Source organism: Oryza glaberrima, chromosome 9 (assembly GCF_000147395.1).
Source record: "Oryza glaberrima chromosome 9, OglaRS2, whole genome shotgun sequence".
Classification (NCBI taxonomy): Eukaryota; Viridiplantae; Streptophyta; class Magnoliopsida; order Poales; family Poaceae; genus Oryza; species Oryza glaberrima.
This window is the reverse complement of record NC_068334.1, coordinates 12,885,527-12,955,670: the sequence shown is the minus strand read 5'-3', so window position 1 is coordinate 12,955,670 and position 70,144 is coordinate 12,885,527. Positions and strand designations below refer to the sequence as shown.

General features: G+C 41.3%; 7 protein-coding genes and 2 pseudogenes across 10 annotated transcripts in view; 4 read left to right on the top strand and 5 right to left on the bottom strand.

Moving 5' to 3' along the window:
- Nucleotides 1-12,480: 12,480 nt before the first annotated feature.
- On the bottom strand, nt 12,481-13,741 carry LOC127783751 (UDP-glycosyltransferase 85A7-like; annotated as a pseudogene).
- An 822-nt stretch (nt 13,742-14,563) lies between these two features.
- Nucleotides 14,564-16,091, top strand: LOC127785360 (uncharacterized; annotated as a pseudogene).
- Nucleotides 16,092-21,863: 5,772 nt separating this feature from the next.
- LOC127783547 (uncharacterized) lies at nt 21,864-23,406 on the top strand. 2 transcript variants are annotated; one of them, XM_052310740.1, is made up of 3 exons: nt 21,864-22,116; nt 22,796-22,971; nt 23,065-23,406. In XM_052310740.1, exons 1-3 carry the CDS (start codon nt 21,865-21,867, stop codon nt 23,150-23,152), a joined length of 516 nt encoding a protein of 171 aa, XP_052166700.1. In that variant the 5' UTR covers nt 21,864; the 3' UTR covers nt 23,153-23,406. The 2 variants fall into 2 exon arrangements, with proteins under 2 accessions (XP_052166700.1, XP_052166699.1); XM_052310739.1 differs by having other exon boundaries at nt 22,787-22,971.
- A 107-nt stretch (nt 23,407-23,513) lies between these two features.
- On the bottom strand, nt 23,514-30,289 carry LOC127783546 (cleavage and polyadenylation specificity factor subunit 3-II). Of its 2 annotated transcripts, none has more exons than XM_052310738.1 (13): nt 30,251-30,289; nt 28,580-28,766; nt 28,403-28,475; nt 27,849-27,966; nt 27,658-27,731; nt 27,400-27,536; nt 26,805-26,868; nt 26,371-26,436; nt 25,999-26,068; nt 25,819-25,923; nt 25,149-25,290; nt 24,691-24,787; nt 23,514-24,183 (listed from the first exon to the last, which is right to left on the bottom strand). In XM_052310738.1, exons 1-13 carry the CDS (start codon nt 30,273-30,275, stop codon nt 23,662-23,664), a joined length of 1,680 nt encoding a protein of 559 aa, XP_052166698.1. In that variant the 5' UTR covers nt 30,276-30,289; the 3' UTR covers nt 23,514-23,661. The 2 variants fall into 2 exon arrangements, with proteins under 2 accessions (XP_052166698.1, XP_052166697.1); XM_052310737.1 differs by lacking the exon at nt 30,251-30,289 and adding an exon at nt 28,855-29,007.
- Nucleotides 30,290-30,652: 363 nt separating this feature from the next.
- LOC127783608 (uncharacterized) lies at nt 30,653-33,505 on the top strand. 2 transcript variants are annotated; one of them, XM_052310797.1, is made up of 2 exons: nt 30,653-31,194; nt 33,092-33,505. In XM_052310797.1, the coding sequence occupies exon 1, from the start codon at nt 30,720-30,722 to the stop codon at nt 31,167-31,169; it is 450 nt and encodes a 149-aa protein (XP_052166757.1). In that variant the 5' UTR covers nt 30,653-30,719; the 3' UTR covers nt 31,170-31,194; nt 33,092-33,505. The 2 variants fall into 2 exon arrangements, with proteins under 2 accessions (XP_052166757.1, XP_052166756.1); XM_052310796.1 differs by having other exon boundaries at nt 33,109-33,492.
- Nucleotides 33,506-36,905: 3,400 nt separating this feature from the next.
- On the top strand, nt 36,906-40,553 carry LOC127785263 (protein trichome birefringence-like 14). Its single transcript, XM_052312697.1, has 5 exons — nt 36,906-37,105; nt 37,818-38,082; nt 38,182-38,241; nt 38,454-38,649; nt 38,728-40,553. The coding sequence occupies exons 2-5, from the start codon at nt 37,926-37,928 to the stop codon at nt 39,560-39,562; spliced, it is 1,248 nt and encodes a 415-aa protein (XP_052168657.1). The 5' UTR covers nt 36,906-37,105; nt 37,818-37,925; the 3' UTR covers nt 39,563-40,553.
- Nucleotides 40,554-41,076: 523 nt separating this feature from the next.
- On the bottom strand, nt 41,077-45,500 carry LOC127785261 (alpha,alpha-trehalose-phosphate synthase [UDP-forming] 6-like). Its single transcript, XM_052312696.1, has 3 exons — nt 42,735-45,500; nt 42,320-42,593; nt 41,077-42,223 (listed from the first exon to the last, which is right to left on the bottom strand). The coding sequence occupies exons 1-3, from the start codon at nt 44,780-44,782 to the stop codon at nt 41,897-41,899; spliced, it is 2,649 nt and encodes an 882-aa protein (XP_052168656.1). The 5' UTR covers nt 44,783-45,500; the 3' UTR covers nt 41,077-41,896.
- A 21,417-nt stretch (nt 45,501-66,917) lies between these two features.
- Nucleotides 66,918-68,911, bottom strand: LOC127785073 (uncharacterized). Its single transcript, XM_052312494.1, has 3 exons — nt 68,527-68,911; nt 67,936-68,117; nt 66,918-67,848 (listed from the first exon to the last, which is right to left on the bottom strand). The coding sequence occupies exons 1-3, from the start codon at nt 68,749-68,751 to the stop codon at nt 67,761-67,763; spliced, it is 495 nt and encodes a 164-aa protein (XP_052168454.1). The 5' UTR covers nt 68,752-68,911; the 3' UTR covers nt 66,918-67,760.
- Nucleotides 68,912-69,752: 841 nt separating this feature from the next.
- LOC127785408 (uncharacterized) overlaps nt 69,753-70,144 on the bottom strand; it is a 3,012-nt gene continuing 2,620 nt past the window's right edge. Inside the window, exon 3 of the mRNA XM_052312848.1 lies at nt 69,753-70,112. Within this exon, the coding sequence (XP_052168808.1) occupies nt 70,025-70,112 (88 nt within the window). The 3' untranslated portion in view covers nt 69,753-70,024. The remainder of the gene's footprint in view (nt 70,113-70,144) is intronic.

Genomic DNA, 70,144 nt, shown 5'->3' with positions numbered 1-70,144 from the left:
GATTGCATGCAGGCAGATTGTACTTATATGTGTTAGTTTAACCACCGGTCATTTGATGACCGAATTTTTTTTCTTGTTGAAATTTAGACTCCCCGTGCTTGGCTTTGTCTTTCAGGTCAATCTGACTAACTTGAAGCGTGTGGAATGAATGTCGTACGATGAACTTGGATTTTTTTTATTTTTTAGACTTTTTATTTTTAAAATTTATTAATAGATTTTTAAAAAGGTATTTTTAAATCGGAACCTTTTGGCCACGCCAGCCTGGCTGGTGTAATAACTTTGTCACGCCACACGCAGCTGACGTGGCAGTGTTGTCCTGCCATGCCAGTCTCTTGCCACGACCGTGGCTGGCATGGCAAAACAACGTTACCATGCCAGCCACTCGGCCACATGGCCAGTTACCATGCCAGCCACTCGGCCATATGGCCAGAAGGTTCAGTTTTCGAAAATATTTTCTTGGAAAGATTTATTAATAAAATTAAAAAAAATAAAAAGCTAAAAAAATCAGGAACTTGCTGCCAAATCTGCAGGAAACTTAAGAACTGGATTAATTCCAACTGTGTGGAACTAAAAGATATACTCTGTCTGTGTTACTGGTGCTCGGGCATCGCACTCTGCACATCGATCACCATATACATAATGACAGATGTCATCAAAATACATAAGATTAATTCAATGTCTTCCAATCAATCTCTTCATTTACTCGTTCTTGGTGAAATTCCTAACCAAAAAATTCATATTGTGAAGAGCAAGGGCAAATACAAAAATGTGTAAGAAATTAATACGCCTAGTTGCTTGACACGGCGGTATCTGTCGGTTAAAAGAATAGTCATGGTTAGAAAAACATGACAGAATATAGTGCATGTATGCATCCAAACAACATTAGTGTGGACTAACTTTTGGAAAGAGCATCTGTTTTTCTCCTCCGATTGATCAATGAGTTCTTGAGTCATAGTTGATTTCTTCTCCATTAAAGCATTGAACTCTTCAAAATCCGTAAAAGATAGATCGATAGTCACTACTATAGACAAGATTTTTTCGTACGGGCATTTTGATTTTTCCGTGCGGTTGTCCGGCCCGTCTGTAGCCGGGTGTCTGGGAAAATCGGCATTTTCGCGTGCGGGCGGGCCGACTGCACGGGATAATCAATTATCCCGTGCAGTTGTGTTATACCACCCGCACGAAACAAAAAAACCAAAAATAAAAGAAAAACACAAAAATTACCGCCGGCCGCCACACCGCTGCCTTGACGACGCACACGACGACTAGGAGGAGGACGGTGGATTCACCGTGAGGAAACGGTGAACTGGGCCCATTGCCGTCTCTAGGTGAGAGTGGATTTGACAGTGCTGGGAGTTGATTTGTGGATATACTATAGAAGAGGGGGGCTCAATACAAAATTCTTAACCAAATGAGGGCTGCTACAAAATGGGATGCCATTGCAACGGGATAGGCATATTAACTATTCTCTTGCACGAGTATCACAGGTATCAGGTCCTAGGTATTACAAGTACTGCTGGCAGATAGTATCGGGTACCATGCAGCTAGTACCACAACAAGTATCAGGTATCAGGTACTGTCTCATAGAAGGGTATCCTGTTCCAACGGGATAACATTGTATAGGTTTTCTGTAAAATAAAACATGATTAGCGGTGTATTTGGATATCCTAAATTTATATCCTAAATATGATTTGTTAGATGACACACCCCATAACAAATTTAAGATTAGCTTTGTATTTCGCTATTGAACAAATATGACAAATTCGTATCTGATGCTCTTTCAGTGTGAAACCATCCTGGGGTATATATATATACACAAGTAAATGGACTGAACAAAATAAATTGCAGTATACTCTGTAATGTTTACAATCTACTTTCAGCGCTATATATGTTGCGTGCATCAATGATATATATGAAACTAATTAACTCTACTTTTATTTTCGACAACCAATGACGAACAATATTAACATGTATACTTGTTGTACATATATATGTATAAACATAGACATATACTCCTGTAGTATTTCAATCAACGCCACGAAAGAATTAATCAGCCAAAATCTTGCATGCAATTGCACGACGTGCAGCTGGTTTAATTATGCGGCGGGCAAGGAGTGCCACTAGGGGGCGTGTTGGGGTCGTGCGTGCAGGTGGAAGCCCCCGCCGACGCCTTGCTCTCGGACACCAGCGCCGGCGACCCGCCGCCGCCGCCGCCGTCAGCTCCCAGCAGGCGGCGCGGCGCCGCCGCCGCGGCGTCGGCGGCACGCAGCGACGCCGCTGCGACGACGAGCAGCAGCACGACCATCGTCATCGTCACCGCAGTCGCCGACGACGACGACGAGCCTCCTCTTTTCATCTTCTGCTCCCGGATGTACAACTGTGACTTAGCTCTAGTTATAGCTTGCAGCAGTTTGTTTAATTTCAGCTTAACTGAGCTGGCTAGGTTGCTGTATAGGAATGGTGTGAGTCCAAAGATTCAGAGGATACGAGCTACTTATAATAGTTTCTCCCAGCTCGATCGATCGATCTCTCGCTGTTCAAACGAGAAGAAGAAAATTAAGCTGAAGTTTCCTGAACGACAATGCCGGTACGCAGGGGGGACGTTCTTGACGGATTAATTAACAGGCAGAATTCGTATTTATGGTGTCTGAAGATTATTCAACTTTCAAGAGCTGACTGAAGATTGCATGCAGGCAGATTGTACTTATATGTGCCAGTTTAACCACCGGTCATTTGATGACCGAACGAATTCATTTGGTTGAAATTTAGACTCTTCGTGCTTGGCTTTGTCTTTCAGGTCAATCTGACTAACTTGAAGCGTGTGGACTGAATGACGTATGAGGAACTTGCTGCCAAAATCTTCAGGAGACTTAGAATTGGATCAATTCCAACTGTGTGGAACTAAAAAGATATACTTTTTTTTTCAGAACATAAAAAAAAATTACTCTGTCTGCGTTACATAATGACAGATGTAACTCGATCTATCTGTCGGCATCGCACTCTGCATAACACCATATACATAATGACAGATGTAGATCATCAAAATACATAAGATTAATTCCATGCCTTCCAATTAATCTCTTCATTTACTCGTTCTTGGTGAAATTACTCACCAAAGAAATGCATATTATGAAGGGCAAGGGGAAAGACAAATGTGTAAGAAATTAACAAACCTAGTTGCTTGACACGGCGGTAGTCGGTTAAAAGAATAGCCATGTTTAGAAAAACATGACAGAATATATTGTATGCATCCAAACAACATTAGTGTGGACTAACTTTTGGATAGAGCATCTGTTTTTATCCTCCAATTGATCAATGAGTTCTTGAATCATAGTTGATTTTTTCTCCATTAAATCATTGAAACTCTTCCAAATCCATGAAGATAGATCGATATAGTGTTTCTTCTTGTCCTCACAACGCTTCTTACATTCCATTAGGTATGAGTAAGAATGAACCTGCTAACTAGAAAAAAAATTACATCAACTTGTAATGTATCGAATGGCAGAAAAACTTTGGAATGTTTGGGTTGTAATGAAATATAATAATGGTAGCATATAGGCTCAGAATCAATATATAACACCATTTCACATAACAACATAGGCCGAGATAGAATCCATTATTCAGAGAACCAAAAAGCTAGCAAAGCATACGCCCTCGTGCCGCTGTCACGCGAGCGGCTCGAGGGAAACCCTACCCGCCCGTGCCGCCACCTTCCTTCCCCTCTAGCCGCCTCGCCGCCAAAAATTTTTGAATAAGACGAATGGTCAAACATGTAAGAAAAAGTCAACGGCGCCATCTATTAAAAAACGGAGGTAGTATATGCATATGGATCTTAAATTTTTGGTTTGGTTATAAAAGAGCAGCATTAAGATTAGACAGCATATACGTAGCTTCTATTAACTATTAGTTGTTCCTCTTTCACCTTGATAGCTTATAACAAATGAATAGCTAGCGTAGAGCTCGAGCCAAAAAGGAGGGGGTGGGTAGTGTTGCGTGCATGTGAGCAAGGGAGGTGGAGGGAGCTTTTTTTTCTAAGCTATTTAAGTAAAAGCTAATGATCAGATTTTTTTTCTCAGATATTTTGTTTCTATTTTTTAAAGACATGATATGTTTCTAATGTTTGAAAATAATATGTCAACGACGTAAGTGGAAATTTATGGTCAGATGTTTTATTTTTTTCTTTAAATTTGTAAGATTTTTTCTCTGATTTGTAAAATATGACATGTGTTGACTTAATAACACCATAAAGAATATTTAATGGATCTTTATTACTTAGAATGATTTAAGATGACACAATACATATTGCTAAATTTCAAATGTTCCATTGTTATTTCATTGTTGGACTATGTTCAAATTATATATTTTAATTTTATATTGCAAAATATGAGTAATATAAATCTTAAATTACTTTTTTAATTACAAATAAAACTATAGTTCAAATAAATTAAAAAATGGATGTTATTTGATTGCCCTCCAAAACATAGATCTGTTCAAATAACGTATTTTCATTTTTACATTATTTTTATATGGCTCTTAAATTACTAAGCTATCTAAGTATTAATTGTTTTTTATTATTATAGTGAATTAAAAAATATATAAGAGTATGGAGGGTCAGAGGGGAGGGATAAGCATGTACTCCCTCCATATTTTTTTTTTTTTTGACGTTGTTGAGCTAACCAACGTTATATATTTGTGCATGGAGGTAGTACATACGTTGCGTATTTATATGCGTACGTACGGCCAGAGGGTGGGAGGAGAGATTGTTTCTTGAGATATATTTAATCGGTGTTATCTATAATAGATCTAGTGACCTAAAATAATGTGTTCACTTTTTAAGTGAAAATCAAAGGTCGAATATTTTGTTTTTTCTCAAAATTTTTAGGATTTCTTTAATTTATTATAATGTCGTGTGATGGTTTAAGAGCGCTTATAGGGTATTTATGTAGCGTGTTTGTAGAATGTTTAATGGGCTTTTAAGGTCGAGATTGCACACATATAGAATTCAAAGGATATGTATCCTATATCTTTCACATCCCCTTACAACATTTATGTTCAAATAGGTCGAGACTGGTAAAGAAGAACACAATTGAAACAAAAGAGGAACTGAAAGAGGGTATGGCTGAGAGAAAAGAGGAACTGAAAGAGACTAAGGCTGAACTTGCCGATACAAAAAGGGTAGCATATGTGGCTATTCTTAAAGATGCGAAGAGGAGGGCTATGGAAGCCGAGAGAACCAAAGCTAAAGAAGCAAAGGATAAGGAATATGCGAAAAACAGAATCAAGTTGTCCTGGATGTCAGCAAGGTTAGTACTATTTGAGAGAATAGTATTTAAAATAATAATAATAATAATAAATGAATTATATTGCCTAATTATATATTTGTTTTGCAGTGCTCTGAAGCTAGCCGGCGAAGCTATACTGTCAATCTTCTTTGGTGGGCCATGAAGCTATACAAAGGAATGGGCACAAATTTGTGTGGAAACTGATGAACTCGGCCGAGATCCGACAGGGCCATGCCGCCGTCGCTGTTCATATCAACTCGTTCGTCAAAGTCGAGTTTACACGTACGTTGCGCCCACTTGAGTCTTGTGCCTGTGCTGCTGTTTGTTATCGCTATGGCCTCTGGGGAAGGAATTAATCAAATGGGGATGCATCGATCCAGATCGAGGGGAAAGCTATCACGCTGCCACCAGATTACACACCCATTACAGCACGATCGATGCACACACGATCGACGCGATGACACACGTTGGCATGAACACGTCGTCAAAACTACTCCTAGTAGCTAGGACGATGCCGGCGATGTGTCGACGATGGGTCGAAGCGAATTAATCCTCTCGATCGCCTGTCACTCGGCCACACGCTTCCCGCCCTCGATGATGGCGCACGCATGCAGAAGAAAAACATGGAAGCCCCAGGTAACTCTAACCCTTTTGCTATTTTCCAATTAGTTGATCATGATGAGTTGAATATAGGATTGCTGTTGCCGCAAATATTTCCCTTGGTAATAACTCTGTAGAGATAAATGAAACATGGATACAATTAAAGTCAAAGAGTTGGCCCAGGCTAAGCTTGCAGAATTAAGATGGAAAAAAGAGGAGGAGAACAAAGCCATAGAGATGTCTCAAACTCAAGCCGTTGGTAATGATGATGGGGGACAGAAAGAAGTGTATGATGAGGAAGAGGTGAATAACACAAATGATGACTCTCCTAATTAAGGGTCCTGTGCAGAAGAAGAGAGGTGGCTCCAAAAAACAAAGGAAAAAAATAAATGCTTTTTCTGGAATGTTAGAGGTTTGCGAAATATAGCCAGAAAAAAGGTAATTGAAAGAGGTGATCAAAGATAGAGATGTAGACCTGGTCTGTATACAGGAAACAAAAAGGAGAGTTTTTCATATAGAGAATTAAAATCCTTCCAAGGAAATAAGAGCTATGCTTGGTCTTGGAAGTCAGCTAGAGGAACCTCGGGGGTATTCTACTAGGAATTAATTAATGCAGAAGTGATGGAGGTGATGGAAAATCATGTAGGTATGCTTTTTCCTTGAGCTGTGCAACAAAAAACAAAGGAGACAATTTTGGCTCAAAGCCATATAACTTATATCAGAGGATCTTATTCCCTTTTGGACTCCCCACACAACGAGTAAAGTGAGCATAGTTTAATTGTCTAGAATTTTAGTGGTGAAACTTATCCGCTAGGATTTTAAGTTTTAGATTTAATATAGGTGCTTGCATTTGAGGCTGATGATTATTCTTTCAGTCACAGGCAACGTATTCGTTAATTTTTTCTAGAATTTTTCATAACTGTTTAGATGATTTTTAAGTACACGACGGGACATCCTCTTGAGAGATCAAAATATTTTCCCCTTGTATTTTACACATGTATGTATGTGTGAGTTTTGATTTTATATATGCTCAATATTATTTTACTTACCAGTTCATGTTTTTGGAGTTATTGTTTTACTTATTTTCTTGTTTTCTCCATATATAATCCAATTTCATAGAAGCATCAGAAGAAAACCACTGAAATACCTGCATTGTTATACGTCACAAGTTGGGGTGGTTGAATAGGAAAAACAACAGGGCAGGCGATTGGCAAAAGCAAAGGGGGAACTGGTTAAAACTAAACAAGGAAAGGAACCAAACCGTTGGGATATGCGAATTCGATTACCAGATCGGATTGGAGGAAAAAGCAATAGTCCCTCCACATGATATTTCTCATATATAGATCCAAATCCATTGCTGCGAACGGCTGCTCGTAATCGGCATGATAGCGAGCTCCTTTTACGAGTACTACAAAGCGAGGCCTACATTCCTTTTACGTGCTTATCTTCTTCAACCCGGTATGAGAGAAGAGGTCAGGAGCTGCCGGCAGAGACTATCCATAGGTTAAGTTGGTTCTGGTTGGAGGATTAACCCTCTGATTGTGATGCATGGTTTTGGGTCTCGGAAAGGAAACAAACTAGGAAAGCAAGGAGGGGATAAAGGACCACAGAACGAGGTAAAGGGCAACCCTTGACCGAGTGAAAGCGAACCCGGATTCAAAGTAAGATGGATTGAAAAGACTCCTAAAATTGCCCCCGCTGGGGTAGATAAAAAAAAACCTTTGTCCATGGCCTTACCTTGTAGGAAAGGATCGCTTGCTATTGGTAACCGTTAATTCGTAAAATATATATTTCGTAGGAAGCGGAATCCCGAGGAAGCTTTGACTCGGCTTATTTCAATGGAAGGGAGGTGGAATACACATTTTGAATCAAGAATTTTTAATAGAAGAGATGGTGAAATTTTGAAATACTAGATTTAACCTTTAGAGAGAGAGAGAGAGAGGCTATAGGATTTTCAAGTACTTTTGAGAAATTGATGGAACTAAAAAAAGGGTTGACAGTCAAAGAATTTAAATTAATGAATAACAAAAGTAAATCTTTATTTTTCTAAATTCAATAAATAATCAAAATCTTCAGTACTACAAGTGAAGAATCGGAATGATGCAATTTTTGAAATTATCTATGCAGAACCATGATGAACATGTGAGACTACGATCCATTCAACAACATGGGATATTATCTTTCTAGTCACATGAAAATACCCTAAATTTCATGCAGTTTTTTTAACATTTAAGATTGCATCAAGATTCGTGTATGAACAATAATGCTCCCATGCCCCTTCCTTCTCACCTTGAGCACTTAGCAGATCAAGCTAGCTTACCCCCATTTGACATCCTATCCAATTAGGATGTGACCTACGTGGCCCATGAAAACTGTGATGATATGTTTCGTGAAATATTGCTAGTTTAGTAAGAGGGGAATCAACTTATAAAGGTCGCCTCCCGGCTTGCATGCCCCTATAAGAGCAGGTTTAATAGTACCGCCCGCTTCTGGCTCCAACTTCTTCCACATCATCTTCATACGAATTAAGAGACATGTGGTACAATAGCTAGGCTCTAATACTATACACATCTATCTATCTATCTATCTATTATATTATTAAAACAGCTTTGAAAGAAAGCACCACGTTCGCTATGGGGGCTAGAAATTTCCACATTAATCGGAGAAAAAGAAAAGGAGAATCCAAGTAGGAATACAATTTGAAAATAGCTGAAATTCGGAGTTAAAAATAAGAAATATTGAAAGAAGAGTCCATATAAGAACCCAATACGAGATTAATTAACATTCAGAATAAAAATAAAAATAAAATCCAAAATTAGCACAACGAAAAGAAGAGTTCAAGTAGGAATTAAAAATAAGCAATATTGAAAGAAGAATCCATATAAGAACCCAATACGAGATTAATTAAAATTCAGAATAAAAATAAAATAATATCCAAAACTAGAAAAATTAAAAGAGAGTTCAAGTAGGAATACAATTTTGAAACAACTGAAAATCAGAAATAAAAAATAAAAATATTAAAAGAACACTATACGGTATTAATTAAAATTTGAAAAAAAAATCTAAAATTAGAAAAAGAAAAAAGATTTCAACTAGGAATACAATTTATAAATAACTAAAATTGGTGATAACAAATAAGGACTATTGGAAGAAAAGACAATCTAAAACACATGACGAGATTAATTAAGTAATAGGTCTATAAATGATTAGAGTGGTGGCAGTTGATAGGACATCTAAAAACTATTAATAAAGCACCAAATAGAATGATGACGGGCAGGTCGTGAAGCAACCGGTCAAGGTGGTTGGCGGGACTTATAGAAAGTAAAACCAAATGATAATCATATTTGATTTTTAAAATCTCAATGACAACAAAAATGAGAGACAGCAGGCGGGTCGTACAGGAGTACAATGGAAGAGCCGCCTATGGTTGGTGGGACATCTAGAAAGTAAAAAATGAATTCCAACGATAATTATATTCGTTTTTACAATCCCAATGACAATAAAGAATAAGCGGCGGACGGGTCGTCGAGGAGTACTGTGGCAACGTTTGACGAGATTTCTAAAAATTATAAAAAAGAAAATCCAACGAGACAATAAATTATAAAAACTATAAGATCCAATTTTAAAAGGTTCGGACTTTTGAAAAGTAAAAAAAATAAACACGAATGATAATCATGTTTGATTTTAAAATCTCAATGACAATAAAGAAGGGAGGCAGCGGGTGAGCTGTATTGGAGTATAGTGACAAAGTCGCTGACGTTTTAGCGGAACTTCTAGAAAGTAAAAAAAAACAAAAATGACAATTATGTTTGATTTTTATAATGGCAGCATTCGACGAGATTTCTAAAAATTATAAAAATGAAACCTAACTGGACAATAAACTCTAAATACTATAAGATCCAATTTTAAAAGGTTCTAAAGAGAATGAATAGAAACCGTTATAGATCGAGCAAGCAACTAAAGAAGGATATGACAGAAGTAACAATTAGCAACTGATGTAACTTATCAAAATTATAAAATTAGAAACACGGAAATGATAAGGTTTGGTCTTTCAAACTCTTAAGACAACAAGATAACTATTTAATAAATTTTAAGTAAAATCATATAAAAATATATAATTTTGTATTGGTGCTAGCCGCGCAATTGCGCGGCCCACCCATCTTGTTATATTATTAAGACAGCCTTAAAAGGAGGCACCACGTTAAATAGTGGTAGATCGAGCAAGCAAATAAAGAAGAGATGACATAAGGGGTAACACCTGATGTGACTTTTAAAAAACTATATAATTAGAAACACGGGGATGATAAGGTTTGGTCTTTCAAAGTCTTAATACAATGAGATAGCTATTTAATAAATTTTAAGTAAAATCATACCTAAAAAATATATGATTTTGTTTGGATGCTAGCCGCGCAATTGCGCAGGCCACCTAGCTAGTTACATATTATTTTAATATAAATGGGCCCATCTATCATCAATTTATGGTAGTAGGGATGCAGCAAACAGGTCTCCTTGCGCTGCACCTGTGGGTCCAGCGTCTCGGAGTTCGCGTGCAGCCTAGCGCTTATTTAGTCGCCCGCTAGCATTCTCTCACTGTCCTTCTCTCCTCTAGCACAGCATGCATGCGAGCCAACGTGGATACACTATCGCCGACGGATGAATCTTTATTGTACCTGCTCTAAGCCACCAATGGCACTAGTGGGCAACACTCGGTTGGTCTCCTCCTCCCTAAGCTAAGGGGCAGCTCCATTCCATTGTATCATCGTCTTCTTTGACTCCTCGTTTGTCGAAAACTTCACTGACACCTTCCGCCTCCTGATTGCACGGCCTCCCTCGTCGTCGATTTGGGCCACTTGGCCTACTGTTGGCCTCCATCTTGATGTATCTTGACGTTGCTTAGGAAGGTTCTCAATCGGCAGCGATGGCTAGTGGTGACGGATGCACAAGAAGAAAGAGAGAATAGATGAGAGGGAGAAGTGGGTAGGAGAATTAAATGGGAGATGCATTTAGGTCTTTTCATCTAGTCCTTAATGTCAGATGGGGGAATAAGTAAAAATAGCACCAGTGAATAAGGGTGTGATCAGTGATAGCCATACGAACCGAATGGTCTCATGAAAAAGATGCACTGCTGTAGAAACCCATAATGGTCTCGGTTTGCATCCCTTGTTGCAAACCGGGATCACGAGTCCGGGACTAAATATCGCCATCTTTAGCTGGCCGCCGCCCGCTACGCCGGAGAGAGAGAGGATAAAGAGAAGAGGGGAGTAGTGAGGATGCCATGTGGGGCCACATGGGCCCCACCATTTTTTATTATTTGTGTGTAACTTACATGTGGGCCCCACGGGTTTTATTATTTTTTCAATCGAATTATCATGTAATCGTCACATCAATGTCACGTTGGGACGAAGACTTAGTCAAAGGAGCACCATGTAGGCGCCACATCAGCCAAAACCGGGGACAATACTACCAAGGTACCTCGTTTGCACGATTTTGTAAGTTGGGGGATGCGTTATATCCGGTTTTGTGGTACAGGGACATATTTCGAACTCGGAGACAAATTGAGGAACCTAAAGTGAACTTATACCTTTGCTATTGAGTAAAGTCCATCACCGGTCCCTGAACTAGTACCGCTGTGTCATTTCGGTCCCTAAACTCACAAATTGATCGTTCAGGTCCTCAAACTTATTCGTCTGTGTCATCCCAGTCCCTAAACTTGCAGATCACTCGTTTAGGTCCTCCAACTTGTTCAGTTGTGTCACCCCGGTCCCTAAACAGGACGGTCTAAAAACTTTATATCAAAAAATAATTCATAACATGTTCATGTGAACTCTAATGAAGATAAACTTTATATCAAAATTGTAGCCCTCGACGCGACCTACAACTTTGTAGTTGAAAAGTTTTTGAATTAAAACTGTTTAGGTCCCAAAATATTGTTGCATGTTTATAGATTTTGAAATTTTAATTTTAAAATTACATTTTGGGACAAAAAATGACTTAAAATAAAAAAAAATCAACTACAAAGTTGTAGATCGCGTCGAGGGCTACAAGTTTGATATAAAGTTTGTCTCCATTAGAGTTCACATGAAAAAGTTATGAATTATTTTTTAAATATAAAGTCTTTAGACCGTCCTATTTGAAACAGATGATATTCAAATCCAAGTTTAGAGACCGGGGTGACACAAATGAACAAGTTGGAGGAACTAAACGAGTGATCTGCAAGTTTAGGGACCGGGATGACACAGTCGAACAAGTTTGAGGACCTGAACGGTCGATTTGCGAGTTTAGGGACCGGGATGACACAGCGGTACAAGTTTAGGGACTGGTGATGAACTTTACTCTTTGGTATTATCACTGGGAAAAAGTACACCGAAGGTCCCTCATCTTGTCATCGAGTTACAAAATCATCCCCCAACCGTAAAACCAGATACAACGCATCCTCCAACTTACAAAACCAGTGCAAACTAGGTTCCTCGGCGGTTTTGACTCCGATTTTGTCCAACGTGGCAGCTGACTCAGCGTGGGACCCATGTGGGCCCCACATGTCAGCCTCCTTTTCCCTCCCCTCTCCACCTCTCTTCCTCGCTCCTCTCCTCTCCTCTCCTCATCCCCTCTCTTCTCTGTATCTATCCACTCTCTCCCAAAGGATCAGCCGAGCAGAGGGGAGCGGAGCAGTGCCGCCGGCGGCGGCGACGAGGCCTGGGTGGATGACCGAGAGGAAGGGGCGCGGGTGTCGGCGAGGCCCCACGCGAGCTCGGCGAGCTCGACGGGCGACATCACGTCAGGCTCCCAAAGCTGACGTACAGCACCGACCCGGTCGGCTGCTCGTCAAGCCAAGCCATGCACGCGGCGTCCTCTTCCCACAGGCTCAGCCCAGCGGCGCCGCCGCCGACTAGGTTGTTCGCGCGGTCGGCGCCGAGCGGGCCGATGGTGTACACGCGCGGGAACTCGTCCCTGAGCACGTCGAAGACGTCGGACTCGAGGTCGTCGAACGTACGTGTTAAGGATGAGCCCCGGCGCCTGGCGCAGCTGTTCGCCTCGTCCTCGTCCACGCGTAGTGCGAAGCTGGTCGGGTCGAACGTGCGAATGAAGCTGCAGACGTCGCCGAGACGCACCGTCGGCACGCCGGCGATCCAGTCTATCGGCGTGTCCAGGTAACTGTTCGTCAGGTAGCTCTCGTCTGCCATGGCAGGGGAAGCAAAAGCAAAGGATTTAGTCCATCGCATACAATATAGCACGCGCCAAGTGTGCAAGCACGTGTGACAACAAACACATCCATGGCGATATCGATCATACACGTGCGACGGAGTGATCGCTCGCCGGACGAAACGGACCTTTGAGCGAATGAGCGGCGTGTACCCTCTCTGCCGTAGCTGGCGAAGCCGGAGCGTGCACGCGAAGCCGCAGGCGCTGGTGCCCCAGAGCACGAACGCCGGCACGCCGAGCTCCTCCGCGACGTCGAGCGCGAAGCTGACGAGGCCAATGAGCACGACGCATGTCACGGGCAGCACACCGCTGCTGCCGTCGCTCGCCACCCTCCTCGCAACCTCCACCAGCATCGCGCGCAGCTCCTCCGCAACGACAGGTACAGCCTCACCGTGCTGTCCGGCACCGCCTCGAACCGGAACCCGTCCCGCCCACGCAGCGCCCCGCCGCCGCCGCAGCCGCTCGTGGTTGTGCTCCGTGTTGACGAACGTGACGGGCACCCTGCGCGAGTGCAGCAGCTCGGCCAGCTTCAGCGTCGGGTTGATGTGCCCTGAGCACGGGAACGGGAACAGTATCGCGTGCGCTCTCCTCCCCTCACCCATGGCCAACGCCAACAACAACGACGAGGACTAGGACGAGGACGAGGAGGAGTCGCACATGGGAACAGGAGTACGCGGCTGCTGTGGAGCGGCGGCGCACGAAGTCGGTGGGATGGAGCGGAGCGGCGACGGGCGGAGTGGAGCGACGGCGAGGCGGAGCAGCGGCGGGTGGAGTGAAGTGACGGCAAGAAGGAGCGGCGGTGCATGAAGTCGCCGAACTCGACTCCCTCTCGGGGACGCTGCTCGCCGCACCGTCCCCGCCCTTCCCGGCGCCCTCCAACCTGCTCGCCGTCCTCCGCACCCCGTCTCCGCCATCCCCCGCGCCGCCCTCCAACCTCGACGGCGTGCTCGCCATGGGCGGCGGCTCGCCGTGCTATCCCCTTGCCATGGGCAGATGCACGCGCCAGCTGCTCCCCAACCGCCCGCGCGCCGCTTCTCCGCAGCCGGCCGCCGTCGTGGCGCTGCCCTCCTCGCGGCGTCAGATGAGGAGAGAGAGAGAGGAGGAAGGGAGAGAGATTGACGTGGCATGCTGAATGTGGGTCCCACATTGACTCAGCCGCCGACAAAACCGGGGCCAAAAACATCAAAGGAACTATCGTGACCAGTTTTGATTAGTTGAGGGACGCAACATATCTGGTTTTGTGGTTGGGGGATGATTTTGTAACTCGATGACAAGTTGAGGGACCTTTGGTATACTTTTTCCTTATTACTGGTCGGATAGATAAGGAACACATAAACAGGCCAGGGTTGCAGACAAGGCCCAGCACGATTTTCGGCCGTAAAGGAGAACAAGGCCGGGACGAAATATGAGGCGTATCCGACACGGTCGCTATTTACTCTCCTACTCCTCCCTTTTATTACTGCGGGACCGCGTCCCACGAGAAGAAAAAAAACAAAAAACAAAAACCAAGGTTTTTCTTCTTTTTTTTTTTTATCCTTTCTTGAGAATGGCTTCCTCACCGCTGCTCCGATCCGCCGGCGGCGTGCTCCGGCGGTCGATCCATGGAGCGCGGGAGCAATCCAGCCTCTTCTTCTTCCCCACCGCCACCGATTTGGCCGGGAGGAGACAATCCGTCTACAAGCAGGCGGCGTTCCCCTCCTCCTCCTTCGCCCGGCCATCGCTCGCGGTCGCGGACCACCCGCGGCGCCTCTTCAGCTCCTCCGGTTGCAGCGGGAGGACGGAGCCCGCTGAGGTGCTACAATTTTGTGATTAAAATTGTAGCACGAACCATCAACGTGAAAAATTCAACTCTGGCATCCTTATGCTCCAACTGCTTCACAATTTTCTACCACGCCTTGGTTTGCCTGATTCAAAGTGGCTGATAGTATTCTGGGTGACCAGAGATTCAGAGGTAACCTTCCATCTACAAGTTATTTTTTGGAGACAATGCAGTTTTAGCAATTCAAACTGTCGAGTTTACCAATAAGAAATAAATAGAACATTTAATGTGTTTAGTGATGCAGTATTTTTCACTGTACTGTTCAAATTGAATGTCTACATTCTATATAGTTAAACTACAGAGAACTTTGAATGCATTTTTTTTACCATGAACAGCAACTTAGACTAAAAGTATAAACTGCCTTCAGACCTTGTATTTTCAATAACGAAAGTAGCAAGCTAAAGCAACCAGTAAAGCTACAACATATTTACATGGCGAATTACTCAACAGATATAGCACGGCCTGATTTGCAACAAAAAAGAAAAGTAGAAAGAAGATAGCATGCCTGTAATAAAAACAGATTAGTTTAACCATATTCTGTTAAAGGAGAGCAACAGGTTATGGTAATCATTGTAAACCAGATTCTGATGCAAGTTACTGTTTTATTCCATCTCTCAGAAACTTTTATCAATGGATGAGCTTTTGGAGCACAGAAGGCAATTCGGGAAGAACGAGGAGGAGGATACTTTTAGAGATGCAGAAATTTCAGAACATGAAAAGCGGGAGGAGAAGCTCCTTCGTAAAAGATTATCATCTACTGTCAAAAAGTTGTCCCGTTGCTTACACGAGAAGAAGCCTCTAATTCTAGAAATTGGAGTTCAAATAGAAAACAATAATAAGTGCGTAGACCTCACTGTTTTGGATATGCTTTTTTTTGCTACTCTTCCTAATCATGTTTCTTTTTTACATACAGGTATGATCAAGTTAAATACTTTCTGGTGTTAATCCCTAGCTTCGTTTCTATCGGTCTTATTCTTGATAAACTCCATGTGTTTGGTTGACTCAAAAAAGAAGGGCAACTTCCAACGTAACTCTTATTCAAGTGTAAACCCATTTTTATATTTTGGTCATGACTTTTGGCTAGTACTAGCAAAAGGGTCCCGTGCGTTGCAACAGGATTTGAAAAAAATATGGTAATGGTTCCACCTCATGATCAAGTATATTGGAAACGAACCCTACTATATGTACAACGTTGCTGTCCGATCGTGTTACGGCGTGGGCACAGCTAACATGCGCACACCAAGATTCATCATAGACTGAATCATCTATCAGGTGTGAAGCTTTCATCGTTGCTTTGGTCGTACACAGGAGTCGGATAACAATGTCATCTCTATATTACTAGAAAAAATACCCGTGCGTTGCAACGGGTGAAATGTATTTTAATCTTATTGTTGTTATACGGTTTAGTTAAGGTGAGATTCACCGTGGGAATTTGCTTGAATATATACTTTTTAAAAAATCATGAGCTGCAATTAGGATTTTTGTGCACATAATATAATTAACTTTAATTTTTAAATTAAAAACTGGTTCATTATAAGATTTTATAATCAACAAAAAATTTGTTGAAGAAAGAGGTACTATAGTTTTGATTTTTCATCAACCGGATGTGCATGGTCCGTGCTAGTGGTCGAGAAAAAAAAATTTGCGCGCAAATATGATTTGACAGGAGGGAGGGAAAGTAGACTTATTCAGGTGAGGCCCATAAAAAGGTAGACTTATTCCGAGAGGCCCATAGACACAGTGCAAGTAATATAGGTGTAAAAAGGAGAGAGAGGTGATTACATGGAAGATACATATACTATATCAACCACGGTTTTGACCCGACAATTAAACGGATCACCCAAAATCCTTAGTATTTTTTTATTAGGTATAGAGGTATATATTAGAATTAGAATTAAATAACATGTTATTATTAAAATAAAATACTAAATATATTTTTTATTAAATTTTTCATGAATGAACCACACTATCTAGAATTGTTTTGAATTTTTCAAAGCTCAATTGCTAATTTTAATAATACAAATATAATTTTAATAATTAATTTAAAGTAAAAACAAACTAAAAGCCCTCTCCTAAGTCTGGGCCAAAACTGGCCCATTCTTCTTCTCCTCCCTCTTGGGCTGCCATCCCTTCCTCTTGGGCCGTCATCCCTATCTCCACTTGGGCCCAGCAGCCACCTCTCTTCCTTTCCTCTTTCTTGGGCCACCATCCTCGGGCCCAACAGCCATGCCAACCCATGAAAAGAAGCAGATGGGAATAAAACCGAAAAAGACAGCGGAAAAAAAGGAAAACGGCGAAAAAAAAAACGCACAGACGAAAAAAAATTGTCGGAAACCTTATGTATTTTTTAATTAGGTATAGATATAGATTTTCGATTGGAAACTCATCCTCTAATGTAACAACTCGTATGTATGTATATTGTGCATCCAGGGCATCCTTTCTGTCTTTGGTGCAGCGTCCGGGTTGCGCATCAGCTTTGCCAAATGCTTGATTACTCCGATGCGTTGCTCGGCTGAGGACCTGGAGTTGGTTCAGTCCTGCTTTCCTGCTCGATTTTTGACTTTCCTTACACCTACCTCGGCATTACGTTGTCTGTTCGCATGTTGTTGAAGGCAGCCCTGCAACCGCTTGTGGATAAAGCTTCCCATCGACTCCCCCCCCCTCCCCCGCGGAAGGGACGACTCACCACTCTGGCTAGCCGCTCTGTGTTGGTCTAGTCTGTTCTCTCCTCCATTGCGATCCATGTGTCTATGGCGATCAGCCTTCCAGTCTAAGTTATTAAAGCTATTGACAAGAAGCGACGTGCCTTCCTATGGACGGATACGAACTCGGCTCATGGGGGGCAGTGCAGGGTGTCCTAGACGAACGTGTGTTGTCCCAAAGCTTTCGGTGGATTGGGAATTCCTGACCTCAGGATGGCAAGGTTTGCTCTGCGTGTTCGCTGGCTTTGGCTTTAGTGCTCAGGGCATCCCTACTAGGATGGCTTGAAGGCCCCAGTCGAGCGGACCGTCTCCGACATGTTCGCGGCGTCCACCTTCTTCGTGCCGGGAGATGGAGAGTCAATGCTCTTCTGGTCTGACCAATGCATCGGTGGCCGCTCGGTGGCCTCCTTGGCTCCAGATCTCCTCTTCACCATGCTCCAGTGCCTCTGGGGTTCACGCACGGTTGCTTCTGGCTTGGCAAACAATTCCTGGGTTTCTGACATCCGCGATGCCATCACTGTCCCGGTAATTTCCCAGCTCCTTCTTGTGTGGGATGTGGTGCTTCACATACAAGCTCTCGCCAGGAGTCGGGGATCATCTTGTTTGGCGTTGGATGAGTGACCAGTGCTACTCGGCGCGTTCGGTATACCAGGCGTTCTTCTTTGGCCAACAATCATTTGCACGTGCTGATCTTCTCTAGCACACGAAGAGTCCTGCTAAATGCAAGGTCTTTCTTTGGTTTGCATTTCAGCAGCGCTACTGGACGGCCAATCTCCTCTAGAAGCATGGCATTGATAGTCACTCGGCCTACCCCTTTTGCACTCAGCATCTTGAGACGGCGAACCACATCCTTCTCGACTGCGTGTTCGCTCGGTAGGTCTGGCTCCGTGTGGTGTCGCTTCCTGGCTAGGGTACCCATCCCCTCCCCCGAGGTAGCTGGCTCCAGGACTGGTGGTCATCCTTTAGGGCCTACTTGCCTGAGCATCTCTGTGTCGGCTTGGACTCCCTGGTACTCCTGGTCTCTTGGCAATTGTGGAAGGAACGGAACTCCAGGGTTTTCGACTTTGCGCTCTCTTCTGTCTCAGTGGTTCTGGAGTCCATTTTTCTGTTTCAGTGGTTCTGGAGTCCATTCTCTCAGAGGGCCATATGTGGTCTTTAACTGGCGTTGCTGCTTTTGGAGATTTCTTGGGAGTTTAGCATGTTTTGCCCCCTTCCTACTGATCGGAGTTGAGTTTAGCCTCCGTAGACAGATTTTGCTTTGCTTTTTCTCCCTTCCCCTGGCATAAGCCGATCTAGCTGATTGCATTGTGTAAGAAAAACTCTTTCATTCTAATATATTTACGTGCAATCCTTTTGTGCGTTCATGAAAAAATAGTATAAGACAACTACCAGTTTTAAAAATTAATAGATCATCTACAACCAACCTAATAACTTACTAGTATATTGCTCGTGTGTTGTAACAGGATTTTAATTGCTAAAAATGATCATTAACCGACTATTATCATTACTTTTTATACATTATCTCTTAAATTTTACATATATTTCTAACTAACATATAGGTCCTATAGCCTCACAATATTATTTTTCCTTTCCACGAAAAGTAGAGATGGTTATGAGGGTAGTTGACATGTATGTTCTTTGGCCCCACATGTTCTTTCCTCACTCCAAAAGGGTACGGAGTTGGTGGTGGGGTGATGGCAGATATCCATACTTATGAGGTACGAAGAAGAACATCACAAATGGATGAGGGTTTTAATTAAGGCCGAGTTTAGTTCCAAATTTTTTGTTCAAACTTCCAACTTTTTTATCACATCAAAACTTTCCTACACACACAAACTTCCAACTTTTCCAATTTCAATTAAACTTCCAATTTTGACGTGAACTAAACACACTCTAAGGATTGAATCAATCCATTTTATGCCATCGATAAAGCGTAGGTTCTACAATATGCCACCGATAAAACTCAATTCTACAATATACCATCAAATAACTTATTTTCTTCCTTGTATGTCATCGTCGTTAGTCAAACGCCATTAAGAGAGGAAAAATGACCATTTTACACCTAGGATAAAATTGAGATTTTGCACAATGCCACGTCGCACTAAAAAATCTTGGATGATGAAAAGACAAGTATTTCTATTTTTCATCGATGAGAAGAAATAGTGAATCATGACCAATGAAATCGATGAGGATGCATGATACCCTAGGGGTAAAATATATATTTTCTTGCTCTTAACGGAATTTGACTAACTGTTGACTAGCGGCGATAGCATGTTAGGAAGAAAACTAATTGTTCGATGGTATATTATAGAACTGAGCTTTGTCAGCGGCATATTATAGAATTCATGCTTTGTCAATCGCATAGAATGGATTATCTCTTAGTTTTGTTTGTTTATTTGTTTGTGTGTGGCTAGATGTGAAAAATAAATTAAAATTGGTTGAAACTCCTAAAATGACAGAGAGATGATAGTGCTATTTTAAATGTACAATATTAGGAGTGAATAATGATTAGCACTCGGTTATTTTTTTAATTATTTTCTATGAGCATACTAGGATTGTAAAAACAGAAAAAGAAAATACGAGAACAAAGTATTATACTCATTGAATGTCCATAGGGATTAAAAACACACTAGACTTCCAAAACTAATGTTTGGATGACACATATCAAAAACGTAAAACTTTGCGTCATATAGGAATAATAAACATGAGATTGAACCTCATGCTAGTTTTTCTCTAAAAAATATGCACTTCGGTCCATTCCATAAAAATATCGAAGTAAGACATATTCCTTTGCTCGTACAGGAATCCAATGCATTAAAATTCTTTTATTGTTAGTTTTTTGTTTGTTTCAAAGGAATCCTCATAATGTAAAGTGTCAATTTCTCAAATTTCATATGAGTGGATAAGGTAAAGTATTTGGAAAACAAGCCGTCCCTTTTCGTTTCACCCAAAGAAAATGTTTGGGAGATTAATATTCTGTGAAATAGTTTTTCGATAGCTAACTCATGAGAATCTAAACTGATGCTTTTTACTTATATTTCGTTTTTTATTCTACAATTATAACTTGTTGATAGAGAGTTAGGGCCCCTTTAAATCAAAAGATTTATATAGAAATTTCATAGGATTTAAATTCTATATAAAAATTTCCTATTTGGTCCTTTGATTCAAAAGATTGAAACTTGAATTCCTACGGAATGACGTATTGTATATGGATTTTGGAAGAAACTTAGCAGGAGGTTCAACCTCTTGGAAAATTTTCTTTAAGTCTATCTCTCTCATCCGATTCCTGTGTTTTTTCTGTAGTCCAATGAAATGATCATTCATATGTTTTTCTTGTGTTTTACAATCATCTATTTTATGCTTCAATTCCTATCAGAATCCTGTGTTTTTTTTCAATTCCTCCATTTTTTTCAACTCTGCGATTCAAAGGAGCCCTTAAATAGCAGGATTGAGAAAATGTAGAAATAGGAAAAAACGTAGGATTTTGATATAGGAATGTAAATGTAAAACAGAGGATTATAAAATGCAGGAAAAACAGAGGAATTACCGTTTGATTGAACCACAGGAAAAACATAGCAATTGGATGAAAGAGATATACTCAAAAGAAAGTTACCAAGAGGTTTCCACCAAAATCTTTATAGGATTGTCCATTCCATAGGAATTTCAAAGAATTGGATATGATTTAATCCTTTATTTTAAAGGGTTTGATAGGAAATGTTTCTATAGAATTAAAATCCTTCAAAATTCATATATTTTTCTGCAAATCAAAATTTAAGTTTTTTTTTGCCAAGGTAAGAAGCTCCGCTCCTCCAACGTACCCAGTCCCAACCCCAGCCGGCCGCCGTCGCCGCTGCCGTCGTGCCCACCTCCTTCTCCGCGACCAGAGCTCTCTCCGCACGGATCGGCTGCGGCTACAACTCGCACTGCTGAGTACTGGTAGTCCAGGTTGGAAATTTCGGACCGAAATATCCGAAATTTTAGAAAATTCGGTCATTTCGGTCCCCTCCGAAACGATATTAATTCGGCCGAAATTTTTTAATCTTTTTAAGAATTTAGGTAATATTTGTTCAAATTCAACTAAATTTTATTCAAAATTTTGGATATTTCGAATCGAAATTTCTGAAATTTCGGGATTTCGGTGACCGCCCATCAAAAGCCCTAAACCGATACAGTGAACCCTCCTGGTACGTATCGGATACCTGATTATTTATACCGGCGTAATCAAAATCGAAAGAAGAGCTTCGGTTCTTGGTGGTGGAGGATGGCTTCGTCGTCGTTGCTCCTCCGATCCGCCGCCCGCGAGCTCCGGCGGCGGCGGTCGATATTCCGTCCACCGCGCTTGGCCGCCCCTCCGGTGGAGCCCGGCTCGCGTCTCCTCACCACCGATGGCGCCGCGAAGAACACCACACCGCCCTCCTCCTCCACTCCCAATGCGACCCAGTTCCAGTTGCATCGTCTGGAGGATGCCTTGGCCTTGCGCTCCGAGTACGCTCACTGTGTTGAAACCATCAAGGTTAATTATAATCTTCGTTTCCTCTGGGGATATATTTTTCTTTCTTTTATGTACATACATATACATGCATACATATTTCTGTCTTGCAAGATGCAACGCCAATATGAGGGGAAAAGGAGCACAAAATTAATGAATCTGTGGCAAAAACAAAAAAAAAAGAAAAAGAAAATATGACTATACAATGCTTAGATGCAATGGTTGGGGAAAAACAAGTGACTTTAGATGTAATTGGCTAATGACAAGTAACCTTCTTAAGTGGTACCTCAAATTATCTCGCTTGTGTCGAATATCTTCCTTGCGTCCGATGATTCAGAATCTGCAAATAGGTTATTATTATTAGTGAAAGTTATTAGTTTGATATTGGAAGGGATATGTTAGAATTTATGTTAGTATATGCCAAATTCCTATGAAGAAACATATTGAATTCATGACCTATAATTTGAGTTCACCTGTATTCTTTATTGGAAGGGTATATATTAATCATGGCAAGTTCCTGCTGAGATATTCTGAGTTGATGACCTGTAAGTGTAACTTGAGTTAATTAATGACCTCTAATTTGAGCTAACCCATATATTCTTTTGATGGAAAGTAAAACGTTGTGATGATCGGTATAACACCATGATTCTGATGCAAACTGCAAACCCATGTTTTATTTATTCCATTCGCCCAGAAACTACAGGTCTGCAGGGATGAAGTAATAGCATACAAAAGGTATTTGCTCAAGAAGAAGAAGGAAAGTGACCTGGACTACTTGTTGACTTTGGACCAGTTCAGTGATACCATGGAAGAGTGGTCCTCTATTCTTCGACAAACCAAAGAGGTATTAGAGGCTAAAAATAAAGAGTCTGCCGAAATGTAAGCTTGAACTTTATTTATCTGGTTATATTATATATGAGCACATGCTCTTCCTTTTTTAAAAAAATTATGTGTTTCTTTTGACGTGCGCAGGTATCGTCTTGTTCGACAACGGGCACTGTTAAGTTCGTACTCCGCTGTTTTTGCCGTCGCTCTTTATAATCTGTATTTGTTTAGTTAAGGTGAAAATTGTCAGCTGCAAAGCTCACAGTGTGCTGTGAACCATGCATTGGCTTGTGATTCTTGACATAAACCATATCATTGTGTTATGAACATTGTGGTCAATGGTGATCAGTCCGTGTATTGGGCATTGGTCCTCAACTTAGTTGCTGGAAATTTTCTTTCGCTAGCATTGGAGTTCATTTGATCGTCCACGATAAAAGACTTATCAAAGTTGGAATTATATGTTCAGCCTAAGAAACAGATTTGATAAGCACCTCCAAAGAATATAGAATTGGGGGTGACAGATTTGATAAGCACCCGCTGCACCTCCAAAGAATATAGAATTGGGGTTGACGCCCCAGAAGAAAAGAGAAAAGACTAGGGTTTAATCCACCAAAATAACAATTGACGGATGAAAAGTGTTCTTTTTTTCCAACAGTCTAACTACACAACTCTTCCCCTTCTGGCTATACCTCTCAAAAGTCTCCAAAGTCGAGAGTAGTTGAAAAGAAGAATTGTTCATTCATTTCACTCGCAGTCTAAATGTTCTAAACTGCTCTGCTGCACCGCGGACTCACCAGTATGTTTTACCTCAATGCTGGACGGATGCAGTGGTTCAAAATGGACAAAATGCGTTTCCATGCCCAGCGAGTGAAGCAGCTCGTCCTCGCGCAAAATCTTCGGAGTCTTGGACTTCTCCATCAGAAGAACGCCCTCAGCTACTCCTTCAGTCCTGCAGCCTTGTGGCATGTCGCCACCAAAATTCAGGTTCTGCTTCTGCGGATCATTTTCAGTTTCATCCATGCAGAAGCTCACAATGAACTTCTCCGTGGCGTTTATTTTCAAGTTCTGGGATGTCGGAATAGAGACGGTCTCGTTGTTAGCTGGGTAACAGCATTGCATCCCCAACTCGGATTCGATCCGCTCCTTCAAGAAAGCCATCTGAGGTTTTTCGCCATGAACTAGAATTACATGACTGGGAGAAAGAAATTCAGTAAGATCCATGATCCCCTTTGAGTCTGTATGAGGACTGAATGACAGTTGATGGATCTGTTGCACAAAGAGGGAAACTTAGTATAGTAAAACAAATCAGAAATACAAAGGTTAGTAATAGGAACTTGAACAGGTAGGCAAGATAATCAAAGGGGCAAAATGAAAATTTTAAGATGTTAAAGGATCTAAAGTTGCTAATATTATGTTTTTCACTCTAGAGCTAAATATTCTAAAACTTGAATATAGTAAAATTCAGAAATTTGAGAAGTCGTATTGCACGATAAACAGAGGTGAAAGAACTGACTTTAAGCAAGATCTAAACAATAGTGGACATTTAATAAAACACTAAGGTAGCTTTAGTTATGATATAAGGTGTATAAACAAAGGTCAGGATAATATTCAAGGCACCATATAATTTCTATGGTAAGCACTAAGCAGAACACTAGAACGTATAGCCACCGACAGTAATCAGTAAGTGTGCAACTTCTTGCAACCAGTTGTTTGTTGCGTCCTTGATCCATGAAAACAACATTTTACACAAAAGTAAAAATTAAGTGGAGCAACCTGACATCTGACATCAATATGGGTGTCCTTGTCTATGTCAATCCTGGTAGGTTTTCCAGACATCAACTTATGGCCAATGGTTCCAGCAACACAATATCTACATTGAAAACAACAAAGTAAGGTCATATAAAAAACACAAAGATGACTGCATAAAAATTTTAAGAAAGCAGTCAAAATTTCCTTTTTCCTCCTGTGCATCTTTTAGTACAGGACGAGAAAAAAAAATAATTTGATCACAAGTCACAATTGAAGCAGAAAAATGCATATATGAATGATAAAGAAGCATTCAACTCCAAGCAAACACCATCTTTTATGTCAAATTGTCCAAGGAATCCAGAAGGCTGATTAGGCTTCTCCAGTACCAACAGAAATATTTTATTCAGCAAGCAAACATATAATGTCTTACAACATTATAAAATATAGAAGAAAGAATAAATTACAAGAGTTAAGAGGAATACCCAGGAAGTGTAACCAGATTTTTTTCTGATGGAGCCCATTTCTTAAACACTTCAAGGGAAAATCCACCACTAATCATACCAGGTGTTGCAAAAAGCACACATGGACCAGGATTGTTAATGAAAGAACGCTCAAAGTGGCAAACTGCAACGTGAGGAAAAAAATATTCAGTACTGTCTGTACATAACAGAAAGTCAGAAACATAAATGATGTGCATTAGAACTCTAATTTAAGAGATACTCCCTCCGTCCCAAAATATAACAATTTTTAGCCATCAGGATTTGTCCCAAAATATAACAACTTCTCCATCAACAATCTCTTCCCAACCAATCACAACCCTCCACCATTCACATTTCCCACCTACCTCCACTACTCATCCAATCACAACCCTCCACCATTCACTTTTACCTACTTTCTTAATAACCATGTCCAAATTTAAAACTTCTTATATTCTGGGACGGAGGGAGTACAATGTAGGAGCCAATGGCATATATCTTCAATATCAGTATTATCAACACTCATTAAAGAAGGTGCATCATGAATGCATGCCACATAGTTTCTTATATACAAATAAAAGGAAAACATACTGCAGGTTTATAAGTTTTCCCTAAACAGATACACTCTACGAAATTCGACATATGATTCAAATGAAATGTTTATTCAAGGACATACCATGCTTGAAGTCAAATGGGTTATGAACTGTGTAGCTGTTCTTGATCTTTTGGCTAGTCCATCCAATAAGCATTTTGTAGTACATGTTGGCTTGAATGGTTAAACCTATCAAACAAATACAACAATAAATAAAGTGGACAAATACATGAAAGCAAGTTAAAGTTGGACAAAGACACATACCAGCTGAGAAATAAATAGGAATCTTCAGGTTCATCCTTTCCCAATAGTCATCCAGTAGTATGCATAGCTCCTGACACACATTAGAGGAGAAAATTGGTAATATGCCACTCCACAAAGTAAGCTTTGATAAAATATCACTATGGAGATTGCGTTCAATAAAATGCCACTCTGTTCATAGCTACATCTATATTTTGCCCCTTTCGGAGTTTCAAGGCAATCTTAATTTGTTTTCCACATTACAGCAGTGTATCACTTCTGATTATGGAAGTTTCAAACAGCATACTCCAAAGGACATTTTTCCAAAAGGATCCTACTCTTAACAATTAAATTAAATGCATCATCACATATAATTAAGAGAGGAGTGGTGAGTACCTGTGCTCTTCCAAGAGCAAATGCTGGAATTAGAACTTTACCACCTCCAGAAACACACTTATGGACCTAGATAAAATACGCTCTCATTAAAGTGATGAATTTACTAAGTAGAAATTTGCAAGTAAAGATTATAAAGATTCAATGTGTCAACACAATCAACATGATTCAAGTATCAGAACTTGAAAAAGGGATAAACTCTTGGCTAATAACAAGTTGTACTTAGTATTTTGTGAGCATGAACTCCCTGGAGGTATTCATGCCATAGAAATGTACAAAACTACTTAAGTTTGCACAATGCTACAAGCCCAACCATCAGCATCGATAAATGTAACACATATCTTGCATCACCAAGGGGATTGCATAAGTGTTACAAAAGAAACCAAATAAAAAAAAACCCCAATAAAATTGGTAGTGTGAAGGTTCAGGTTTCATACTGCTTTTAAGAACTCCCTCTCTCGGGCATGCTTCGAGTCACGCACAGTTTTAGCATATGTTGATCTGCAGATAAAACTTCAGTTTAATACTTACACATTGAACATAAAACAGATACACCAAAGAACTGCACCTCAAATTCCGTATTGGTAAAACATTAAGACAACAGTACAGAACAAGGTAGACCATAATTCCATAAAAACCAAATATGGATTATATTAAAACGAAACATCACAAGAAAAATTTAGCAAAATACACCTACCTAATCATTAACTACAAAGGAGATTTCCAACTACATACAGGTCAAAGCAGAGGTTAACAACAGAAACCGGATACTGGTTTACTGGTACGTAGCTGTGTGGAAAACCTGATATCATAAAGATAGTTAATGGACACACAAGCACGCGCGCAAGCGCACACAAAAGATAAAAGAGCTATAAGAAACAAGACAGCAAAATTACTGCTAAAACATACCAAAGAACCTAATCCTGAGTGGCAATGATTCACTACAAGTCTACAACTACATCACTGGGTCAACATTTCAAAAGGAAAACATGATGCACAAGAGCATAACTATAATTTGAATTTGTAGCATACTCTGTTATCAACAGATCCAACTTCAGACGATCAATTTGCGCTGCTCCAAGGTGCCTATCTGGTGTCATATTGTAATCTCCAGTGTACACAATAGCAGCATCTCCAACTTTTGCATATATCATTGCAGCCCCTAGAACCTTGCATGTGGAAGAATGATGACTAATTAAGAAAGTACAGAACAACATTAATATTAATTTTCCAAGAATTTAAAAAATAACACTGCAGTTAATATGGGACAGAAAAGTATACAGCACATACATGTCCAGCATAATAGGCACGGATCGAAAGGTCCTTATCTACTTGAATGGTCTGCTTCAGGTCCAATGGTATAACTGAAATGTCCAATGAAATAACCAAATGAGAACTATCGTACATGCATACCTGTGTGCCAGCACAATATCTAAGTAGACTAGTAAAAGATATGTGAAAAGTGAACACAGAACATTTACCTTTCCTCATACAGCGTAGGATGTCTTCATAGCTATATTGCTCTTCCTCTCCTCTATGATCTACCATTACTTTCCGATAGTCTTCCAGCATCAATGGAGCTAAAGCCTTTGTCGGGTACTGCTTGAGGTACAACGATTTGAGTTATGAGATGAAGATCAATCACTCAGCAAGAGAAATCAAGCTTTCACATGCTACCGATGGACAATATCAGTTCACAGCACATCTCCTTTTGCGTATTATATACTTTGACAAGATCATCTCAATAAGATCAACAAGTTCACTGAACCCCTAGACCATCAAACATATTTACGCAGGACCATGACCACTATTAAGTACTGCAGTGACAGCCACAACTCACAAGCTCAATGGATATTAGTATTTGATAGCTAAGATGAATAAAAATCCAACCTATGACAAGTTAATTTGAAATTCAACCTCACTATAGCCCCTTTTTTTTTAATGAAACCCCATTCTACCTGGAACGGATACACCAAAGCTGCGCAATCATAATACTGAACAAATAAACATGAACTGGTTAGTGGTTACAACTCACCGTCATGTAAACTGGACCGTGGTAACCGCAGACCTCGGTGAAGTACGGCAGTGCTCCGATATGATCCAAATGGCTGCAACGCACAAACTTCACAAAGCTATTAACCGTGCAAGCAAACTGGATATGCTGCTACAGATCAAATTCGATTCAATTCAATTCGATTTTTGGCAGACGCACAAGTGGGTGATGACGACGCAGGAGATGGCGGCGGTGTAGTCGGCGGCGCCGTCGGCGAGGAGGCGGTCGAAGTCCGGGTAGCGGCGGCTGTCGCGGTGGCCCATGTGCATGCCGCAGTCGAACATGACGCGCTTCCCGCCGCCGAAGGTGACCACCACGCAGCTCTTCCCCACCTCCTGCCCCGCCCCTGCGCCATCGCCATCGCCATCAATCCACGCGTGGTTCCCATCAATCAACCCGTGCGAGAAGAGGAACTCGAGGAGGACGAAGGGTACCTAGCACGAGGCACTCGATGGCCATGCCGCCGCCGCCGCCGCCGCCGCTTCTCCCCTCTCCCGGCGCCGCTCCACGCCGGAATCCCTCAACCACGCCTCCGTTGCCTCTCCGCCGCCTTCCTCGCCGCTCCGCCGAGGAAGGCGTGCGGCTGGTTGGGCTTGCCGGCTAGAAGAGTTGGGCTTTTGTGGGCCTCGGCCCAGTTCTCAGTAAGCCCATATCAATATGAGCCCATGGACCCTGCTTGTCAGAGCCCAGTCAAACGCTTTATCTGCATATTAAGCCCATATCAATCTTGGCCCACCAAAAAGCCCAGCCGCTGCTTCCCTTGGTCTCACTCTAGTCCCGTTCTTTTCTCCGACAAGAGTTGGATGAAGATTAAGGGCATGTTCACTTTGAAGCCATTTTTATCCTTACTAAATTTTAGTAAAGTTACCAAAAAAATGGCTACATTTAGTTTGCTGCCAAATTTTGGTAATTATATAAGAAATCCTACCAAAATTTTGGCAAGTTGTTGCCATAATGCCAAAATTTGATAAAGTTTTTTTGGCATAAAGTGAACAGGCCCTAAGATTTTCGTGGCACGCTTTCAAACTGATAAACGGCTCGTTTCGTGCGAAAAAACTTTATATATAAAAGTTGCTCTAAAATATCATATTAATTTATTTTTTAAATTTGTAATAATTAAAGCTCAATCGATTATACGTTAATACCACATCATTTTACATAAAAAAAACTTAATATTCATTTTTATCTTCAGGGGATTCAATGATGAATATAAAGATGAATGTGAAAATTAAGTGTTTCACGTAAAACAAGATGATAGTAACGTAGGATTAATTGAGTTTTAATTATTGCAAACTTGAAAAATAGATTAATCTGATATTTTAGAATAACTTTCATATAGAAAATTCTTGCACAAAACACATCGTTTAACGGTTTAAAAGCGTGCCACGAATATCCAAAACTTAATCCACTTTTTTTAAGTGGAAACGAACGGAGCCTAGTCAACTCGCCCACGTGGACCAATTGTTCATCGAGAAAATCCCACCCTCTTCTTCCTCCTCCGAATTTTCCCAAATTTTTTTTTTGCTCTTTCCACGAGGCGATGACGGTGACGATGAGCGCGGCGGCGGAGGACGTGGTGCACAGCGGCGGGTGCCACTGCGGTCGAAGTCCGGGTAGCGGCGGTTGTCGTGGTGGCCCATGTGCATGCCGCAGTCGAACATGACGCGCTTCTCGCTGCCGAAGGTGACCACCACGCAGCTCTTCCCCACCTCCTGCCCCGCCCCTGCGCCATCGCCATCGCCATCAATCCACGCATCATTCCCATCAATCAATCAAATCCGTGCGAGAAGCAGAGAGGGAGAGAGAGGAGTGGAGGACGACGAAGAGTACCTAGCACGAGGCACTCGATGGCCATGGCGCCGCCGCCGCTTCTCCCCTCTCCCCCGGCGCTGCTCCACGCCGGAATCCCTCAACCACGCCTCAGTTGCCTCTCCGCCGCCTTCCTCGCCGCGCCACCGCCGCCGCCACCCGCACGAAGGCTGCTTGCTCTCTCCGCCGCCGACGAGGTCGCGAGCTGGTTGGGCTGCCTCATGGGCTTTTGTGGGCCGTAGGCCCAGTGCTCAGTAAGCCCATATCAGTGTGAGCCCATGGGCCAGTCAACTCGAGTCCATATATTAAGCCCATATCAATCTTGGCCCACAAAAAAGCCCAGCCACTGCTTGCCTTGGTCTCACTCTAGTCAACGCGCCCACGTGGACCAGTTGTTCATCGAGAAAATCCCACCCGCTTCTTTCTTCTCCGAATTTTCCCTCTTTTTTTTTCCTCTTTCCACGAGGCGACGACGGCGACGACGGCGACGATGAGCGCGGCGGCGGCGGCGGACGTGGTGCACAGCGGCGGCTGCCACTGCGGGCGGGTGCGGTGGCGGGCGGAGGCGCCGGCGAGCGTGGTGGTGTGGATCTGCAACTGCTCCGACTGCGCCATGCGCGGGAACGCCCACTTCGTCGTCCCGGCCTCCAAGTTCACCCTCGCCGCCGGCGCCGGCGAGTCCCTCACCACCTACACCTTCGGCACCCACACGGCGAAGCACACGTTCTGCAGGGTCTGCGGCATCACCTCCTTCTACACCCCGCGATCCAACCCCGACGGCGTCGCCGTCACCGCCGCCTGCGTCGACCCGGGCACCCTGGCGCACGTCGAGTACAGGCACGCCGACGGGAGGAACTGGGAGAAGTGGTTCTCCAGGAGCGACATCTCCGACTTCTCCAAGCCCAAGGCGCCGCCGCCGCCGCCGCCGAGTAAGACCTAGCTGCTCCGGTGGTGATGGTCGCTGGGTAAGTTCCTCTCCCCCCCTTTCTGTTGTATTGTGAGCTTCTTTAGTATCAAAAATTATGTGATAATAAATGAAACACCAATCGATATGGAGATATGTGCAATATGTGTTAATTAACTACATATCTGTGTTGCAATTGGTGATTTGGATGTTTAATTTGCTGCTTTCTCATGTTCAATTCGACTGTCTTAAAATGAAATTGAGACTAGAAGAAGGATATGAGGATATGTTTTCGTGTGGTGTATATCCAATGTGTACGAAATTCATGAGCAATCAACAAAAGCAGATGTGCGATTCCTGTTTATCCTGTGTGGGTGATAGCCGCGATATTAGTGAAATGCCATGGAAATCTCACCGAGAGCTCAACCACCACAAGAGACATAGAATTACTCATTTGAATAGGCTTTTATATATACTTGACATACAATTGGAAGAAATAGGATCATAGTAAGAGATTGAACAGGTGATCAACTGATCACTACTCTACAGCATAGAACTTCCGATGAATAGATGAATTCCGGAGATGCCGTACTACCTATAATCGATTCAAGGAGGCATAGGAGACTGCCAAAGATGCTCGGTTGCCCTCTGCGCCGGAGGCTTTTCAGATGCAACGTTCCTTCAGGCTGCGGACCTTCTGTCAGCCATGGCTTCTCCGACGCACGGTCGCCATGGAACGGATTTGAGACCAACAGACGACGAGGAAGGCCATGACAAGGGAATGCTAGACCTTCTGTGAGTCTTGCCTCAGATGGTGATGCTGCAGGATGTAATGGATTAGCATTGCTAGGCCTTTTGTAGGCTCGCGCTGGGAAGGATCTACTTAGCATATTCTTCGAGCACAAACTCGTTGAAGCCTTTTTAGCCCCTTTATGGTTCTCTCCTTTATGCTTCACAACCAAATGGAGATCTAGTGCAAGCTTTCCTGGTTTATCGCTCTGTGGAACTTGTGGGTGATTGGGAGAAAGGAAGTGGTCTTCATTTCTTTAAACAAAAACAAGAGCACTTGCCTGTAAAGGGGATTTGTGCAGTTGGTCCCAGTCATGTGTCATCAGAAGACACTAATTATTCGTTAATTATTAAGCACATGCTCAGGCAATCAACTTCTTTCCAGTTACAAATTGGTAATATGATAGGTAGAAAAATGTTTGGCAATTTACTGCATTTTCTGTCATGATCACACAATCTTAGGATGAAACAGTTTCAGGAAGTGTAACAAAGCATTTCATTCCTTATATTAAAACAAACAAAGCTATAAACATCGCCGTAGCTCTTGCAACTGTTTGGTCCAGTTTAGACTTGGTCATTTTTTAACTCTATGGATATTCATTCACCGTATATCTAAAGTTCAGTTCGTTTTCAGTGCCATTTTTCTGCTACAGCCTTTTCTAGTTTCTTCCTTATTGGATGCACAGCCACCTAGAATTTAGCACATCCTTTAGTAACCACTCAAGATTGATGTGGTTCTCAAAAGACGGTGAGTCTCTCAACTTCACCGTTGGACTGCTAGAATTCGTTGAGAAGGCAAAGTGCCACTCAGGGGCTACATGCCTTTCCATCGTTCCTTTCTACAGTGCATTCTAAATTGCTTGAACACTGCAACAGTTGATGATCTGATCGATGCTTTGGAATTCTCATGCCCAATTTGGCAAAGCACCATCACTATGCACATCAGGTTTTTATTGCTGGACAGTGATGCATCAGCAACCTCCTCTAGAACCTGCCATGAGGAATGGCACCATTGATTTTATTCATTTCTTTTTAGACAATGGAAAAAATCTTTGATTTGCTCATAGCTGACGATTTGGATGCACTGATGAAGCTTCTTTCTGTGTGTTTGTGTTGATCTAGTTACTAATACTGATGACCTGACAGTTTTGATCTTATGGTGTATTAAGATGCTATTGTGTTCCAGATGCAACACGCGTTGGTGATCTTTCTTTCGGTGTCTGAAGTGGCTGGGCACATGGAATGAACAATTCCTGTGGGAGCAAGAGCGCATTATAAAAGTGCCAGGTCACGTCCCTAGCTTTTGAAGGAGCTTCAGGAAGCCATGGACACCGAGCTCCACTTTCGGTTGTGGCAGTGACTCACTGGATCGAGCAACTTTTAAACTTGGTGTTTGTGGTTGTGGAAGCCGTTGTCCAAATGCTAAATTGCCAAGTTGGAAGCCATATGCTTAAAATGATTGCCCATGGTTAAAACTATTTTCATTGTGGAAAGTGGAAATAACCCTGACAGCTGCTGCCTACTGAATTGCGGCTCCATCGTGAATACGCTAAACAGCATGTTTGCAAATAAAAAATAATTTGTGAATAATTTTTTCCTTTTGAAACCTGAGGCGGAACTTAGTTCCACTTTTATATTTAGAAGAAGAGAATTGACCTAGTTTATAAGGAAAACCGGGTCCGAAAACCATACAACTGCACGGTTAATTACAAACCCACCGCTACACAACTAACAACGACGGCGGAGCCCAATCGTAGGACGTCGCCACCAAGCTAAACACAAAAGCGACACAACAGCTTCCACATTACAGAAGAGGTGTTATTGTTGCCGAGCTAGCCACCCCAGCTACCTAGCAGCGCCAACTTCACAACCACAACGACACTGAAGACGAAAGTCGCCAAAGCGAAAAGGGGCTCCAACATCTAGCAATAGACATCAGCCAAGCCACCGAGAAGCCACTTCCTTCACACGGCCAGCACCAGAACTTCTTAGAAGAGACTACAACATGTCATCGTTGCCAAGCGTCGCCGCACCCCCATCAGCGAGCAGCTTCGACTTCATCAGCAGAAACAACCGAAGAGCATGTCGCCCACCACAAGAAAGAAGCGGACCCAAGAAGGCGAAGCCTCGCCGAACACAAGATATGAAAGCTTTTGAACCGAAAAGGACCATCGGCGGTCATCGATGCATTGGAACTTCTCCGAAGCGACGCCCCCAAGGAGGACACGATGCGTGACGCCGCCGCCGCTCGTCCGAAAATCGGAACAAAGTTTTCACCTAGAGATTTGTGGGGATATGAAAGAGCGCCATGACAACGCCTCCAAGGAGGGAAACGACACCCACGGACGCCGTCGTTGTCGAACCGGCCAAAAGCACGGCAAGGATTTCGCCAGCATCTTCACATCACCCACACAAGCACCCCCACATCGATGGCCGCAAAATAGTCCATAACGCCTCACAAGCAATCATACCTTGATTGTAACCAACGGCAAAGACGGGCCCTTGGCCACCCTCGAAACGCCATCCATCTGCCGTAAACTTCTACAGTAAGGCGAAGCCTCCGCCTTCCCCCTAGCATTCCCCACGACCAGAAAAGGGTCCGGCCAAAGAAGGGGGAAACCGAAGGGAGGGAGAACACTCGGCCGACAATGAAGAAGTCACCGTCACGGACGTCAAGCCCCATTCCTGCTTCACGCCAGCACAAGTCGTTGTCCCATCAACTCCACATCCACACATCGCCGCCCATCAACGACGACGAGATCCACCAATGGCAGTAGAAGCCCCATGCCGAGCAGGAGCTGGCCGCCAGCGAGCCGCCGCCGCGCTTGCTGGAGTCCACACGCAGCCGCCCCACCGACCAGCTGCCATCCGGTGTGGAGGCGACGGATCCGGCCGCGGACGGCCAAATCCAGCCAGGTACGGGGTTGATGACCAGCTAGGGCGCGCCGCCGCAGCATTACTGAAGCCAACACGCTTGACAGAGGCCAACGGTGCGCCGCGACCACGACGGGAGCGAGCCACCGCTGCCGACGCCCGCCCACCGCGACGCTGCCCCTGCCTGCCGGTCTCTGTGCCGCCCTGGCGCCAACCACGCCCCCAGCCCGGATCTGGAGAGGCGACGCGAGGGAGAGTCGTTGCCGCTGCTCCACCTTTCCCGCCGCCTGCCATCTCCCTTCCCACCCGGTCGCCTCCGCGTGCCTAGCCCGACGCCCCGACGCTGACGCCCCCGACGTCGACGCCGATGCCGCCGCACCGTCGCCGCCCCCCAACTGGTCGGGGTTGTGGGCACCGACCTGCGCCCTCGAGGGAGAAGGAAGGCCCTGCCGCCGCCTTCCTCGTAGCCGCGCGGTTTCCGGTGGTCTACTCGGGCGGCGGCGAGGCGGAGGAGGGAGGAAGGCGGCGGTGGTCGCCACCCGTGTCGCCCCCTGCCCCTGGAGCGACATGGGGGCCCAGTCAACCGCTCTACCTATTTTGCGTTCGAATAAATTTTTTTTATATGTGTTCTTAGTAATCTAAGAGCAAAGGCTGAAAAATAAATTACAATAAAAAAACTCTAAAATCAACTTTAAATTTAAGGTTTAAAATTTAAATTTTGACTTATAAGTATAAAGATAAGTAAAAAGAAGTAGTCGGTAGGCTGGAAGGGAAGGGACAAGAGAAGCAGCTGACTCATGTGTTGGTTGAAAAGGGTACAAACAACTATGGAATAAATGCTTTGCTTTGCGGCGTTAGGTAGGGTAGAACAGGATGTGATCATTTTGGCTCTTGGAGCAAGCGAAGCATTGCTCACGTTGCAAGAAACGAACATTCTCGTTTTATTTTTAAACAGTTTTGATTACTTTGCTTAAGCCTACCGTGATCTGATTCTTGGTGGCAGTGATCGTCTTCGGTGTTCTGAAGCAAAGCTAGGAGTGACCAAAAAAGATGCAAAGCTGGCTGTAAGTGGATTCATCTGCGAGACTACGAATTTCGTTGCTTACAAATGAAATTTGCGAAATTTCTGTGAGTTTTATTCATAATTCGACAGGACCGAGCTGTTTAGGGAATATCAAAATTTAGGCGAAGGAATACGAACGAAATCGTGGACTTACTCCTCAAACAAGCATTCGTAACTACTACTACTACCCCGTTCGGTAGTGACAAAGATGAATATTAAAACGAAAAAAAATTAAGGCATGCTGATTAATTGAGTTTCACTTATTTGGAACTTGAAAAATTGATTTATCTCAGATTTTAAAACAATCTCTATATAATAGTTTTAGTACGAAATATACCATTTAGTAATTTGAAAAAAGTGTTAGACAGCAAATTGAGATAATCATGTTGTGTTTGTTCCCTCTTGTTTAAGAGAGATTTCCAGCGAAGGAAGCTCATTAGCACATATTCCGTCCGTCTTATAAAAAACTAACTTTTGCCTATGTTCAAATTGATAGATAGAAGTTGGTTTTTTTATGGAAGGAGTAATTAATTATTATAGATTTAAATAATAAATTTATTTAATTTTAAAAACCTGTTAATGGAAAATAAGAAATTAAAAGTTTAGAGTTACTACCTCTACCTAAAATAAGTTAATTCTTCACCCATTTCACACGTACCAATAAAAAACCACAAAGATTAATTCTTCACCCATTTCACACATACCAATAAAAAACCCACAAAGATTATAATATCTCTACTTTATCAAATCGCAATGCGATTATTTCTGACTTCATCTACTCTGAATACAGTTATCTATTTTCACAAACTCTATTGTAATGATTACTCTAAATTAAAATAAATTTCTTTTGAGACAAATGAAATGAAGCTTAAAAATAAGCTTATTATAGGACAGATAGAAATGACGTCTCCTATTATAAAATAGTATTTCCTATTACGATGCATGTCAAATTCATTATAAAAACATTATATTTTATTTTATGTGGGTTTTTCGTTTTGTATTTATCATAGTTGGTTTTTGAATAGTGAGAGAAAGGAAAAGGGCAATGCGTCACCGACACCGCCGAATCCAATTCCAGCTCGTCGTCTCCGGGCGAACCGGATTTCTCGCCTCACACACACTCTCCCCCTCTCTTCCCTCGCCGCCGGCAGCGGCGGCGGCGGCGGCGGCGGCGGCCGAGAAGAGCGGCTACCGGCGCTGCTACGCGCGGCGCCTGCCCCCGTTCTTCGTCTTGCTGGGTTTGCCGGTTCGTTTTCTCTTCCCCCACCACCATTCCTCTTCTGTTCCACGTGCGGAGCGCAGGCAGGGCCCCGTGCTGGTTTCGCGTGTCCCGCCCGCGGAGCGGCGGGCGATCCGCTGGTGGATCTATCGGGAGCGTTGCGGTCGAGCTAGCTAGATCGGCTTGTGTTCCCCCGCGTCGGCGCTCGGCGGCGCCGGTGGACGCAATGCCCGGGGTCTGGATTTTGGGGGTTGTTGGATCAAAACTGAAGCGATTCGTACACGCCATCTCGATTTTGCGCCCCGCGTTTTGGAGATTTAGTTTCTCGCTTAGCAGAGAATACCAATGGTGGATAGACTTGGTCGCAATTTTTTTTATACTCATTGTTCAATTAGCAAAAAGAGGCTTAGTCTTGGGTACACCACTGGCTCCCTCATTGGCTGTATGATTGGTCGCAAATGCCGGAGAAAGATTGATCTGAACTGCTTATCTTTTGATCATGTTCCTGTAGATCAGTTTGGGCTGTTTCCACGTTTTGAATTATATAGCATTTATGCCCTGATGAATATCATTTATATCTTGTAGTTGGTCTAAATGGGGGAAGAACAATTTCATTCTTAGCTTGCGGTTTACTGCTTAACTCTTGGTGTTTTCTATTTCCATGCATCGTGCGTTTGCCAATCTTGTATGAACTGTTTTCAGGCATGGACCTTATTTATTGGTTCATCTGCATTTGCAGGTGTGATGTTGGTGCTATCGATTTAGAGCGGTATCTGAGTTCCTTTGGAGGAGACCACTGAAGTCCTATGCTACCTTGCCGAGATTTTGTACATAAGACCTTTGTAGGATGAAAGGTGGTTGTCTACAGAGACCTCTTGTCAGTAAACTATGCCTCGGCTTCGCGGCTCTCCTCACTGCCCTGATTGTTATCATGTCACTGGAAGAAGCTCCAGTCCTCACAATCTTCAGCTTAACGCCAGAAAAATTGAAAGTTTTATCTCAAGGTGCGCCACCCTCCCCTAGTTTTTTTCCCCCTTGAAATGTAGATGTTACCCTATGCTATGTTTGCTCACATGTTTGTTGTATGGCCCTTCTGACATCAGGTTTCCTACAGCAGCAGGAGCAGGAACATCTTGAAGATAGTACAGCCAGACAGAACGAAAGTAATTTTAATTGCTTGTGTGATCTTCTAATGAGTTTAACACTGCATTTGTCATTTTTGCACTACTGACTTATATGCTTATTTTTATCTCATTTACTGGAAGCAATTCCTAATGACAGTGATTTTTTTTTCTAAAAATGGCATTTATCAACTTTTGTTTTAACAACTGAAGATTATCTTCCATTTTGATAAAATCTTCTTCTTACCTTATAGATTGCAATTATGCAAAGGGAAAATGGGTGGCAGACAAGAAGCGGCCACTCTATTCTGGCAATGAGTGCAAACAGTGGCTGTCGAAAATGTGGGCTTGTCGAATGATGCAACGCGCAGATTTCTCTTACGAGAATTTTCGGTGGCAGCCGCATGGATGTCAGATGCCTGAGTTTACGGGGCCTAACATTTTGAAAAGGTATTTTACTTCAATTTTCCTTTTCGTCTGGATCTCCTTAAGGACTGGACTTATTTTAGCATTTTCCGAGGCTTGCAGGTTGAGGCATAAAACTCTTGCTTTTGTTGGTGATTCTCTTGGTAGACAGCAATTTCAGTCCATGATGTGTATAGCTACAGGTGGTAAATACAGCCCAGAAGTTGAAGATGTTGGATGGAAATATGGCCTAGTTAAAGCTCCAGGTGCTTTAAGACCTGACGGATGGGCTTACTGGTTTCCAGGGACTAATTCCACAATCCTTTTCTACTGGTCTGCTAGTCTATCTGAACTGGAACTTCTGAATACAACAGATTCAGTGACATCCTATGCATTGCATCTTGATCGTCCAGTTACATTTTTGAAGAAGTATCTCCACAGTTTTGATGTGTTAGTACTTAACACAGGTCATCACTGGAACAGAGGGAAGTTCAATGGAAATCACTGGGAACTGTACGCTGATGGGAAACCTGTAGGCAAAGGTAGACTTGCAGATCTGAACCGTGCAAAAAATCTTACATTGTACAGCATTGCCAGATGGGTGGATTCAGAACTTGTGCGATATCCTCAAGTGAAAGCTTTCCTGAGGACAATATCACCCAGGCATTTTGTAAATGGTGACTGGAATACTGGGGGAAGCTGTGGCAATACCGTTCCCTTGTCTAACGGAAGTGAGGTATTGCAGGATCATTCAAGCGACTTACCTGTGGAGAGTGCTGTGAATGGAACTCGGGTTAAGATTTTGGATATAACTGCTGTTTCACAGCTACGAGATGAGGGGCATATATCCAATTCTACTTTCAAAGGTAGAGCTTCAACAGGGATTAACGATTGCTTGCACTGGTGCCTTCCTGGTATACCAGATATGTGGAATGAGCTCCTCTTTGCACAGATTTAGTGCTGCACTTCCTAGTGAGGGGATTTTTTTTTTTTACACAATCCGAAGAGTTCCTTTGGTGTTCTGCACAGATAGCACAGATATGTGGAATAAGCTCCTCTATACAGAAGCTGTTTTAGCGTAGCATTTAATTATGGAACTTCTGGCCACCCATATGGAAGCAGTTGACAATTTCAAGATGATAGTATGCACCCATAAGACTAGAGATGATGCTAGTGTAAAGTTCGGTTCAGATTATTTAGCCTTTTCTCAAGTCAAGATATGGAACTAGATGCTGCTACAGAGCCTTATAGAGTAGTCCCCCAGGTACATCGATTTTTTGTTTTCTTTTTTTTTTTTTTTGAGTAAAATGCTACCACAGTCCACAGTTTACCATGTGCAGCATATATTTTTAGATATACACATGCAAGTTGACCAAAGTGCTGTATGCTCTTATACTTTTAAGGTAGAATTCTTGTTTTATGCCTGTAACAACAATCTCATTTCAGATGTTGTAACATTTGAAAAGTTTCATGTAATCATTGTAGAGTTTATACATAGTCCAGAAGAAATATAAACATGGCATCTGTCCATTGTGCGAAAATCTGTGGATTATATATACTTTTGAAGTGAAATCTGCCTGTGCTGCTAAACAAATAAATGAAATACAGACACAAGTCCTATGGTTTTTACCAAACTTATGGGTTTATGAGGGGATAATAGGTTGTCAAGGATTGGACAATGCCAGCATGAAAAAATAAAGATAATATACTCTAAAGTTCAACAGTTTGCCATCAACTTTTGTGTATCTGAGCAAGCCCTTTGCATAGCCATTTGCCAAATTACTGGTGAGCCTTTTGCGAATTACTGTCACCAGAAGACTCCTCATGGATGGCAAAGGCCAAACTGCCTTTGCTTCCATTTGGCTGAAGCTTCAACAGGAGAGTATACAAATTGATGACATTATATCTCTTCGACAAATGACAGATGGACAGCTACCCTATTCCTCAAAGAAGGATGAAAAAAAAATCCTTTCACCGAACAATCCCTTACCCCAGCAAATGAACAAGATCATTATATCAGGTTCGACCTATCCATTTCAAAAAGATAAGAAAAGGAGAGAAACAAAAATAGGATCAGGTAGACCTAACCTAATCCTTTCACAAGCCAGTCCTTATCTTACCCTACACAAAGCTTGGGGTAGCCACTAGTGTAGTCGACGCTGCATGCCTTGCACATGCGTTTAAAACTGAATTATCAAACGGAGCCCTAATTAAGCTAGAAAATGACGCAACTAATGGTTGTTGAGAAGCCATGAAATAGGAAGTAAAACTGCATCCTCCTCCAAGACAAAAAGGGATATGGATGGAACGCATTCCAATCTTATGAATCTAGATAAAGGATTATCTATATTAGATTCGTAGAATTACGCTGTATCCTATCCAATATTAGATTGATATATTGTTGAATTAAGGGAGTATCATCGCCAAGGTTCAGAAAACTAAATGCTACTACAAAATGAGGAATGACCAGCATTAGTGTCAAAAATCAAAATCCATCATCATATCACGTTGGCCAACTAAACACAAACAGAACGGAGAGATCAGAAGATGATTAGCCCAGCCGGAGCAGACGAAGAAATGTTTTTTTTGCTCAATTCAGCCAGGGACACATTAATCTCTTTACAGCCGGTTACTACAATTCAACATAGACAGCATTATAGCCTTATCTCATCACCAGCATGATCATAGCCTCTTTGTTTTTTAACCCCCAAACGGCATAACACCAAGAAAAACACAAGCCTCCACTATTGCCATCCATCATTGGCAGCAAGAACTACTGCTGCTACCACACAAGCTGGAACGGAAGAGACCTAATCCAATCCAAAGCCCCACAGCAATGTGCAGCAGCAGTACATGGGCACAGTACAGCACGAGCCCGAAAGAAAAGAAAGAAAGAAGATGAAATAATTAGCGCCTCCACCAAAGGGTAGTACGCACCAACCATTTGACACCTGCACCATGCCAGCAAAAGGAGTGGCTCCGGCTCCAGTGGTTGCGGATTCATCCCGGCCAAACTTTGGAGTCTGATCTGACTGTGATGGTGAGATGGATCTGAGTTTTTGATAGAAGAACATGGGGGGGTTAATTTCTCGGCCGAGTTTCTGTACACACCGGTGAAAGGTTTGGTATTTTGATGCGAAAACACGCAGGGATGAAGATGGTGGATGATGTGTTTTGATTGCATTTTTGTTGCATCCCTTCGAGTATGTACACCTGGGGGGAGCAGCGATCGATGATCCCTTCTTCCAAGATGGCATGCCTTATTGGGGGTGGAGCTGGGGCAGGTGTGTTTTCACCTCAGGGCGGTGTCTGCGGCGTCGACAGGTGTGGGCATTGTGCTGTGCATCTCGTCGGAGACATTGGCGAGGCCCTGGATCAGCCTCACAATGTCGGCCGGATCATCCAGGTAGTACTTGGCCTTGCTGGGCTTGCGACCAACGGTGCAGGCGAAGACCTCGGCGTCTGGGCTTAGGCAGTTGTCCTGTGCTGCAGTGGTGATCACCTCGAACATGTCTTCATCGGAGCGGTCATCACCGATGCAGAGGACAAAGTCCGGAAGGAGGCTGTTCTCCCGTATTATCGACAAAAGCCGTTTTGCCACAAGGCCCTTGCTTACACCCTGTAGAACAGTTCAAGGTTTAAAACTTAGGTACCAGAAATGGGTCATGTTAACACTAGTGAGGTAACAGCACAGCTTTGCTGTGAGCCAGCTTACCTGTGGCTTCACCTCGACATGGTTCAGGCCAGCTTTTACTGTAACTGGCTCATTTGCAAGGACGCTCTCCAGATGGTCATGGAGCTCCTTGGCTTGGCAAGATCCAAAATCAGGATCAGCATCCTCGTAGCTCCACACTATCGCGGTCTCCTTGTCCTCAATTGTTGATCCATCTGTTGTCTCGGTGTATGTTTTCATCACAGGCTCTGCGATTTGCTTCCAGCTTCTGTCTGTCACTGGGACACACGTCTCCCATTCTGCATCTCTCTTCAGCCTACAGCAGTTACAAGTGTAAATTAGTGTTCAGTTGGAATTCAATGAGCAGTACAAAATCATACTGATTTTAGTCCAATAATAAAGTTGATGTCATTGGCTCATTGATTATGAATTTACAAAAAATAGTGAAAATAATTACCTGAGAAAGTATCCATGCTCAGCAGCTAAGCCTAGGTTGTCGCATGATGAGAACCATTCTTCTAGAGTCGACCGCTTCTTTGTGCTCACAAGGAAGACCATGTTGTTCTGATCACGGGACAGGCTGTTCAGCATATCTATCGTTTTAGAGCTTGGGCTCTTACCAAATGATGTTTGAGGCATCAGCGTCCCGTCATAGTCCAAAAGAATGATTCGCGTGGTTGTCCTCCGGTAGGCTGAGACAAGGTGCTCAACTGCAAGCTTCTTGAAGTTTGGATCAAGGGCTACAACCCTAAACCTTAGCCCGAATCCTATCCCCCAACAACGCCTCCTGCTATGGTCCAGACAAGTCCTCTCCAGATCTTGCAAGAAGCTGTTTGCCCAGTATCCAACATCATGTGTGCTCACATATTTGTGGTGCTTCTCATGTCTCAGCACCTTCTCCCCTTCAGGCATCTCTAAAGCAGAGTCCATTGCATCAGCCACAGCATCGATGTTCCAAGGGTTTACCCGAATCGCACCACTTAGGGAAGGTGAACAGCCGATGAACTCTGACACAACAAGCATGCTCTTCTTCCGTGCCGATGGGCCAAGACCTAAGATCCCGTCTAGTTTTTCATTGCCCTGCCTAGCAATTACATACTCGTACGGGATAAGATTCATGCCATCTCTCACTGCGGTCACCAGGCAGCACTCAGCGACAACATAGTAAGCCATTCTCTCATAGAACTGCAGTGGCCGATCGATCAATATAACCGGCTGGTAACCTGGCTGCCCAAATGCCTCATTGATACGCCTCACCATTACATAGCTCTCATCCTGCACCTCCTTCACATCTTTCCCCCGTCCCCTCGCTGGATTGGCAATCTGTACAAGAACCACCCTTCCTCGCCATTCGGGATGTTGCATCAGGAGCTGCTCAAATGCCAAAAGCTTCAAGCTAATTCCTTTAAAGATGTCCATATCATCTACACCAAGCAACATCAGCCGGTTCTGATCGCAGAACTGCTTGAGAAGCTCAGCCACCTTGACCCCCGTCTCCGGAAGATTGAGCACCGACCGCAGCTGCTCCAAATGAACTCCCACCGGCAATATCTTGATGGTAACCGTCCGACCATAATACTCCAGCGCAATGTAGCCCCTCTGCGACTCGTACTTCAACCCGAGCATCCTTCCGCAGCAGGACAGGAAATGCCTGGCATAATCAAAGGTGTGGAACCCGATCAAATCGGCGTTCAGGAGCGACCGGAGCAGCTCCTCGCGGACGGGCAGGGTCTTGTAGATCTCCGACGACGGGAACGGGCTGTGGAGGAAGAAGCCGAGCTTGACGCGGTTGAACCGCTTCCGCAGGAACGTCGGCAAGATCATGAGATGGTAGTCGTGCACCCAGACGTAGTCCTCGTCGGGGCTGATCACCTCCAGTATCTTGTCGGCGAAGATCTTGTTGACGGACACGTACGCCTGCCACAGCGCGCGGTCGAAGCGGCCGCCGAGCTCCGGCGACAGCGGGAGCATGTAATGGAACAGTGGCCACAGCTGCTGCTTGCAGAATCCGTGGTAGAACCGCGATCGGAGGTCGGCGGGGAGGAAGGTGGGCACGCAGCGGAAGCCCTCGAGGAGGTGGTGCGCCACCTCGTCGTGCTCCCCCGCGGGCACGTCGTCGCGGAGGCCGCCGACGTAGACGAACTCCATGTCGTCGGCGCGGTCGGCGTGGGCGCGGAGGCTGTCCCTGAGCTGCAGGAGGAGGCTGTCCTCGTCCCAGGAGAACTCCCACCCGCCGCCGCGGCGAGACGCGCGGATGGGCAGCTGGTTGGCGACGATGATGGCGCGCTCGCGCGGCGCGTGGGAGTGGGCGGAGGAGTGGTCGGACGACGACGCCGCCGACGCCGCGTCGTCGTCGGAGTAGTCCAGGTCCGGGACAATGCCCGACGCCGTCACCACCCGCGGAATCCGTCGCCGCCCCAGCGACGGCAGCGGCCCTTCGCCGCCGCCTCCTCCTCCTCCGCCGGCGGCGAGCTCCAGCAAGTTGGAGTAGGATCTCGAAACCATCTCCTCTAGATCCTCCTCAAAGCACTCGATCTCACTCACCAAGAACTCACTCCAAGAAGTACTCAAATCGCACGGAGGAATGGGCGGCGAGGGAGGCAAAGGATCCAATCCAAGAGAGAGAAAAGGAAAAGAGAAAAATCTCAAACCAAGATTTGGCGCGGCAAGGAATCGAATCACACAAAGGAACAAACTAATCCTAATAATAATCAAGAACCAGAAATAAGAACAAACCCCCTCACTTTCCGAAAAGGACGAGCACCTTTCGGTCAAACAAACACACAAAAATCAACAAGAACAAACATCTCTCAGGTCAGGGCGCGCCACTATCTCGACACGACAGATCGCCCGCGGCGCAGGAGAACGAACCCATTCCCTTCCCCGCGTCGCCACCATTCGCCGCGGCAGCGGCAGCAACAACAAAGAACCAGAGCAAACCTCCTCAAATTGCAAGAAAGAAGAAGAAGAAGAAGAAGGAGAAGAAAACAACTGGAGCTCCCAAAATCAAACCAAACCCTCTTATTCTGGACAGAAAAATTTCTCGGATTCTTGGGTCGCGCGTGGATTGGGGGTTGGAGGCGGCTCTTGAGGATCACAAAGAGCTGGGTTTCGGGAGGCGGATCTGCTGCTGCTATAAGTAAGAGGAGAGAGAGAGAGAAGCTGCGCGATTTTTTTCTCCTCTTCTTCTTCTTGTTCGAGCTGGCTACTTGAGCTGAGCAGAGTGAGAGAGAGAGAGCAAGCTCAAGACGCGGCCTCTGGCGCAACACCGATTAAAATAATCACATTTTGCGGAGAACACCCCGCGTTTATGTCCTAATACTTTTTTAGGACGAAGAAGGCGTTGATCATTAGTAGTAGTACTACGTAGTACTTATATAATTAAGCGTTGTTTGCTACTCCCAAACTGCCGATCCAATGTTAATATTTTCTTGCCGGCTTATAGTTGTCAAATTGCATTTCCTGCACTCTACAAATAAAACCACGTTTTTTAAAGATATTTAAGCGGCAGCCTTAGATCGTGGGTGTATTTTTTATATATAATGGAAATGATTTATATCTCATTATAAATAAAAAACTCAAGGATATGGAAAAACCCCTATTTTTTTTTATTGATCATATGCAGCAAAAATACATCTCCCTCCGTTTCATATTATAAGACTTTCTAGCAGTGCCCATATTCATATGGGTGTTAATAAATCTAGTCATATATACTTAACACCTATATGAATACGTGCACTACTAGAAAGTCTTACATTATGAAACGGAGGAAGTAAAAAGAAAACACGTAGAATCTATAACAATATTTTATAGGAACTATGTTAGCCAAAGTGAAAAAATAGACCCCTGGCTACCGACTCCAAGAATGCAGCTCCACTGTGTATGGTATTATGCTCCTCTTGTAAAAGCATAAAGTATCAAGAATAGAGCTAACTAGTATTAAGAATAGAGCTAACTGAAAGACATAAAATTAAAACATAAATGAATTGAATGAGATTAAAAAACCGTTAACGTCTATGTCAAAAATTAATTAATGTCATGTTTTCATACTTTGGTAGAGTTGATACTTACAACACACCAATACATTGTAAGGAAATTATACGTAAGAAGAAAAAGAATACTAAATGAAAAGTAACACTTATGGAACGTAAATTCGAAGTGAACACTCAAAATGCCAAAGGCAAAATGGAGAAATAAAAGCCCAAGGAGATTACTCGTCCAATTGGAATGGACTTCTCCAGGTAACCGGGCTTCGTTGGTTACCGACAGCCTCATCTTATTTCTCTATGTTTATAAGTTAAAATTTAAAATTTTAACCTTATATATGTACAGTTGATTTTGGGGTTTTTTTTCATTATACTTTATTTTTCAATCTTTACTTTTACTTTTAGATCATTAAGAACACATATATAAAAATTTTATTCACAAATTATTTTTTTATTTACAAATATGTCGTTTTGTTTTTTCCTCCAATATGCCAAACGATGAGGCTGCGAAAGTATTATTTTCTATTGGATGACATTGACCAAAGCCATCTAAACATGAGAGACAAAATCAAACACTATTGTGCTTTTTACATCAGAAGGAAGGGTTGCTACGAGTCAAATCCCCTCTAGGATCTCATGAAATAAATTTCATGCTTGGAAATTAATCAATCTAAAAGTAAAATTGTGGTAAGATGAGATCATGGATTTTGAGCCTCACTTGTCCTCAAACATACAAGGAATCAACAGGGGCAGATTCAAGGAAAAGTTTTTTTTAAAAAAAGAAGGAAAAGTATAACTACGATATTATAAATACATGGCATTACCAATACATCCCTATATAAGAGTAATTTTAATTTATAGTGATTTAGGCAGTGTTCATTTCTTCTGAAGATGAAGATGAAGATTAAGTTTTTTATGTAAAACGAGGTGGTATTAACATATGATTGGTTGAGTTTTAATTATTACAAACTTGAAAAATAGATTAATATGATATTTTAGAGCAACTTTCATATTGAAAATTTTCACACTAAATGCACCGTTTAGCAGTTTGAAAAGTGTGCCATGAAAATCCAAATTTTCATCCTCCACTTTTACCCGTGAATTAGCAAAGAAAATCCAGCACCCAGCTGCTTCTTCATGAAGTCCCAGTGTACTTATGTACTAACCACGCCTGATATAATGACTATCAAAACATTGCTTTTCCGGTAGGAACTCCTTGACTTTCTTAATCCGGATTTAAACACCTTTCAGCTGCACTACTTTCCTCCCTCGATAGCAACATCGTTAAGCAAAAGAGAAAAAAAAAATCTCAAGATCTTATTATATACTCCTCCGATTTTATTATTTTTAGCGTTTTGAATAGGATTAAAGTTATTTTTTCTAACTTTGACTATCAACAACTTTAAAACTATTTAGTTTAAAGACTTTAAAACAATATACATAAATTTGTTTTTAAAAAATACTACCATAAATAAAAAAAATAATTTATTATATATATTATAATAAAAAAACATAGATTGTCAAACATATATTCTTTCTTTCTTTCCAAAACGTAACAGGAGGGGGAGTATGTCCTGGACGATAATGACGTGCGTGAGTGCGTCACTCACACCAACGATGCCTCTCTCTTGATCTTATCTAAACACCAAATCACACGCAAAAAAAAACAAAATAAAATCTCTCTTACGGATAATCTCATCCGTTAGAACATAATTAGAGGAAACCTCAGGGGGTTAGCCGCAAAACATCCACTCACGGTCGCCGTACTCACAGGCACTCCCCACGATCTTATCTGCGAAAGCGAAATGACCACGCTGGCCTCGCGCCTCTATCCACTTGCGCCGCGCGCGTGGAGCCGTACGATCGCGATCGGACGGCGGGGGGTGCACCCGTCCGCGTCGGATTAGATCGGGGGGAGGTGGGCGTGGTGGGCCCGGACGGAGCGCACGTGCGAAACGACACGTGTCGGACGCCGGGGGCCGCCTCGTCACGTGCGCCGGGGGCCGTGTGCCAGCTGGCGGTCCGGACACACGCGACCGGTGGGCCCCGAGTGACAGCCTTCACGTCCAGATTGGGAATGGAGAGACGGGGGATTTTTTTTTCCTTTTAGAAATTTGATTGTTTTTAGAGGAAGTATTAATTTTGATTGATTTCTGCAGGGGTAGTACAGTGTAAATTATACACTTCGTTCAGGGGAAAAAACTTTTGAAAACTCGTAAAAGTTTTTTTTTGTTCGCTGTGGCAGTTTTTGTTTCGGTTAGCTCGTGTGGAAACATTAGCGTAATTAAGCCGTTTGATTAGGCTAATTAATTAAGCTTCAAATGCAAGGGTTTTTTATGCCAGGAAAATTTGAGTTACAAGACATGTCCCCGTTATTTCATCTCGATAACACGTTTTTCAAACTGATGAATTTCATTTATTTTTCAAAATATCTTATAAATCTTTTTTTTAAGTTTATAATAATTAAAACTTATTTAATTATGATTTTCTCACTTCTACGTGTGCTTAATCTTGAACCGTACATGGGCTGATCATGAATTCATGATCACTACTTGATTACAGGCACAGCAACGTTAATTTTTGAAGATGTTCTTTGAGTATAAACGAGTTTTACTACCGAGTTTTATTACCGTGCTTGGTATATAAACTAAGAGCAGTACAATAGCAGACTATAAGCCAGCTATAAACCTATATTGAGAAGATAAAAGAGAAGAGAGAAGAGCAGCGGTCTACATATTTATAGCCAGCTGTAGCACGGATTACAAGACACAATGTGTATGACAGGTGGGACCATATATTAATAATGTAATATATGTTTATAGGTAATTATTGTATGAGTTAGCTTTAAGTTGACTCTAGGTAATTTGGAGCTAGTAGTTGGCTTCCGTGAAAAAAAATCAACTTTTGGTGTTGGTATAGTCTTTTTTTTTTGGTGTTTCTATGTGGCAATAATATGTAGGGGTGTTTAATAGGTGTACCACAATTACATCATATAGGTTGGTTATTCTACAATAAGTTTATACATAAGTCTTTTTGTCATCGAATGTTAGTGTTTCATTTGAGTTGGCGGATGGCCATAGGAGAGGGTAATGCAAATGTTATTAAGATTTAGGCTGATTGTGCACCGGGGTACATGGCCAGGAACCACGTGTCAACCACACAAGCACACATACTACTGAAAGCGGAGCCTTGCATCATACCGATTGTCACTATAAGTCGGTTCCATTCGATTTAAAGGTATCACTGGTGGAGAAACCATCTTTGGTCGGTCGGCCAAATTCCACAATAGTCCCGGTTCTAATAAAAACCGGGACTAAAAAACATCTTTAGTCCCGGTTTAAAAGTTGAGGGGTACTTTTTGATCTTTAGTCCCGGTTCACTAGTAGAGATCGGCACATCTATGACGATCTACTTTTGTCATGGAAGATACGATAATCGTCATAAAGTAACATCTATGACGAACTTATGACGAAATAGGATTCGTCATAGAACTCGCGTCACAGAAGTTTCTCTATGACGAAACGGTAGATTTCGTCATAGAAATGCTTCTATCCATGACGAAGGTGCTCGTCACAGAATTGCTTTCCAGCTGGCTAGTGACATGCGTTGTCCAAGCCACGTGGCTGCCATACGTGGAATCCACGTTGGATGTGACGTGGCAGATGACGTGTACTCTATGTTGGATCAGCATCTCCAGTATACTAGAGCCACGTGGCAGTCATATTTAATCCCACGTGTTGGCATTTCATATGTCCACGTGGCGCTGCACGCTAACGCCACGTGGCTGAAGGTGGTGGCACCACGTGTTCTCATTTTGAGGCGCCACGTGTCTGTATCTGATTAATGACACGTGTCTTTACCGATACAGACATGTGTTAAACACATTAGGGATGAAGGCTCACTCATTTGTCCCGGCCCAACCCATTTGGCCACACATTTTACATCTAGTTGTCGCCCAACCCACTATTAGGTCTAGAAAATTTTTAGCATTGGCCCATTTGGAGCAACAATTAGAACTTCACAGCACATTACAAATAGGCCCAACATCAACATTGAACACAGATACTAACTTCACAGAGCACCATATTACAAATAAGTTCACAGAACCTAGTACACATAACTTCACATTTAAGTCCACAAAAGTTTACCACAGGATGATAATTAAGTCCACCATAGCAACAAACATCATTTTACATAACCAAGTCCACCACACGACAGTAAGCTCATAGAAGCATCAACACAACTAAAATAAGTAGATGGAGTTCATGACAGTGCACAAGATAATAAAGGAGACTAGGACAGCTTATATCAACACCTGACAATCAAATGAAACCAAGTTTCAGATTATATCAACACCAAATTTCTTATTCTCCAAATCAGATACAACTGAATGATAATTCAGGATCAATTATTTTTCTGACCTGCCCGAGGGTGATGGGGAGGAGTCCAGCAACCTGATAGTACAATACCATATGTTAGATTATTTTTTTTATGCGCTAGAGAAACAACAAGAAACAATCGACAGATACGATATTAGTTTTTGAATGAAAGGGCTACTTTGCAACACTAATCTGATGTCCCCATAATATATTGCACTAACAGAAATCATAAACAACAAAATTGTAGAACTTATCGAGATCTACAACTATTGTATTGGTCCTTTTTACAAATAAGTTCATTTGATCAATTCAAGTTTTGAATTTTCAAAATTTGACAACTTAGAACAAAATTGGGGTTAATAAATGATTTCAAATGGAAAAGTCACCAAAACCAAAGTTGTAGAACTCATCGAGATGCAAAAAAAATGTTGGTCATTTCTCCATCTGACTTTATTTGAACAAATTGAAATTTGAAATTCAAAGTTTAAGAACTTCAAATATAATTTTTTATTAGTGAACGACTTCAACTGAAAAAGTCATCAACAACAAAGTTGTACAATCCATCTAGATCTACAATTTTTATTTTGGTCATTTATTCATCCGATAAAGTGATAGTAATATTGTTCACAAATTTTACACATCTCCCATATGGTTTCATAAATTATAAGAGAGATGTGTAAATTTTGTGAACAACGTTACTATCACTTTATCAAATGAACAAATGACCAAAATAAAATTTGTATATCTCGATCAATGCTACAACTTTTGTGTTTATGACTTTTTCAGCTGAATTTATTTACTGCTTCAAATTGTCATTTGAAGTTGCCACTTTCTGAAATTTAAATCTCCAATTGATAAAAAAAAGTCAGATGAAAGTATGACAAAAATAATAGTTGTAATAACACAATAAATGGATAGATTATGAATTTAGAAAATTTTAGAAAAAAGAATAATCAAATTTGAAGTTAGTATGAGGAGGTAAGACTACCTACAAGTTTTAGCCAGAGATTAAAAAGATAAACCACACACTTGTTCTACAATTCAAAATTTTGAATTTGAATTTATGAGTCTTCACTGTTTACTTGACGACATGCTAAACGTGCTCGAAATCGTCGATAATATTTTTATACGTATATTGAAAAGGAAATTGTCTAATTTCGAGTTCATATGAGTGAGATAAACTACTTTAAAATTTTATTCACGCATTAAAAGTAAAAACCTGCTGCTATTCTTGTGAATTTTCTTATGGTTTGGACTGACTTACCCCTCGTTCATATCGGTACAACACACATAAAATGAGGGCACAATCGTAAATCAACTATTGGAGGGGATTCAGATCCATACCACCCGGTGGGGAACAGCTCAACGTGGGAGATGATGAAACACGACACCGCCGAGTGGGTGTGTGCCACGTGGTGGCGACACGGCCGCCGCCTCAGCTCCTGCGCCAGGCTCACTGCATCACAGACAATTAATAAAAAAGATATGCATCCACACAAAGATCTTCGTAGCATAGTGGTAAAGCTTCTTACAAAAGTGCTTGTGGGGTGGGTTTGATACCCAGTTACAGCATATAATTTTTTTATAAAATAAAATTCACGACAATTTGGATATCCACATATAGGACCAGTGCCACATGTAATATGGGCGGGCGGTGGGACCAGTGCCACATATGCACGGTGGGACCAACTGGTATTAATAAATGAGTGCCACATATGCGCGGTGGGATCAACAGGTATTAATAAATGAAATTAACAGGTATTAATAAATGAAATTTGGATATCCACGTATGCGCGGTGGGACCAATAGGTATTAATAAATGAAAGGTGTGCATTATTTGTGACGAAATTTTCTATTGTTCCTTGACGCCATTTTTAATTTCGTCACAGAGTTTTGGTACCTATCCCTAGCATGACGGATCCATGACGAAATATGAAATTTTGTCATAAATATGTTGTATTCAATGACAAAATTATACAACGTCACGAGAAAAACGTCATAGATGGGTGATTTCCTACTAGTGGTTGGTGTTATCACGAGAAAAACGTCATAGATGGGTGATTTCCTATTAGTGGTTGGTGTTACTAACCGAGACTAAAGATCATTTTTAGTCCCGGTTCAAGAAGTTGTGGGGTTCAAGACAGACCCCAATTATTTTTACTCCCGGTTGGTATAAACAACCGGGACTAAAAATAGATCTTTAATCCCGGTTGTTTATACCAACCGGGAGTAAAGAAAACCCCGAACCGCGCGCCACTCAATATTATCCGCGCACTCTCGATCTCCTCCCCTCTCATTACTCCTTCTCCATCCCTTCCTCTCCCTCTTCATCCCCTTCCTCTCCCCTTTCCCCTCCCGTTCCTACCCTTCCCCTCTTTGAGCGGCGGCCGGGCAGGAGCAATGGCGCCCGGCGGGAGCGGCGGCGGGCGGGTGGGCGGGCGGGCGCGGCGCCCGGGCGGGCTGGCGGGCGCGGCGCTTGGGCGGGCTGGCGCGGCGCCCTCCTCTCCGCTGCTGATTTTTTTTGAATTTTTGATTCATTGGATTTAATCTGTGATGTATGTGATATTGGATCTGATCTGGGAGTTGTGATGTATTTCTTTTAGGATTTGTGATGTATTTCTTATTTGAGATTTTGTAATGTGATGTATTGTGATCTAAGATGCATTTCTTTCCAATATGTGATGTATTTCTTTCCAGATCTGTGATGCTACTTTGATTTGGGGATGATTTGGGAATATGATCGGGGATATTTAGGGAGCAGATCGATTTGAGAAAAAAAAAATAACCGGGACTGCTCCTACCATCTTTAGTCCCGGTTGGTGTTACCAACTGGGACTAAAGATAGATGTTTAGTCCCGGTTATTTTACCCGGGACTAAAGATGGGTATCTTTAGTCCCGGATTCGTAGTCCCGGTTGTATAACCGGGACTATAGAGGGGTTCCCAACCGGGAGTAAAGCCCCTTTCTCCACCAGTGTATATAACCTTTCCGCGCAACAATATATAAGAAATATATCTTACAATCACCATTATAATTTAAAATACAATCAATATAATGCAAACTTTTGAATATGTAGTACTGAAAAAAATGTCAATTATATGACCCTAGCAGGAAACTTTATAGATGTACGTAGGATACAATAAATTAAGCAGGTGGACAATCAATATAATGCAAATGTGCTAGCATGACTTTGTTCGTCAGCAAAGCTACTGCTAGGATTATATTGCAACTCATCTAGGTACGTCCTCTGAACAAAGGCGACCTTTCCTTCTAAAAATAGGTAAAACGAGAGCAAAATTTATTTCTAACGCCCAATTATTAAAGTCGATCTGCATGGACAATATAATTGCAAAAAAAAAAACACACACACACACACATACACACATGATCTTAAGAGGAATTCGATCTTGTGCAGAATATATTTATTTACTGCAATAGCATCCATGCATTCAATTATTACAGATAGGGAAAAATTTCTCTCACTTAGTTCTCTCCATCCATTGCAATGAAGACAAACATAACTGTCGGCCATGTAAAACCGAAGGATCTATCCTGGCCCCCACACAAACAAAACATATCACCAACCTTCCCAAAATTTCCATGGATTACCCACACGATTAGCCCCCTTGATCCCCATTTCCAATCGAAAGTGAAAACGAAAGTTGCATGATATGGACATAGAAAGAAGACCAAAAAAAAAAAAACACTGAAATTAAACCTCATCAAGAACAGTTCCCATGAAAGCTACCTCCCACATACCGTCAATCATTTCCTAGAACCTATCTAGAAAGTAGGATATGATTTTGACAGCGGATTACTGTATGTAATCTGGATTGAGGCTGTCTGGACGGACCAAAATGATCTGTAAAAACTAACTATTTGTGGATGAACATGTCAGGAGAGCGGTACTAGTTCCAGCTGTTCTGATCAAGTCATTTCCATGTTCTTTCTAGAAAAAGGTGTAGGTACCAAATAAAATTGATATGAGAAGTTCTTCTATGCTCCTCAATAAAAAAAAACCTGCATAAAAATTAAAGCACATCAATGGTCTGGATTAAAAAGCGATTAACAGGGTAAACCTCATTAGCGAGGGGCAATTTCGTCACGGAAGCAAAAGTTCATATCCATACCCACCCCGTACCCAGCCGTCTCTCATCGATCGATTCGCGACGGCAATTCCCTCGCGACGCACCTGGAATGATATTCAGATAAGATCTGCATCATCTATGTCAAGCGGCCAAAAGGATTAGCTTTTGTAAAGGACGAAAATCACTGAATCAAAAAACAGGAGAATCGTTGGGATTTCTATTTAGGTTTCACTAGGTATAAGAAGCGGGTATTCTACCATGCAGGAGTTTGAGTCATCATGGACGGCCGCCGCCGTAGAGGATGCGGCCATTCTCCATCTGGTCTGCCGCTTCCACACCACACTGCCCTTCGAGAACTGGTCCTATATCTCGTCATACTGTATAATCTGTCTCAACGCCGAGCGCAACGACAACAAGTTGACAATAGCCCTCACAGCTCGTCGCCCTCCCATTCCTCGCACATGCCCGGCCGATCTGGTGATCTTCACCATCTAGCCATGTTGCCGTGTCGACCTCCCAGATCGATGGATCGATCGGCCTAGGCTGGATGTGGGCTTTCACTTTCTGGTCGAAATTACCCCTTGCTAATGACGGTTTATCCTAGTAATCACCTTTTAATCCAAACTATTGATGTGCTTTAATTTCCGTGCAGGTTTTTTTCAAGTAGCATAGAAGCACTTCTCAATTGGTATACATCCTGTTTTTTAAGTGTCAAGACAAAAAATACGAAAACTTATAGTACTAAATTAGTGCCAAGCTTGTGTGTTACATCGGGATCTGGGATGGAGATTGACGAAAGGTTTTACATGGTCTTTCTTTTTTTCGTTTTACTTGTTAGAACACGAGTTTTTTGAATGTGTGTTTTTTTTTAGCATGGGAACAGCGTAAGTATGATGGTTGGAAAGAGGACGACGAATTAAATTTGAAAATATATTGTTCATTCAATTTTTTGTTAGAAATATTCGGGATGTAAAATCTTTTGCACAAATATACTACCGGTCTCGTGCAACCGTTGCGCGAAAATGATGTGGAAATGACGTTATGGTCGGTATCACGCAGTGGAAGTACGAAACCGCGCGGTATCACGCGATGATGGCACGAGACAGCGCGGTCTCGCTCAAGCAAGCAGCGAGACCGCTCAAGCAAGCAGCGCTATCGCTCAAGCAAGCTGCGATACCGTGCCTGGCCGATTTAATTAGCGATTAATTAATCGCTAATTAGGATAATTAACCGCTAATTATTATTAGTTAATTGTTAATTAAGTAATTAATTACTACTCAAATGGAGCCTATTAGACAGTGTCTAATATCGCTGATTGCTTCAGCGAGACTGAACGGTCTCGCTCTTTCATTTCGCAAGACCACGCGGTCTCGCGCCGTTGCCGCGCGAGACCGCGCGGTCTCGCACGGTCACCTTGCGATACCGTCCATGACGTCATTCCCACGTCATTTTCGCGCAATGGTTATGCGACACCGACGGTATATTTCTGTACAAGTTTTTGCATCCCGAATATTACTGCGAAAAAACTGAATAAACAGTATATTTTCAAATTTACTCTAGAGGACGACTCCGTTTATACAGTAGTACATAAATTATGATATCTCAAGCATCTGCATAAGTATCACGAAACTCTTAATTACTCCCTCCGTTTCAAAATATTTGACACCGTTGACGTTGACTTTTTAAGTACGTGTTTGACCATTCATTTTATTCAAAAAATTTAAGTAATTATTTATTCTTTTCATATCATTTGATTCATTGTTAAATATGCTTTCATGTACACATATAGTTTTACATATTTCACAAATTTTTTTAATAAGACGAACGGTCAAACATATGCTAAAAAGTTAACGGTGTCAAACATTTTGAAACGGAGGGAGTATAAATTAAGAGTCTACTAGTATTGTAGGATAAGAAAACGTATCCTATATATGCAAATAAGCATTTGTATGCGCACACACACCGTAAACACCAATTAACAAATATTGCCAAAACATTTAAAAAAAAGTGCATATACATTTAGTAGTATTATACATATGAGTGAAGTCTTATCTTCAAAATTATTATACGTAGGGAGCAGTAAAAGAAAAAGATAAAATTCTGACATATTTATACTCTTGAAATTATCAGATTTTTTTTACGGATAAAGTATAATAAATTTAAGGTTAAAACTTTACACATAAGTGTGATACTATTGGAAGTACATGTAATTTTTTTTAATTATTAGTGATATTTACTAATTGGTGTACAAATATTATATATGTACCTACCAAAAGCTTGCATGCATGGATATGTTCCCGTAGGTTAAAGACTATAGAAACCATCAAAGAGATCAACTGTCAAAGGGGAATGCTTTTACATATTTTATATATTTTTGTGCTCGTGTATCTTGGATAAATTAAGCAACATATAGATGGTGACAATTCTTATATTCTGGGGAACAGTATATAGTTCTTCCAGCAAGATCTGATTAGGACAAAGCTAATATGCTCATTCTTTTCTTCTGGGAACGAAAATTCCAAGGTCAGGTACAGCGAGGACATATAAGAATATACTACTCGTATACGGAGAAACCGCAATCCAGAGATAATGCGCTACAGACTGTATTCTGTTTCTTATGTGGCTAGACAAATATATATAAACTTTATTTTTCCTGGATTTTTGTACGTTGTGTTGGAGATTCGGAGGAATCAAACCATCATTAATTGGTCTCAGCTTTTACGACACTAATTAATTAATCAGCATCGTCTTCTTGTGGATGAGATATATACTTTAGCTAGTAGCTGTTTCATTGAAGTTTATATTACACATATTAGAGCAGGTACAATAGCATGCTATAAGCCAGCTATAAACATATTTTAAAGAGATAAATGAAAAAAGAGAAGAGCAGCGGGCTACAGATCTATAGCCAGCTGCAACACGAATTCCAAGACGCAATGTGTGTATGATAGGTGGGATTAGGTATTAATAGTATAGCAAGCAACTATTATATGAATTGGCTATTACATCAGCTATAAATGATTTGGAGCTGGTAGTGGGCTATACTATTAAACTTGCTCTTAATTGTGTAGGTTTTCCTTGTTTAATACTCCATCACATTGAAGTTAAAAGGGTGTTGCTTAGAGCAAGTTTAATAATATAGCCCACTACTAGCTCCAAATCTATAGCCAATGTAATAGCCAATTCATACAATAGTTATTTAGGGCCTGTTCACTTTGATGCTAAAAAAAACCTTACCAAATTTTGGCATTACCAAAATTTTGGCAGGATTTCTTATATAGTTACCAAAATTTAGCAGCAAACTAAATGTAGCCACTTTTTTTGGCAACTTTACCAAAATTTGGTAAGGTTGAAAATGGCATTAAAGTGAACAGGCCCTTACTGTACTATTAATACCTGGTCCCACCTGTCATACACACATTACGTTTTGGAGTCCGTGCTGTAGCTGGCTATAGATCTGTAGCCCGCTGCTATTCTCTCTCTTCCTTTATCTCTTTAAAATATGTTTATAACTGGCTTATAGCCTGCTTTTGTACCTGCTCTATGCGGAGATTAGTTTGTGTAGCTGTCTGATCGCATATAGTCTCATACAATAAATTTCTACCCTCCAACAATATACTATATAAATTTATACTCTTCAATAATACACTAAAAAAATTATATGTTCCTCCATAACAAAGAGCAAAACGGCCAAACTTTTTAAATAGGAATCTAACGTTCAAAAATGATATAGAAGGGCCTATACTAAAATTTAAGAGTATTTAAGGGTATGAGTAGAACTCAAGAGCATAAAAAGAATTAGATAAAATTTTAAGAGTATGTAGAGAATTTTCTTATATATAACCTATTCCATCCATCTAAAAAATATAGCTACCTTTAACTACGAATTTAGATAAGTGCTGTTTCTAAATGTCTCTTTTAGGAGGCTCTTTATTTATAGTGATAACTAGCGGCTTGGTATGACTTAGTTTCAAAGGTAGTGCTAGTTGACCTTTCGGGGGAAAAAAAGGATATTTGGAGGTGCAAAGGTAATAAAAAGAGGATCTTAATGTCATGTACAATAAGGCTCATATATAGAGGGGTGATAGTTATACCAAGGAAAGCTTTCATTTGAAGGCTTAGAATTTTTTTTAAAATCAAAATCTTTCTCTTGTATTCGAAGAAAGTGGTACTTTTAATCAAAGAGAATTCTATACAAAAGAAAGTGTCACTAAATGTTCCTTCCGTAATTCTAATGAAACATTACAACGTCTCTTTTTTTCTAAATTGTTTTATTCATATGGAATACTATTTTTTATAACTTTTGGGCATCATCTGTCTACTAGCGTTGCTAATCTTTTTCAGTTGGCTGAATTCTGAACAACCAAGGCTATTGCAACTTTGTGTTGGGCAGTATCACTAAGAGAAGAAATAAGAAGGAGATGTTCAAATTTCGTGCACAATTTTACACCTTGTTGTATGTGTTGGAATTAATTAAAATATTAGAGCTAGATCAGTTAATCACTTAATTATAACAGTGCATACGACCAGAATTAAACCAAAGAACAACGGCCGACCTAACAAAGCCACCAGCGCCTGCATTCTAATTATATTATTGATTACCATCTGCCAATCTAATCCGCTTTTGTTGTGTTACTTATATGAAAGGGACTAATACCTTTACTTCAATTGAGGCTAAAGAGATCCTCGAATAAATTGAATCCCAATATCTACATGAGAATTAAAACACTTGGTTTCATATGCATGCATGATAGCTATAGCTAGCTTTTAGAGCTTTGCATAAGTTGGATGCCCACCATTACTACCAACGAGATGAACTTGATTAATTTTTAGATAATAGAAGCTTTATTTAGACTCAGTTAATTACATCGAGACGATACAATCAAACTGAGTTACCCCCGGCCTCCGCATAAAATGCACACAGCCAAAAAAAGAAGAAAGAAACAACTAGAACATCTCCCAAATACAAAAGTTTGACAGAAATATATATCTTAGTGGCTATCAATTCGTAGGCTAGACCACCACCCATGCTCCGAACTTGATTAATTATTCGATTAAACAACAGACGCACCAAGGATGAAAAGTTGTTCGGTTCATTTTGTCTTACTGAGATTAGAACTAGTACTACCTGTCCCATATCTCCAAAGGCCAAAAATATATATATGCATGCCAATCAACCACTTTGCCAAACAAATTAATTAACTAATTAAGCGGTTTAGTTCGTACATGAGATAATGGAAGGAAATTAAGGTGCCGTATTATTAATCCATGCAGTCGTGCATGCATATACGCATGGCAAAAAAGTATGTTTCGTGACTTTCACGACGGATAGAAAGCGAGCAAGAAAGATATTGGAGTCGACGTTGACTACTGGTCGTCCTTGACACGTGGCAGCATGGCCCCTAATTGGGACTCCCTATGTCTCAGTTCATAACATGTTTTAACTTTGATCAAAGCCAAACTATTTTAAGTTTTACTAAGTTTATAGATTAATATTTACATTGCCAAATTAGTTTTATCAAATCAATATAATTGAATATATTTTCAAAATAAATTTATCTTGGGTTAAAAACATTACTACTTTTTTCTACAAAGTTAGTCAAACTTAAAGTAGTTTGATTTTGACCAAAGTCAAAATGTCTTATAACATGAAACGGAAGGAGTACGTATATGAGTTTGATTTTAAGGCCGTTTGATCTTCCATTCAAGATTTGGATGGCATTTTTGAGTAAGAAGGTTTGACGGGTGAGTAGCAGATGAAGGCCTGATGAAAGAAGCTGGATATTGTGGTGCTATTATTTTTTTTGCCCAAAATGTTACTCCCTCCGTTTTATAATATAAGACTTTCTAACATTGCCTATATTTATATAGATGTTAATGATATGGGCAATGCTAGAAAAACTTATATTATGAAACGGAGGAAGTATGTCTCAGTTCTTAGGCAGGAAAACCTAAAAGAAACTTTGTTGATGCTTTGTAATACTCTTTGGTAGAAGTTTTAGATGTTCTTTTTAGATCAGTTGCTTAGGCCCTGCAGGAGCAGCCGAAGGTGAAATGGGATGCATGGTAGATCCCACTTTTGTCAGTGTCAAGGAAATTTCTCTAGAACTATTTTGTTTTTGTTTCGGTTACGTTAATTATAAGATTTTGTCATTTCTATTAATAGAGATGGGAGGGGATAATCTCTATTTCTCTGAAAAAGAAATGTGCATATGGCTCCTTCCTCTGCCCCGATATATATGCATAACCCCATGGAAACCCTCATTTTAGAAAATTTTGGTGCCCGAAGATCTCGAGAGGAAGTAGACTCGATCATTATGTACAAGAATCTGGAATTTTCTTGGTGGCAAAAAAACCGTCAAGGATAGTATGAAAACCGCCAAGGCAATATATTTTGACGGATACCGCCAAGTCTAGAGTGACAGAGAAATTCAGATTTTTTTTTGACTGCTAACCGTGAGGAAAAGTTTTATTGGCTGTCTAATCGCCAAAAAAACTACGGAGAATATTAAACTTTCGAAAAGCCAAAAAGTATAACCTTGGCGATCTAGAGCGATAAGAATACACTTTACCTTGGGTGGTGTCGAACCACCAAGAAACTTCGCAAGGAAATTAGGTATTCTTGACAGTTTCAACCGCCAAGAAAATTCCAGATTCTTATACAAGAAAGAGAGATATAAAAGATAACAGGGGTTGTTCGTTTTGCTATCACAATTTATCAAACATTGTGAAATTTTTAATGTAGTTTTCCCTTTGTTGCCACAGATTCATCATGTCATACTCCCTCCATTTCATAATATAAGGCACAACTATTTTTTAAGATGTTTTATAATATAAGAAGTCTATGCATGAATGCAATTAATTAGCATATCTTCTCCACTAAACTATTATTTTTAAATCCTTTACCCTCAAGATATCTAATTCTATTAGGTGCATGCATTATATTTATTAGAGTGATCCATACTAGAACATGATAATAATTGTTTCTTGATCTTTGAAGGTTAAGGGTGGTTGTGCCTTATATTTTGGAATGGATGAAGTAGTTTTTTAAGCCTTGGACAAACCATTGTACTTTCATTGATTACTCCAAAACTTAGTTAAAATATGGAAATAAATTATTAGACACACTTTAGCGAATGTGCATCAGGGTTGCGTGGATATGCCTATATTATTGAATCAAGATATGCTCCAATTAATCTACATGTGCATGCATCAATGCTCTCACTTTGCCTGCAAAGCTCTGGTCGTCGGAGAGACTAGATTAAGACCTTTTTTATTTTGAGATGCAAGAGTATTATTACCTGTCACTGAGGCAGGTCTTGATCTAACACTGTACTAAGATTTTTGTTGCTTTTAGCACCTTAATTACAATAATTGGAGATCTAACCATCATTATCACTTTCCAAAAATAAATAGTCCATCCGTATCGGTTTCCAGAAAAATATCAGTATCAGTTTCATAAAGTAAAAGAAAACTCTTCCAATCATAAATATTTGATATTTAAGATAAGATCTATAAAATTCTAAAAATCAATTTAATATTAAAATAATTTAAAATTAATAATTATAAATTAGAGTAAATTTCAGGTTATTGTAACTATTTTATCAAAATTATTAGTTTACTTCAACTTTAAATTTAACTAGACATTTCATTGAGTTGTAATAATAGAGTATGATTTTATAAGAAATTTGTAACTTTATTTGTCCAAAAGCTTCTGGCCCACATGTCTTAAACATGTAATACTCATGCCGGTATAAGTCAGGCTCGCATATCATACACACATAGGGGGATAAAGTTACATTTTGTGATAAACTTATTTTCTGTAATTATCGTTTCGTGAAAATTACTAAAAGATATCAAAATTTTAAAGTGATCATATCTTGTGCTAAACACCAAATATTTATAATCGAAAGGAGTATATTACTATAAAAAATGATTTTTCCATGCAGTCCCAATTGATTCTCGCAGGCGGGTGGGTAGCCCATCATCTGCACCTGGTATCTGCAAAAATCAATATTTTTTATGCGGGTAGAGCAACCACATGCGAAAATTGTATTTCCACATGCGGACGCTTAAGCCGTCTGACTGCAAAAAGAAAAATGGCAAAAAAAAAAACTCCCAAAAAAAAATTGAAACCCTAGCAGCTCCTGCGCCTGGGTTTCATCCTTGCAGTCGCCAACACCATCCCCGCCTCCAATCACCACCGCCGAGCTCACCATCGCTGAATCCGACGCTGCCAAGCTCCCCGTCGCTCCCGCTCCCATTCGTCGCCAGATCCCTCCGACGGCGGTTGCTCTAGCCCACCGCTGATGGAGATGAGAGGAGGAGGATGAGGAGGAGGAGGTGAGAGGTGGAGAGGAAGTGGAGGGTGGAGAGTGGAGAGAATGAGGATGAGGATAGAGAGTAGGGACTTGATATTTTAAGGATGGGCTCAATCTAGGGAGCAATTTTTACATGTGGGAGAAGTTATGCCTCGCCTACAATCTAAAGGGGGGTCTTGTTCCAAAAAGTAGTAAAATATATATTTGTGTATTTCTAATTAAAGGTGTCGCATAGTAACGCGTGTGTGCTTTTGTAGGAAGCATCTGATTAGGGCAACTCTAAGTGGCCTTGTTACCCAAAATTTAGCAAATACAAGCCCAAGGCATCCTTCGGTGAGCTCTCTATCCTATCACACTCCCTAGTTCTCCCTTTTCCGAGCTTTCTAAATGTGAGGAGCCAAATGCAGCTCTCTATCTCATCACTCTATAATTTGACCCAACGTTGTTGGCATAATAAATTATAGAAGGATTGGGATATAGGGAGCTATTTGGAGAGCGTGCAGTAAAAAGGATTTTGGATAATATCACGTAGTACCTTGTTAATATTGTTCTGTTGCCTACAAGATTTGGTTATAGTTGGCCATTTGTCTTAATGTCATTAAAATGAATTGAAACATAACAAAGTAAAGTTAAGTGTTCAATCACGTTGAAGATAAGCTATAACACGTGCTCTTATCCTCACTGCACAATCGAACTTATCAGATTCAGACCTGTCCTTGGCATAAAAACTGTGCAGCCCACACTTAAGGTAGAGTCACTGTACCGTGAATAATACGATTATACGAGGTATATACCTAACTCGGGATTAATTCCTGCATTTGTGTATTTGTATCCCATTTGGAATACTTGGATTCAATTCATTTAGAAATGCGGTACAATTAATCACACCCTCTATGCCTATAAGCACCTTTGAACAACTGAATTAATATAACCATTCACTATATAATTTCAATGGGTAATATATGTTAGTTCACTTGTAATGTCGAGCCGACTATTTAGAAGAGCTGAAGATCCTGAAATAGGTGAAGCTAGGAGCTATCCAAAAGAGGGTGGGCCTAGGTGTCTCACCACGACCAACTTCCCGTACATATACACAATAGGAACATGATTTGGCACTGATGGTTTTAGGTTAATTTTGTTGCAATAAGAAATTTATAAATGCCAAGTACTCCCTCTGTTTCACAATGTAAGTCATTCTAACATTTCCCACGTTCATATTGATGTTAACGAATCTAGACATATATATCTATCTAGATTCACTAACATTAATATGAATGTGAGAAATGCTATAATGACTTAGATTGTGAAACGGAGGAAGTAGCTAAGGTTAGCGTGTGTTATCTCCTCCTTAATTAGCACTTTTCCTTCAAAAGGTTATTAAGTGTGTGTAATGTAAGGTCTTCTTCTCTGTCGTTGGCCGACCATGCATGCATCCACACTGCGGTGGGTGGACAGCGGAATGTACCAAACTGAACGTCTGAACCGTGCAGAGATCCATTGAACTTGCCCCGCATTTCCAGACAGATTCAGTGAACCTGGTGATGGATCCATGGGTGACCACCATGACTGCTAAGCTATACTACTAGCTTGTTTCCAGAGGAATATGCATAATGAATGCCTCCATGATTTGGGAAAAAGGACAGTGGCTTGATCAGATGCATTGCAGCAACAACAACATATCAAAATTCAGACTTGTTATTCATCAGATTATTATCGCGGATTATCTACTCTTGATTATATGGATAAATTCAATATTTTGAGAAATGAACTTAGCAAATATAACAACAGGAAATCAAATCAAACTTTATTTGGACAAACCGTTTTTTCAGAAGCATCAAGAAAATAATCCGTGGCAATAATTCAGATGAATAAAACTGAAAATAACGGAGCCTGAGATACCTTTAGACATGAACTTTGTCGGCACTATGGAGCTATATGCGATGTGGTCGATGGCCATATATTTGCCCTTTCATAATCATCATCTTTTGCCCACATTATGTGAATCGCCATCGCAGCCGACAACGATGCCGTCGACCGAAGCTGGAGTTCCGACGACGAACCACTTGGCGATCGATCGTGATCGATGGTCAGAGAAGAATACATGGACACATGGTTCCTGTCTGTTTTGATTGTTCATCAGACAAATCTCCGTCGCTGCATTACTACTGAAGCCCAAATAATTAGCTTTTTTCCTATTGAGAAAACGAAGTAGAGGAGCATCCAATGGAATAAACTGTTGTCTGTGTTTGATTGTATGCTGGGATCTAATTATAATAGGGGAATGATACCGATGGAATCAAATTAAAGGTCATGATTTCTGGTATTTGTGACATATATTTGAGGATTTATGCTCTCCACTTGGTGCATGCAGTGGTGCTGTCAATCTGATATTCTGATGGATGCATATCGTCACAGTTAAAAAGTCATCCATTTATATATGCACGGTAGACCTTTTGTTAAAGTTCCTACATGCTGAGTAAAATGCACCATTAGTACCACAACTTGTGAGATAGGTGTAGTTTAGTCACCCATCTTGTAAAATGCTCAAACAAGTCACTTATCTTGTTTTAGGGGTGCAAATCACATAGAACATGTGTCATGGCGGGTGTTTGCAATGAAGTTATATGCTATGTTAATTTGTTTACAAACATGATCACACGATCCATAAATAAGCCAATGTGCAATACGACTAAAAATATGATCTTGTTTATTGAAAGCAGGAGTAATAGCATATACATGAAAAATACGAGTGTTAATTTATAATTTTAATGCTTGCCCTGCCCACATGGCTAAAAAAATGCATGATTGGGTCAATACAACTTTCAATTTAAAAACAAACAATCCACGTGACAATGTATTTGGTAGGATTTGCACCATCTAAGGAAGATAAGTGACTTATTTAAGCAATTTGCAAAATGAGTGACTAAACTACCCTCACCTTGCAAGTTGTGATGCCACCGGTGCATTTTACTCAAAATCTAATAAGTGATTGCAATACTTTACAAAATCATTTTGAACCTTTTAGTTGCCCTACCCTACTCATTGTAGCTCGCTAGCTACCACCCTAGGCACCAAGCTCTCAAGATGCGATTCAGATACTTTGACTTAAGCCGACTTACTTTCACTGTCATATCGGTTCTCTTTGCTATGAACCCACGTACCAGTGACTCTTCAAGTTGGGGAAAGGAGAGATTTAAATGAGGCAAATTGTTGGTGAGAGAATGTATCTGAATGGATTGGGATGAATTGGACTCGATTTTAGTACATTTTAATCCTTTCACCAGCTAAATTAAGGTCCAACAAGAATTCGATTTGGGCCTTAATATACCAAGTGCGCACCATCCTTTGTCACATGATTAATCAAGAGCCCATCACTTAATTAACATGGCAACCCAACAATATATATAATGCATACCAATCATCATGTGCTTCTCTTGCTATCTAAGAACACCGGATCAAACAAAAAAAAGGCAGCAGCTGATTTGTAAATTCCAAACATGTGATTATATATCACAGTACGCACCACGTTGACAGCCAGAAATTCCGAGATTTTACACACAGCTCGAGAGTAAGACGCAGGTACAGAAATTGTCCACAAAGGAAAACATTATCAGCTTTAGAACTAAGAAAACCCCAAATAGGCTATCAGGAACTTTATTGATAGATTATGCTAAAACAAAGCATATAGGTTTCTTTCTGAGGTGAACTGAACACAGATATGTAAAGATGCTTTGTAAAGAAATGCGAAGCATAATTGAAAATGTCTAGGACCTATTTATTAAACAGATTGCTCTGAAGCATTACTAAACTGAGAAGCATGCCAGAAAACCAAAAACTGAAGCAGGCTGGTCGAAAAAAAAAGGTGAAGCGTAGAAAATTCCAATCAAATAGTATTAACCAAACTAAACAGCGTGATAAAAATACAATTATTGATACTAGTCATTAACAAAATAAACAGAGCCTATAACAAAATCTTAATCAGTGCAACCTAAAAGCAATTATGACAATAAACTATTAAAAGAACTTCACTTGAGATAGTCGAACTATGAATCTGGCGACGGAGTTGATTTGATGTGGCTTTTTGAATCAGAATTTAAGATAATGCATTATATTGATATACCTACAAGCTGGATAAAAAATATCATCAGCATATATGTATATACCCCCATAAAACAGAAATGACAATTCTTTCATGCATATGAAGCTGCCGAGGACAACAAAACAAATTAAATGTACAGTAGTGCACCACAAGCAATCAAGCATCATTATACAGCAAAAGAACACCTTCTTTCCTGAGCCAACATCTTCAGTTCAATGGTACTAACTAAACTTTTTCTTTCACTGCATACTTGAACACATGATGCTAGCCAGCCACCAAAAAAAAAAAAAACTGAAAACTAGGATATAAGCACATCTGGAAATCGTAATCATGAATGATCAAATGTTCTAGATGCTAGCGGAAGAAGGCCCACTCCTGTGCCTATAGATATGAGATCTGCTCCGGTCCAACAAAAAGTACCTCGAGGTACCGGTATCTCGAGATACTTTTTTTTGTTGGACCGGAGCAAATCTCTGTAGATATAGAGATTTTCAGTATACGGAGTACATTAAATCCAAAGCAAAGCCTGATAAGACATTGACCACAAGCTCATAACACAATCATACTTTAATAGCAAAGGGTCATAGAGCTTGCAGCTGACATTTTCTTCTCAACTAAACAAATGCAGATTATAAAGAGCAAAACCAAGAACAGAGGAGTAAGAAATTAACACTGCCCATTGCTTAACAAGAAGAAACCTGCAATGTCAAAAGAAGAAAGATATAAAGGAATGGATGGAATATATGTGCATAGCATATGACCAAATAAATAAAGTCAAAGCTTACTTTTGGGCAGACCGTTTATTTCTAGCCTCTAACATCGCTTTGATGTCTCGAAGCAGAGAAGCCCGTCTTTCACAGGCATCACAGAACTTGTCCAGAGACAGCAACAAGTTCCTCTCAGCTCGCTTCGTCCTCTCATCCAAATACCTATCGAATTCCTTAAGGTCGTCCTTTGAGAATTGAACCTAGGAAGACAGAATAAAACATGGATTAGTATCTCATCAAAACCTGCGGGTCATAAACATAAACTCATAATATCTTTTTCAGAAGAATTTGCCATGTATCAGACAAATGTGAGATAAGTCGAGGCAATTAGGCATTACATTAGCTGACCTTTATAAGTCAATGTTTTCCCCCAAAATTGATCTATCTTTTTTTCTCTTTTGCCCCCTCTATCTTAATTAAAGAAGACCAAATGCGCTTATTTATTTTCGATGTACTTCTCTTTTTTTTTTTCATCTGATAAGGGAACTCCTCCCAAGACTGAATGAAGAAACACACTTGGTGTTGCAAGAGAGAGACAAATCGTGGGAAATTAACTATGATGCAATCTATTGGGAAAAACAAAGGGGGAGAAGAAGGAGATGATTATACCTTACTGGTATCCATCCTCTTAGCGCGATCGGAGCGGAAGAAGTTGTCCAGAAGCGGCGAGGAGGAGGAGGGGTTCATCTTGTGGTTAGAGGACTCGGTGCTGAGGAGACGCGGGGCGAGTCGGTCCATCACCGACATGGCCGGGAGCGGGCGCGGCGGAGGGATCGACCGCCGGAGCTCGCGGGCGACGGATCGGAGCAACGACGACGAAGACGACGAAGCCATCCTCCTCCTCCTCCTACTGAGGAATCGAAGCTGTTCTTGGAGTCTCGAGACCTAACCCTAAACCTAGAAAATTAATTAAAGCAAACAAATTTTAAAAAATCGTGTGTAAGTGCTACTTTTAGCAGAAGAGGCAGCGCTAGCGTCGTGCAGGAACCCGATATGTAGCAGTTATTCAAATCAATCCGGCGAATCCTTCTCCCCTCCTCTTTTCAAGGGCTCTACGGCATTAGAGCAGGTACAATAGCAGGCTATTAGTTAGGCTATTAGTCGGCTATAAACATATTTTAATTAGATAAACGATGAGAGAAGAGCAGCGGGCTACAGATCTGTAGCCAGCTGCAGCACGGACTCCAAGACGCAATGTGGGTATGACAGATGGGACCATACATTAATAGTATAGTAAGCAATTATTGTATGAATTGACTATTAGATTGGCTATAGATGAATTGTAGTAGTGGGCTATACTATTAAACTTGCTCTTATCGCCTGAATCCACCACAGCGCAGGAGAAAACCATCGGTGACCTTGTTTTCAGGCCCAGCCCACATGAGGTATGATGCAGTGACTGCAGGGACAGTTTATTTGTTGTTTTGGATAATTTTTTTAGTTTGTTTCTTTATTTTAATTTAGTTTTGCTAGACACCAATTAATTACAAAATCATCTTATACTGGATAACATTCTACTCCTACAATGTATAGGACACCCCGCGGCTGACTTCTCGACAGTGTAGTAGCCGGTGAGCCCTAGTATGGAGCCCTTCTAGGAACTACTAATTGATCCACAAGGCAAAATGAAAACCACAGATTAACACTTGTTATCGATTGAAATGCAGTGAGCATGAACAATTGTTGAGACATTGATCAACTTGTAGTTTTTTTGATTTTTTTTTGCCAAAAAAATTACTTATGCTTGGCAGAAAAGTGGAAATCAGCATTCAAAAATCACAAGACACTGCTTTCCAAAGGAAAAAAGAAACGAGGCAATCATAAGATCCCTTTGAATTGCGCTTCCTTATTTCCTTCGTTCAAAACGATCATACAAGTAGTAGCGGTCTCTCTAACATCAATGAGGTCAATCATTAAGAATAAGTGGCTAACCCATGAACCCAACTATAAGTCAAAATAAACGGGTTACCCACTTACACCTTTATCAATCAGATCACATCACAGAGTATATTGCTGATTTGCTGTGTCCACAACCAAGTCCTATATAGCGTGGTCAATACCTCAGGTACACTAACTAGCCAAAAGTCAAAAGTCATAACACAATCTCTCAACCAAACATATGCATCCTATCAAGAATAAGACCAATACAAACCAAGCTAGGGATTGCCACCAGATATTGTTTGACTTGATCAAACCTGTATGTACAAAAAGAAGCATTATTAGGAAA

What these genes read in the sequence shown, in the direction of transcription:
- LOC127783547 (XM_052310739.1), top strand. Translation starts at nt 21,865, where the DNA reads ATGGCTTCGTCGTCGTTGCTCCTCCGATCCGCCGCCCGCGAGCTCCGG. An exon ending in ACTGTGTTGAAACCATCAAG is followed by an intron (nt 22,117 to 22,786) that starts GTTAATTATAAT and finishes CCATTCGCCCAG; the next exon opens with AAACTACAGGTCTGCAGGGA. An exon ending in AATAAAGAGTCTGCCGAAAT is followed by an intron (nt 22,972 to 23,064) that starts GTAAGCTTGAAC and finishes TGACGTGCGCAG; the next exon opens with GTATCGTCTTGTTCGACAAC.
- LOC127783546 (XM_052310738.1), bottom strand. Translation starts at nt 30,275, where the DNA reads ATGGCCATCGAGTGCCTCGTGCTAG. An exon ending in TTGGATCTGTTGATAACAGA is followed by an intron (nt 26,869 to 27,399) that starts GTATGCTACAAA and finishes TTTTATCTGCAG; the next exon opens with ATCAACATATGCTAAAACTG. An exon ending in TTGCTCTTGGAAGAGCACAG is followed by an intron (nt 26,069 to 26,370) that starts GTACTCACCACT and finishes AATGTGTGTCAG; the next exon opens with GAGCTATGCATACTACTGGA.
- LOC127783608 (XM_052310797.1), top strand. Translation starts at nt 30,720, where the DNA reads ATGAGCGCGGCGGCGGCGGCGGACGTGGTGCACAGCGGCGGCTGCCAC.
- LOC127785263 (XM_052312697.1), top strand. Translation starts at nt 37,926, where the DNA reads ATGAAAGGTGGTTGTCTACAGAGACCTCTTGTCAGTAAACTATGCCTC. An exon ending in TACAGCCAGACAGAACGAAA is followed by an intron (nt 38,242 to 38,453) that starts GTAATTTTAATT and finishes CTTACCTTATAG; the next exon opens with ATTGCAATTATGCAAAGGGA. An exon ending in GGGCCTAACATTTTGAAAAG is followed by an intron (nt 38,650 to 38,727) that starts GTATTTTACTTC and finishes CGAGGCTTGCAG; the next exon opens with GTTGAGGCATAAAACTCTTG.
- LOC127785261 (XM_052312696.1), bottom strand. Translation starts at nt 44,782, where the DNA reads ATGGTTTCGAGATCCTACTCCAACTTGCTGGAGCTCGCCGCCGGCGGA. An exon ending in GAGCATGGATACTTTCTCAG is followed by an intron (nt 42,594 to 42,734) that starts GTAATTATTTTC and finishes TAACTGCTGTAG; the next exon opens with GCTGAAGAGAGATGCAGAAT. An exon ending in ATGTCGAGGTGAAGCCACAG is followed by an intron (nt 42,224 to 42,319) that starts GTAAGCTGGCTC and finishes ACTGTTCTACAG; the next exon opens with GGTGTAAGCAAGGGCCTTGT.
- LOC127785073 (XM_052312494.1), bottom strand. Translation starts at nt 68,751, where the DNA reads ATGGCTTCGTCGTCTTCGTCGTCGTTGCTCCGATCCGTCGCCCGCGAG. An exon ending in AGAGGATGGATACCAGTAAG is followed by an intron (nt 68,118 to 68,526) that starts GTATAATCATCT and finishes CTGTCTTCCTAG; the next exon opens with GTTCAATTCTCAAAGGACGA. An exon ending in AATAAACGGTCTGCCCAAAA is followed by an intron (nt 67,849 to 67,935) that starts GTAAGCTTTGAC and finishes TTGACATTGCAG; the next exon opens with GTTTCTTCTTGTTAAGCAAT.